At 33.2% G+C, this 72,089-nt stretch overlaps 2 protein-coding genes and 2 long non-coding RNA genes across 4 annotated transcripts; 3 read left to right on the top strand and 1 right to left on the bottom strand.

Annotated features, from left to right (window-relative positions):
• The first annotated feature begins 15,621 nt into the window (after positions 1-15,621).
• On the top strand, positions 15,622-34,327 carry LOC138126154 (uncharacterized). The gene is made up of 2 exons (XR_011157663.1): positions 15,622-17,122; positions 33,506-34,327. It is a non-coding gene; the product is annotated as an uncharacterized lncRNA (long non-coding RNA).
• A 269-nt stretch (positions 34,328-34,596) lies between these two features.
• On the bottom strand, positions 34,597-37,214 carry LOC138126159 (uncharacterized). The gene is made up of 2 exons (XR_011157667.1): positions 35,226-37,214; positions 34,597-35,169 (listed from the first exon to the last, which is right to left on the bottom strand). It is a non-coding gene; the product is annotated as an uncharacterized lncRNA (long non-coding RNA).
• Positions 37,215-37,459: 245 nt separating this feature from the next.
• On the top strand, positions 37,460-41,925 carry LOC138126146 (insulin-like growth factor-binding protein complex acid labile subunit). Its single transcript, XM_069041823.1, has 2 exons — positions 37,460-38,830; positions 40,226-41,925. Exons 1-2 carry the CDS (start codon positions 38,784-38,786, stop codon positions 40,983-40,985), a joined length of 807 nt encoding a protein of 268 aa, XP_068897924.1. The 5' UTR covers positions 37,460-38,783; the 3' UTR covers positions 40,986-41,925.
• Positions 41,926-49,518: 7,593 nt separating this feature from the next.
• emc (Basic helix-loop-helix domain-containing extra-macrochaetae) lies at positions 49,519-51,802 on the top strand. The gene is made up of 2 exons (XM_069046425.1): positions 49,519-49,986; positions 51,137-51,802. The coding sequence occupies exons 1-2, from the start codon at positions 49,612-49,614 to the stop codon at positions 51,179-51,181; spliced, it is 420 nt and encodes a 139-aa protein (XP_068902526.1). The 5' UTR covers positions 49,519-49,611; the 3' UTR covers positions 51,182-51,802.
• The last annotated feature ends 20,287 nt before the right edge of the window (positions 51,803-72,089 follow it).

Here is a 72,089-nt window from a genome sequence, read left to right as displayed (position 1 = left end):
TTAAGGGTTGCTTAGGTAACAACAAATTCACCTACATTTTGAACAATGATAAATAGACATTGACACACGATTTATGATAGCAACGAAACAACAACAATTGACCATTTCTATATCAACGATTAATGACACAGACTACCTCGGAAAAGGTATTTCAATTTACTTTTTTTGTTATAATTTTCAGATTGTACTGCAGGTATAATAAAAAATAGCGTATGATACCCGTTTATAAGGGCCTTTAAAGCACTTGCGACGGTAAAAGCACTCCGCTACGCGTCGTGCTCTTAAACTTGTCGCGCGTGCTTTAAAGGCTTCCTTATAAACTTGTATCATAATATACTATTACGCGAAAACTTCAGAGGAATAAAAAGTCTTTTTCAACACAGAGGAGACTCAGCATTAAAATAAAAGAAAATGCCGAAAAAATATTTTACTTTTTTTTTAAATCAAACGATAATTGAATACATATAAATAAAAGTATTCTATTAACTCTTCCCCGTTTTCTGTATAATTCAACTCTACATCGAAGTTTAAGCTTCTGAACACCCATGCGTGATACATGAGTACTGGGAAATTTTTCATTAAGTTTTGTAATTATGTGATGAAAACCGGTCGGTCCAACACTGGATTAAATAAATTCTGTGTTCTAAAGACAACATTTTGAAAAAAGTAATAAGTTGTTTGTCAAAAAACGAGGCCAATTGTAATAAAATGTATAACATAAAAATTAATTCTAAGTCCAAATTTTAACAGAAAATGTTAATTTAAGAATGTATTACATATATCAATACTGAGATCAATAACGGAAATGGGGGTTTCAAATGAAGCAAAAAATGTTATTCCTCTGAAGTTTTTGCGTAAAATCAAAAATAAAAAGTACATTATGTGTTTGGGTGTTTTGCACTTTTGCAGCATATTTGGTTCTATAAAATGCCATTAAAATTGGCTTCCTTGCACACTCCTGGCGCCAATAATCTTTGCATGTAGACATCCGACATAACTGCCACAAAATGGTTCAGTGACTTTTAAAAAGTTTTCGTTGAAGCTGTTTCATTTTAACAAATAAAGAGTTGCTTGGCAGTGTGTGCTTAACCTTATCTTTTTAAATTAACACGACGGTTATCTGTGGATAGCGTAATGAAATTAAACAAGGGGTCTTTTGATTTTCTGTTTGGACCTAGTTAACCTGTGGGTGGTTTACGTCCAGATGCAACAGGTATCCTAGAGTAAGAAGATAAGTGTATTGAGTGGGAGTGTTCATAACTTGATGTATATCTTATGTGCATCAAAAATCGGGGATTGGAAAAGTGCAGGTGGATAGTGAGAAGAAGTGGAATGCAGATGGGCGCCCGTTCGTCTGAGGCACACCTGCACACCTCGCGGCACTCTCTGCGACCTTTGCTAATTATAAGTGGACTTTTCGCTGGTTTTGTTGTTATCGCATTCTCATTCTAAGCCAACACTTAACTGCTTTGCCAACATGCGATGTTTCCAATAACGACCTGCCAAACTAGTAAACATTCGAACAACCGTTGTAATAGAGAATGTAGATCATGTCCACTGATGTAAACATACGACGACTGAGAGTTGATTCAGGTGGTAAGTGCTACTTCTCCATTCCGCATAGCTACCTGACTGAAACACTTCAAGTTATATGCCATTAGTAAAAAGGTTGACAAATTGACAAATTGCTAACTCTGCTTCGTTGAGAAATTTGCCTCCAATATGAAGTCTGCTTCAGTTCAATTTAATTTATTTTTCACTGCACCATGCTGGCCGATGAAATTAACATATCAATACCACCGTTATGTCCTTACATATTACAAGGATAATGCCGCAAGCACTTTTTTTTAAGTTACATATAGCTAATTTTAATATCGACGAACATGCAATTTCTATAATTTCCGTATTTGTATTAATAACTAATTATTTAAAAGCATTTATTGTAATTACTTGTCATCTAAGTATACTTGTATTGCGGAAGCGCACAATTAGAAATCCTGATTAACGATCCACTTTTTCGCTTTGCAAAAATAAAACTAAATCTTTTCTCTTTGCCTTGTGTGGGTGATTTAAATCCGTATAATTTAATTTATAACAGTTCTGACACTGGTAACATCTATACTTACATAATATAAAACGTTTGCATATTATGTATATTATATGAGTAAAAAAAAAGTATATTTTAAAAACTACGACCACGAGTAAGTACAACATGCAATCGATTTAGGTAGGTAATTAAAATGTTTATAAAAAATAATGAAAACAAGAATAAAGATACAGTTTGCTAAAATAAAAATAAAATAATACGAATGTAAAGGTGATTAGCACTAGCAGTGTGCCTGTGTGCCAGTTTAATGGCGTGAATTTTAGTGACACCAGTACGCGTTTCCGCAGTTTCTCAATCAGTTTTTAACTGGCACAGTATTCGACATTGCGTCAAATTAATTTGATCGATGTCGTGTGTAAGTTTTATCTTAAGAGCTAAAAGGATATAGAAAAAATGAAACTAAAGCATGAATGCTGATTTCTAAAATGTATATGCACTTTATATGACGTAAAAAATGGGTATTTTATGAAACCGAAGATAATAGCAAAACATTCACATAAGCACTTATACAGGGCGAGTCGGTAAGAACGGCCAAAACTGCATAAGTGTATTTACACGGGAAAATAATGTTTAAAAAAACTCACATGACTGTTTTCAAGTTATAGCGTAATAACAAATAAACAAAATTGCAAACATTAACATTGTCTTAATAAGGCGCTCTTTTATTAAATGTTCAAAAATACCGCCGTTGACCTCTAAATATTTTTTGTTTCCTCTACGAAGGGCGCTTGTTGCTCTCCTGATTGCTTTATGCCTTTCTTGGCTGCAGTATTTCTAATACCTCGAATTAGTGCTTCCCGAGAGTTCACTTGTACCTTGTACACTTCATTTTTCAACCAGGCAAATCTTTTTTAGCCTCAAACATGACATACTCTGATTACAAAATGTTTTGAATGTGAAAACAAGCGAAAATTTGAATACAAGTAGAACGCTAGATAACATTTTTAAGTACGCTATAACTTGGAAGCAAATAAAAATCGGATAAGAACAATGATTTTTTTTTACATTATTTTCACGTGAAAATACACTCACGGGGTTTTAGACGTTCCTCTCGACTCATCCTGTATAAATCGAGCGATCAAATTAATTTGTAATCGAGTTATCCATGAATCCGAAATCGTATGTCGGAACTTGAACTTCACGATCCAATAAATTCGGCTCGAAACACAGGTTAGATCTGGACATATCAATCGCAAACGACATACGGATTCAAATCCATGAATGACTCGATTACAAATTAATTTGATCGCTCGTTATAAACGTTGGTCATGTTTCTTTTAAGATGGCAAGTATTATAAGATAAGTTTCATGTTAGCATACCCGATTTCAAATTCAGATGTGTCAAATCAAAAGTCAAATTAAAGAAAATTGTCATCAAGCTTTATTTTTAAAAATATTTTTTACCAATGAGTACAATACATTTATGTAACGTTTTATTTTAAAAGCAGATTGCAAAATGAAAACAAAACACTTAGAAAAACTTGTTTTCACTATTATTTTGTAAAATTTTATTTACTAAGTATCTCTATTATTTACATAACACTAAACTTTTAAAAATCTAACCTAAAAAAACTGGGATGGAGCCGAGTCGAAGACCCGGCCTAGTAACTTACCCGACATCAATTTAAACCAAGCTGAATTGACCCGAGATACCTACCTAATTTTCTGTTAAAATTATTACCGCCGAACTATAAACACGTAAATAACTTTATAAGCCGCCATATTGGACATTCTCGCAAATAGTACATATCATTTCCAACATAAAAACACATGCCCTTTCAACTGGTAATGTCAAATTTCCATGTCACCTCATTATTTTTTCGAGCAACCCCCACCCTCTTCCACCCCTCGTAGTCGGATTGACACCAAACTCTATTTGGTGGTCACTATTACAGAGTTATTTCCAATGGCAAGATCCGAGATTATTTTGTTAAAAGTTTCAGCAGTTATCGCCGTCGATCTATGAAGACGTAAATAACCTTATAAGTCCGCCATATTGCAAAAATCCGCAAATGGTAAACATCGTTTTCGACATAAAAACAGATGCCCTTTCAAACGGTAAAGTCAAATTTCCATGTTCCCTTATTATTTTTTCTACCTACCCCCACCCTCTTCCGCCCCCCGTGGTCCAATTGACACCAAAAGCTTTTCAACTCGAGAGACCACGGGTAAGTTTGTGTTGGTCAAATTTGAAAGCAATCGGTTAAAGCGTTTTTGACTAATCGTGGGAGAACGAAAAGTGGGACAGACAGACGCACAGACAGACATCATTCTAAAAACTTCATTAACGTGTTTAGGGGACCTCAAAACGTAAAGATCTGATGAAATTAGCAATTCGAAATTTTGGACCGATCACAATAATAATAATAATAATAATAAATATATTTCCTACAGGAAGCACCCAATTACAGGAAATGATGTGCTGAGAGCACGGTACACACAACTAGATTACAAGCTAATAAGTCATAATAATGATCAACTCTTTAAAGACAACAGTCGGTATTCTACAGCGTCAAGAATTGTTTTCAAAGAGTCAAAGTGAATGTCACACCTTGTAGCGAACTGATTAAAGTTGTTACACATTAAAAGAGATGATATGGCTTACCAATTGCTCAAGGATATCATCCATTAAATTTGCTTCAATTATTTTATAGGTATGTACTTGGAATTTTACATTTTTAAAGCAGGGATAGTTTCTCGAATACGACTGAAAAGTACCTCCAACCAAATTGAGCGTGTAAAGGGTGAAATTGTTATTTACATTACAAATGCGGTAGGCTACATTTTACAGAGCGAGGTTCTTAGATTGACACGACCGCGAAACGGAAGTGTTTTAACAAAAACCGAGCAATGTAAAATGCCTTCCGCATTAGTAATGTATTATTGATCTTTTAGGTCGACGACCCAAATTGAAATTTGTTGTAACCAATAATTTTGCAAAACCTGTCAAAGATTGACATTTGATAATGAAATGACAGAAAGTTATCTATTATACCGATAAACTGAGATGCTTATGATTTACACCACAAGATAGCGCCATCAGAATTTAGACGAAACAATTAAATTATGTTTATTTTTGAAAACTGAACGAATTAATGGTAGCGGTATCTTGTCTTGGTACAAATAGACTTTATTTATGATAAGATTGATAAGCTAACAGTTTTTTCGGAGGTCCCTGAAAGCTTAAAATTTTCGTGTTCATTTACACACTCCGTGCTGTAAAATGACACATAGTTTGGTTAGTGTGTAAAAATGAAGATTCCGTAGCTGTTCAAAATGTGTAGACATGTCATTTAAAGTTGAGGAGGCGAAAAAAATTTTTGAACGAATAAGTCTAATATTTTATGTCAGTAACAATATCAGCAATTTTTCAATATTATTATTATTGATTTACTGACAGCTAACAGGCTACACGCCCAATTACAAGCCCTGCCAAAAAGAAAACGATACACAAAACACAATCACAACACAACGACATAGAGCATCCTAACACCCAAGCTACAACTACCGAGCACTCGTTTGAATAGGATCGCCCTGGTTCACGAGGAGATTGGAAGCATTCTTTGATTTGCGATATGCTGCAACAAAAAAAATAGATGTGGGCATCTCATAATTGCGCAACATTCGAGTAACAGGTGGCTTGAGCCCGATGTGCGCGTGGCGTTGACCGATGTAGAAAACACTCTTTACCCTAGAACCCCAGCCGCTAACCCTCAAACTGATCCGTTCCAGAATGAGAGGACATTCCTGCAGCCTTCTGAACAATTTCAACACAAAGATCACTACTCCATGCAGAGACCAACCTCACCGAGTACAAGACTTTGCGGACATCCACTAGGGGGATATGCACCATTTTCAACGTGAAACCAGCATTCTTCAGGAATCTGCGTTGTACTCGCTCCAGAAGAGAAGAGTGAACATTATATATCGGCGACCATAGAAGGGAAGCATACTCGAGTCAGGATCTTACATAGGTGATATTCAAAAGCTTCAAGGTCGCAACATCAGAGAATTCCTTGCCAGTACGCAAAACAAAACCCAGGGCCCTAAAGGGAGTTCTCGCAATGGTCCGAATATGCTCGCTGAAAGATAGTTTAGAGTCGAAGATGACACCTAGATCTCTAATTGACTCACGTCTTGATAGAATAGAGCCGTTGACTTCACAGTCAAATAGGAGAGGCTTGGTCTTCCTTGTGAATGTGACTATACTACACTTAAGATGGTTGAGAACAAGGTTATTTAACTTACACCTTCTAGAGATTTCCTCAATACAGCTCGTTAATTAGTTACGTATTTTTTAATTCAAACTGAATATAACCGGAGGAACACACAAACCAAAAAATTTCAGTGGTGATGTATCTAAAAAACAGTACTTACCTTGATTGTTGATTTAATTTATATTTGTTGACATATGATTTGACGATATCATTAACAATATCAAAGTAATTAATGCTACAAACAACTTATTTAACATTTTCTGACTGCATAATTTTGCATGTATAATAAAAGTAATAGTTACGAGGTGTGAGGAAATGTATATTTAAATAGGCGTCACGAATAATAAAACCAGTTCTGATTCCAATCACATGTTATCAGTTTAGTTGTACATATCAAAAAAACTAATTACGTATTCTATTTTATGAAAAATATACACAATAATGTCATCATCACAAAATTGCTAAGGTATTTATTGAGTAAAAGTTAGTATACATATAATTTTACTCCATAACTACTTACAGTTGGTTGCAAAAAAAAACGGGAAACGAAAATTTTCCTAAAAATTTGGTTTTATCGATTTGTCAATTAATTGTATATGTACTTGACAACACAAATCAAATAATTTTTCCGTTTCCGTTTTTTTTTCAACCAACTGTACATATACTTGCAGCATGTAAAATCTCAATTTTTGTACATTTATGAGATAGCTAAAATTGAACTACATAAATATATGATAATATAAAAATATTTTCAATAAAATCTTTGCTTAACTAACTATTATGATTGTTTTATTCAGTAACCTTTTCTCTTTTCATTAGTAAGAATAATCGTGTGTGATATTTTTACATGTCTAAGGGCCAGTTTCAATATAAACTTAAAGTCGGCTTTATCGTAACGTGACTTTAATGGATTGTTTGAACAATATGTTTCTATGGTAAATGGTAAACTTTAATATTAAAGTAACTTTAGGCTGATTATGAAATTGGGGGTTAAATTTATTAAATTACAATTCACTTTAAATGCTATTTTTTTTGCTTTTCTAAAAAAACTAGGTAAGAGGCAAAAATCTGGAACATCCAAGAAACGATTGCGTTTTTGAACTTGAAATTAAGTCATTGAAGACGTAGAGCACTATTTGTTTCTCGTGTAGGTGTTTCCACATTTATAATCTCATGAATGTACAGTGGCGGCCATAAATTTGGAAACACCGGCCTAATCTAGTTTACTGGATGTCATCGTTGAGCGCATTCAACAGACTGTTGCAGCCGAAATTGATATGTCAATAACATTGTCAAAGTGACAAACAATTTACAGTAGAAAAATCTTGGTGTTTCCAAATTAATAGCCGCCACTGTACATTCATGTACAATATGATTAACAAAAATAAGGTTGTGTATGGTAAACTTAGCCACCCTCTTCTAGGTTCTCATTTCAAAAATAGGTTTCTGTTACAAAAATCTTGTGTTGTCGACTGAAAAGGATTAAATAACTAACATTCATGTAAATGTCAAGATTGAAAGGTGACAGTTCAAGTTACGCTACACGTTTGCAGGAATTTTGTTTGCCATATACCCCCCTTATTCATTTATTTTATAATCTAAGATCATCTAAATGGCCCTCATATTTTACCCCTTCGCTTAAATAAGGCAATGTATTTAAATTTTCTTCGAAACGTGTTGAATAACCTTTTGGAAGATGTGCCCGTAACTACACAACCTGATATGTGGTATTTTGGGTCCATGACGGAATTCTACTGTGCAAGACATTAACAATTTCTAAGAAAAATTAGTCTATCACTACGGACCTATCTTGTGGTCAACTTAGATCGTGTGAGTCTAGTGGCCGACGCTATTTGTGGAGAATCTACCGATACTTGTTCGATGACAAGCTTTATTAGCACGAAGAGCCCGCGTCAACAATGAAAGAAAGCATTTTGAGCACTTATTATAACTCTTTTATTACGTCAGGTCAGTAAACATATTACTAACCTACCTTAACGTATACTGTGTTTTCAGTAATCACTAATCACGTTTTCAATGTTAAGGTTTTTTTATGTTGCTGATTTTGACAAATTCTCTTGGTAATTTACGTGGAGTGTCACAACACCATGCTTCTTAGTGCCTTTGCTACGGTTTTTTTTTTCAATTCCGAAAATTTTAAAATCACCAAAAATTTTGATTTACAATAGAATAATTAAAAAAATTAAAAAGAAACTTGATGTTGCAACATTGGGCGTGGTACTACTGCTAACGGTAGTTATCATTGTCATCATTCGAACATAAAATATCTCTTGTTACTTCATTTTCTCGTCTGTTGAAAAACCATAATATGTAAATATAGGTATTTTTGCGGTGGAGGTCAGAATCGACGGCGATCTGCACGAAACTACGGACACTTGGACACCTGGTAAACACCTGCGCCGCTCAAATCACTGCCATTAACGCTTGCAGGTGTCGATACGAAACTATAAAATGTGGGCTAACTACCACACCATTTATTTAGATTTATTACAGTACCTGTGATTTACAAATTTTGATTTTTTTCTAAATTAGCCCATTGTTTATACCTGCTCAAACTACAATTAATAGATTGGTATAACAAAAGTGTTCTTAGAGAGCCGGGTTTTTGTTATCATTATGTTATGTTAAATCATGATTAAATTTGATGGAAATGAAATTTTGAACTTTATACAGGTGTTTCATAAATAAACAAAAATCTATTAAATGATCATTTCTACGTCCATTAGTATTAATATTTTTAAATGTTTCTCTTCCTAAATTTCATCCTTCAAGAAGTAGAGGAGTCGAGAGATAACCAATTAAAAGTAATTGTTGTATTAAATTCAAAATAATTAAATTGGCAGTTCTATCATTGTCAAATCAGTGGCGTCTATTACATAAATAATTTTAAAGAATGTTCAGATTTCGAGAGTATCCAGACATACATTTGATATACGGAGAATGCATCAAAATGCTTTAGCTTAGTGATAGACCTCAGCCTCGCAATAGTGTTTTTGCAAATGTGGATGAAGACTGGGAGGAAACGGAAAATTTGGCACAAACGTGTGGGACAGAGGAAGATTTGCGAATGATGGTGCTGCGGAACGGGATGAACGAATTCTAGATTTGGTAAATGACGATCCGACAATAAGCAACATAGCGATAAGTTAGATGTTGAGATACAGTATGGAGAGCTTTACGAAGAGATCGTTTGTATCCATATCAGTCATATCACTATAGGTACAACGGTCCTGAAGATTATCATGAGCGTAGATTCATTTTTTTGAGAATGGATTTTGAACTGAGAAACTCAAGATGAAAACTTTTTTGACAAAATTTACTTTACGGAGGAAGCAATCTTTTTCAGGAATGGTGTATTAAATTTAAGCAACTTGCTACTGATGTCATCAAAATCCACAATCTTTAGGGTAGTACATAATCAACATAGATACTTATACAATTAACGTATGGTCAGCTATTTTTAATGGCGCAGCTTGTTGACCCATTTAATTTACTCTGTCGCTTGAACGAAATTGAATTTCTAAATTCCTTACAAACTGCCATCGAAGATGATATGGATAACATTCCTCTGCAAATGTGATGGATGCAAGATGGAGTTCTACCACATGTAGGATCGTTGCAGCGTACAATATTTAAGTGGGGAATACAACAACCGTTGTAAATGGGCCTATTGCTTGACTCCCACGGTCTCCGGATTTGAATCCTTTGGATTTGGATTTGTAAAATCGAATTCAAGAAGCTGTAGATGAAGTAAGACATAACCGTTTGGTTTTTAAAAGTGTCAAAGCGTCTTTCCTGAGACGTGTTCGGCTGTGCTTGGCTCAGAATCGAAGGCAATTTTATTATAAATAACAATTGGTTATAAAATTCTGTTTAAATTAGTTAAATTAATTGTATATTCGTGAAGTTTCTTATATTAGAACAAAGTGCTCATATGCTTAGTGTAAAACGAGAATCATCATATACATCTGCAGTTATGAACTAAATAATAGTCAGCACATTCAGTAATAGTAGTAATACGTTCATTTTGACGAATTTCAAAGCACATATATTCAACAAAATAGTTCGGCTAAAATCTAAAAACAGTAAACCAAACGTTCATAGCAACTATCTGACCTATTTCAGAATCATTCAGTATGAATCCTAAATGTTGAATTTTTCTAAATTGAGTTAAGTGAAATCGACATTGGTCATTGGTCTATTTTGGGAAAAACCCAACCTCATTAAGGATAAGTACTTTTAGGAAATTTAAATTTTCCATTTGGGCGCAAGTGTCTTATTGCGAATTTGGACACTGAATCATTAGCAGAAGGTAAAGTGATCGCCTCGCGACGCTGTTGAACACCGATTTAGTGGACAATCTTTATATAAAACCATATTTTCGTTCCTGAAAAGGTCTAGAAGGACTTAAAGGAATACAGCACTGTTATGGGGTTCTCTATTAATATTTATTCATTTGTGAGGTTAAGACTACAACATGGCAACTCAATAGTAGCACGCAGCTTCATCCAAAAAGATCTGGGACTCACGTTTGACGGTAAACTTTCCTTTGTTAACCATTTGCAGCGTAATATAAACAGTGCATATAAAATGCTTGGATTTGTTCTTCGCAACAGCAAGAATTTTAAATCCATTGATGTTCTAAAGACATTGTACGTTTCACTTGTCGGGTCGGGTCTGGAATATGCTTCAGTTTGGGCACCGCATTATCTTTATTCGAAGGCAGGTCTGGAAAGGGTACAGAGGCGCTTCCTAAAATATTTCTTCTATATGTCTGAAAGACATTTTCCGCCTAGGGGTTTGGAGCATGCACTCATGCAGGGTTGCATAAGGAATTCGGTTTGGTTGTAGACGAGATATTGCTGACATGAAGTTTCTTTGTAACTTAATTCGGAATGAATTAGACTGTCCAGATCTACATATTAGAAAGAATTTCATCTTGAGTTCCCAGACCGAATTCAAGAGATAAATCCGACTTTTTTTGCCATGTCCAAGGACGAATATTATGACCGGGTGGCCAATATTTAGAATGTTTTACATGGGTAATTTGCTCGAAGGGAGGTGGACTTCTTTAATTGCACCATTGAAGAGTTTATAATTTATACCAATGCAGAAGTTACATGTTTTGAGGTGTCTTGTAGTGACAAACTGCTCGGATGAGCTAACAGTGAAGTTTTTTTAAGCTGTTCGTGGATGTCGCTGTTTGAGCATTTGGTTTTAGCTGTTTGGCTTCCCATGTATTTATCTGTATTTTTGTTTGAAGCATGAACTTTCCTAACTCTTTTCTGCTTTTTTGTGGAACCGAATAAGAGAATTTTCAAAAATACAAATAATTGCTTCAATGAAAGCAACTTGACTAGGCTAGTTACATTTGAATTAAGTTAATATACGTTAATATACGGCAATCTTCAATTGATTCAGTCCAAATACCTGTGTACCCACTCCTTTTTACTGTGTAATTATTTATTTAATTTATTTGGATTTCTCTCAAAAAAGTTGTTGTAATTTCCTGAGTAGATAACACAAGGAAATGATAAAATGCTATACAAGTGGAATGTACCGAGTAACGAGATTTAACTTTCCAAGTTTCCAGTTCCCCTGCACTGAATGTGACCTCTGCCCCGCCCGCACCTGTATACACAGGTGTCCAACCACCTGAGAGATTCACTTTGATCATTTCAGATAATTTTATATGCGCTGAGGTGCTTGAAAACTTGTTAAATTATTACACACGTGACGTGCAAACAAATACTACAAATTAGAGTACTTGACTTTTAGTTGTCGCTGTAATTGTGCAAACTATTATCATACAGAGAAGTTATGTTTATAATTTCTTACACTGTAAGTAAAATAGGAACAATTTTCGCAAGAAATTATATGGTTGTGAGCAAAATTTCAAGAATCAAAGTAGGCGTTGAAGAGTCGATTGTGAACGCACCACGGATTACAGATCACGGATCAGCTGTTCAAAGCCAACCTCACTTTTTGCGTTGTTTGTGTTTTTACTCTGCAGGCTGACGAGTGGTGCGTTCACAATCAACTCTTCAACGCCAACTTTGAGGTGAAATTAAAAAACACACCCGATATTAAGTCTTCAGTTCCTGGTTCTTTCAAAAATGTCGCTAGAACAGAACTTTTATTATAATGGGAGATAAAAATAATATTCTACTTCTATGGTTGAACTGTCGCGAATAATGTTACTACAACCGAATTACCTATTTGGTGTTGTAAGATATTGATTTCTTGTCGTTACAACTGAACTGTCACATTTTCCTTTTATTTTCTAGGTAATAATAGCATTCAGTTCCCTCTGCCTGCAATCAGTTAAAATGCGGGTGACGGAGTGTTTTGTTTAAACATACTCGTTTGCTTTGTTTAGATAAATTTTATCAGAATTTAAATATGTTATTAATTTTCGTAACAAGGAGCGGAGTGTTTATTTTGCCTGGAATTTTTTTACCGTATCATTTATTCTCAATAAACGCATGTATTGCGGAGAGGTCTTCTTAAAGAGATAATCATGGAAAAAAGTATCAGACAAAATGTCAAATGTGTAAAGTATGTAATATAGTTCCATCTATTTTTAGCGCGCTTTATTTGAATAAACCACAATGTTTGCGGTTTTAAGGAAAAACGTGCTGTTTATGGAAAAGTCATTTAAGGTTTGTTCACAGATAAATGTTATCACAGTGAAAATATTTGTTTGTCTCTATGGTTTCTATATAAGATGCAAAGAGTAGGTTACGACAGCGTGGGTAAAACAAATATTATAAAGGACCATCACCGCCCTCAACGCCCATGCTTCGAAACGTTTAACCTCCCAGAATAAATGGGTGGAGTGGGCATTGAACCATTTAATTCTCGGCAAAATGTATGCAATTAACACTAATTTTCACGCAAATTTTTTATTAAGAAACTGTTTCCAACACCTATGCCCCACTATTCCAAATTTTATCAGTAAACTCGTACGCAAATTACCAGTTTCACAATAATTAAAACATGTAACTTGTTAATTGCTAAATCAACAACTAAATTTTAGCTCGACATTTAAGTATTTTTTAGAAGAAGCTGTCCCACTATTTGTAACAATAAGAATTTTTAGCTCGGAACATTGTATTTGTCTTGCTCAGTTCAACGCACAATTTATTATGTATTTATGACAATAGTGAAGGAGAAAAAAAACTTCTCTGTTACTATTATTAAAATTCAAGAATGTCAAATAATTTTACGAATTTTATTAAAAAACAAGTTTACCAGACTTACCCATTCGTGATTTCCTGATTGATTTATAAAATAAATGTTTCGTCCATAATATTTTTCGGTCTTACACCTGGAAAGACATTAATTTACAAAAAAAAGACATTAACTGGTAGTAAAACAATCTGAGTTTTTAAAAGTACTTAGTTGTTTGTAACAGTTGGACGGGTGTGTTGTCGACTTCCTCTTATTACCGGTATCATATAATACTGATACACACTATAAAGGTAAAATGATATAAATAGAAATAAAATTAAAAATAACCCGAGTGCAGTATTTTTCGTTGTGATGACTCAATCAATGTCACCATAAACACTTAAAAATAACGTGCGAAGAAAATCCAAGTAATTTTCCTCACACGTGGTGGTACGTACAACACGAACACGCACATGTGTTATTTCGGTCCATTTGATCTCGAATTGACACTATAACGAATATCAAACACTTGGTCTGGTCAAACATTATACCACTAACGAGATGCATGCCTACAATATCATTATAAATTCAACACATACAATCTGTCTGCTCATATTTTTTAATTTTCAAACACCTCAAAATAACATTTCAACGAGCAGCTGGTCAACATCCACCATAACACAATCACACATGTGGTCAGTAATTTTGACGTCAATGCCGCTTAGATATTTTCCTCTCTATTTACTTACATACGTATTTTAGTTAATACACTGAATTTTTTTTATGCACAATCCAACTTCACCTTCTCGGGAATTTTTCAACACATACATAAATGCATCTCATCAAGTTAGTTTGTAAAAAAAAAATGTATCAAGTGATTGTGAGATTATACATAATTTTTTAATAATCGTATTATTTACATCTTATCACTCGCAGGATATCGTCTGAAAGAAAGTGAGGCCTATAAGGAGTGCACGAGAATGTGAAAATTTAATGGTGAGATAAGGCGAAGGTAAATCTGTGCGCAATTTATGACCATTGATATATTTATTGAACATTAATTGTTTAATTTGAGATCTTGTTAACAAGTTCTCAGGCAAAACCATTAACATGTTTATGCCCATTTACAGCGAACTGTTACAATCATTTACAACGCGCAACATTTATCAATCTGGCAAGATGTAAATTATTCGAAATTACAGTTCTACAATGCCTATAAAATTTCGTGGGCGGCTAATTCATGGGACATTGATGACTTGTTATAAGCTTAGAATGTTTATTGTAATTTCAGAACGGGATCACAATAAAGTACGTCGGCTATGGCGAGAACTGCAATGTTGACCTGTGGGCTGATACAATTAAATTGTATAATTTTAAGTTGTTTTATGTTCTCTTGTGATGAAATACTCAGCTCGGGGTTTAGAATCGTCAAAAGTAATATACATGGTATGCAGAGCGTCCAACAATGTTTGTGGAATACGGTAAAACGTAAGAAACAACATTTTAACAGCAACTTATTTGTCGAAACTAGGCTGGTTAAATTAATTAAACCGGTTAATTTGGTACTAGATAATTGTAACCAATACAGGGTGATTCTGAAATAAGTTTGGAAAAAAAACCGGTAATTGGTGATGATGAGAAGATGTCATTGACAAAAAATTTTTCATATTATACAAGTTTTTTTGTTTTCGAGATACAAATGATTGAAAATTTGGTCAAAATTGCTAGTACGCTGCTGAGTTAAAGATGATTCCCTGATTATCTTGGTAGTTTAGCAACAATTATAATCAAAGTTGCCCGGCAGTCACAAACGTAACCTTACTCATCTCGATCATTTCCATGGAAACATTTGCAAAAAATGTGTGCTTGCACCTACGACTTTATTGCCTTTTTTCCCTATTCATAGGCGTTGGAAATACAAGGATATGGGGTAATTTCCATCCTTTTGATTACACCTCCAAAAGTCATTTACGCAGAATTATTTTGTGTCAAGGATGCAAACACATTTTTTTCCAAACTAATTTCAGAATCACACTGTATAGGTACAAGGTGAGTCAGGAGGAACCGCCGAAACTCCATGAGTGTATTCACACGTGAAAATAATGTAAAATAAACTCATATGTTCTTATCCGATTTTCATTTGTTTTCAGTTATAGCGTAATTAAAAATTTGGTAATTGTGTACTTTACCTTCTGGAATTCTGGAATTTTCGCGTTTTTTTCTGGCTAGACAGCCTCAGGGCATCCTCCAACATCGTTTCCCACCACTCAAACCTTGTGCAAATGAATTTTCCTTGCCCTTTAGTTATACATAGTAAGACATTGACGCGAAAATTCCAGAAGAGGTAAAGTAAACAATTACCAAAAATTTTATCTAGCGTTCTACTTGTATCCCGATTTTCGCTTGTTTTCGCATTAAAAACGTTTTGTAATCGGAGTATGCCATGTTTGAGGCTAAAAAGCATTTGGCTGGTTGAAAAATGAAGTGTTCAAAGTACAAGCGAACACTCGGGACGCACTAATTCGACTTATTAGAAATACTGCAGCCAAGAAAAGCAGCAAGTAATTAGTAGAGCAACAAGCGCCCTTCGTAGGCGAAGCAGAAAGTGTTTAGAGGTCAACCGCGGTATTTTTTAACATTTAATAAAAGAACGTGACAATGTTTGCAATTTTGTTTATTTTTTATTACGCTATAACTTGCAAACAAATGAAAATCGGATAAGAACATATGAGTTTATTTTCCGTGTGAATACGAAGTGAAGTTTCGGCCGTTCCTCTCGACTCACCCTGTATAATTTATAATATTAACACAATATTCGGCGTTTACTTGAAATATATTACTAAAATTCATTCATTTGTGGAAAATATTTTAATATCTAAATTCACAGCAAAAATATAAAAACTGAGTATTGGAATAATTTTTTTTATTCAATTAATTAGATGACTGTCGAGTGTCTGGTCTCCCTGTAATTATGCACATTAGTTGTATGTTGTATGTGCATGAGTATATGGTGTGTCATCTTATGGTTTTACCGTGTTGGTCATCCGAGGAGCTGCGGCCATAAATGAAGGTGTGGACTGGATCGCATTTAAGTGACAAGGTGGACTTCACCACGGTGTTGGTTTCCAGGACCGGATTAAATTCAGTTACATATTTATACCGTTTATCTCTTAGGTACAACTGACATTACTGAAAACAACGGTTTCGGTCCAAGTACCCAATCACATACATCACTAGGAGAAAGCACGTTTTTCTGAACACAGCATCATATATGTGGCAAAATAATGACCATTAACAATCGTACGATCGAGTATATTAATTTGGTCTGGTGTAAATTGTGATCTAGCATCCCATACACACACGTGTGTGGGTAAGTTCTCGTCAAAGTTTTGGTGTTTTCTTTTGTCGCTGAACTGCTGAAGGTGGACAAGGGCCCGGTAAATCACCGTCCGGCCCTGAAGGTGACTGTACTGTTTCCTCGCCAACCGAGCGCGGTGCACGTGTGCGCCGCGAGGAATGCACGGCGGCGCCAGTGAGTCTGGGTAACACCTGCACGGCGGCTTGGCTGCTGTGTACTGGACCACGCCAATATTGTCCTGTGAAGGTAAGCCCCCTCACTTATTTTTTGACGTAGTTCTCGTGGTTGGGGAACAATCCTTTTCCTCAAGTCGAGGCATATCGCATCTGTGACTGTGACATCCTGACATTCTTGAGTGTTGTTACTTTGTAAGAACATAATTATGTGGAAACAGTTTACTATGACGAGTCGGGATGAATCTGGTTAATATCCCCTGAGCAACAGCATTGACAATTGGCGTTATACATATTTTTTATTACTCTGTTGCCAAACATGTTTTTGGTGGTAGACCAATAGCTAATAGAGTAGACAGTCGTTTAATAAACAGAAGGGTTAGTAATCAAAAATTGACTGTCTAAACTCTAAATTATGCAGATGAGAAACCATGAAAAGAAAAAAATATCTATGTAGTTGTTTATTTGTGATTTGTAACAAGGAGGAATTCCTGCAGTGTCAAGTAATAATGTGGACCAGAGTTGAAAGAAGTCTCTGGCAGCTGAATTATGAACGAACACTTATGCATGCAAGACATCAGAGACATAAATACATATTTGCGTTGTGGATTGTGTTTGCTAGAAATTTATAATATCGTTGGACATTTGGTTTTTTAAGATTTCCATAAAAATAATACATAGTTATTTATGTAACATGTGTGTAAAGCCCCACTTTTTAGAATGAGCAGCTAGTTTAGAACGTGAGCGCAGAGAGTGCTTCTAAATCTGCAGGTTCTAAAAAGAGACTTTACACATAACACATAAGTTACATAACGTTTTATCTACGAGTATAACAGTTCGCGAAGTTTGTACTTTAAGCTAGTTTGACACGATGCTAAATTTTGTAGAAAAATTTGTTAGAAAATGAGAGAGACCCTCGATCAGGACCAATGAACGATCAGGAATGACAAAGACAGACTATGATCCTGATCGTTCATTGGTCCTGATCGAAGGTCTCTCTCATTTTCTAACAAATTTTCTACAAAATTTAGCATCGTGTCAAACTAGCTTTAGATTATAGAATACTCGTAGGTACAAAATGTATAAAAAACCAAACAAATTTTTCCGGGGGCAAACTTGCTATTGCAGTATTTCCATCATCCAAAATGTCTGGAGGTGTGGTAAATAGTGGACCAAACCGTCCATTATTTTGATTTATTTTTCTGAAATTATTTTACTCCCACTAACGCATTGGTATAGAAGTGCACATTGTTGTTTTTCAAAAGAATACGATGCAAGTAGGTGAACAAAGTGATTGCGACAACTTTCATATTTATTTTTAAAATGTCACATTCGTTAAAATTCTCAATATTTTTGTTGTAGATAATAGTTATTTAAGATATAAGTGTAAAAAGTTATCCTTTATTGCACGAACGGGTTTAAAATACGACCGAGGTACGAGGGAGTATTTTAAAGGATGTGAGTGCAACAAAGGAACTTTTTACACGTATGTGTCACAACATTTTATCTACGATTGTTTCAACATAAATTTGTATAAAATAATTACAATTATTGATTCAATATTTTATGAATAACCAAAGTCGTTTGAGAATCACGTCGTTTAGCAACATACTTCTAAACAATGTTTCCAACAAATTGGATTGTTGTATTCTGACAGTTCTGTGCCATAAAAGCGTGTACTAAAAGTTTTATAGCAGAATTCCGTCAGTTTACTAAACGTCCATTTTGACAACGATTTTTAGTGCAAAAAGTGCCTACTTTTTACACGATCGTAGATAAAAAAGTTAAATGTGGAGTTAAAAAATACGCAAAAATTAAGTCTCTGTAACAACTTACGTGTTATGATTTCTCAGTTTAATTTTTTGACTTTACTAAATTTGAATTTAATTTTCATTGAAATAAAAATGTGTCGATTCTGAAACATCCTGAGATGGTGGATAGGATTTTGCCCTCAATATGGGATACCACATTATTATCACAGTTCCATGACGATACAAACCAGTTGTGCAACAATAATATCTCTATTCCACTTGTTGCATAAATAACTATTAAGTTAAATAAAAGGTACATGTACCGAACTATTTTCAAAAAGTAGTTTTACAAATTTTTATTTATGGATTGAGAATTTCTTCTTCAAAATCCTTGGCAAGAGGATGAAAAAAATCTATAAATTAGAAATCTATTTACATATGTTTAATTTATGTTTTATAATAAACTAGGCAAAAATGAATAGGGAATTTTTCATTTTTTGAATTTTTTGTAACTACGTGTTAGAAATCAATATCTACACATACACATTAAATGTAATGTTTCCAGTACCTGTAACATTTTAAATGTATTTACTGTTTAAGAATACGTGGGAGGATTGGGGCAATTATTTTGCTTTCCAAGAAAAATTGTGGAATTCCCTATTCATTTTTGTCTAGTTTATTATAAATCTTAAGAATACATACATGAGTTTTACTTATAATAAGAAAACAAATTGGGTAATTGCAGCCTCAAATTGTTATAAACAGGATGTGTGTATTAATTTTAACCAGTGGAAGAACTCGTCAGTTTATGAAACTTTTCTCTACGTATGCAAAATTCGCAAAAGAATTCCAATATTTTTTGCCCCCCAATTTATACCAAACGAGTCGTTTTGTGTCATTAACTAGTCTCTACCTTTTTGTAAACATGAGAATTTTAATTATTTAATTTTGCCTATACTCGTAACAATGTAACTTTTTGACAAGGCTCCGTTTCTATCATAACAGAAAATTTTCGCCCATACCCATAGGCGGGTATACACTTTGAAGGCTAATTTATTCCAAATTTTAAATCAATTTGTAATGCTTTTTCGTAAAAATGTTATAGAGAAAAATTTCATAAATTGGCGAGTTGTTCCACTGGTTAAAATTAACACACGTATTTCAAATACACCTGTATATGTATTCATCGAAATTGAAACGAAGATACCTGGAAGAAGAATCTCTAGATATGAGAAGGCACTCAGCAACTTTGCTTGTCAGCAAATTTTGGTTGTCTTCATCATCACGTTGATTCAAAATGATTCCAGCTGTTTCACTCTTCGTCAAATGATGGTGAATTGTAAATTTTTCTAACTTTCTAACGGAATCAGAACATCCCTTTTGTTAATATAAATGTATCTGGTTACTGTGTTCTAAGAGTTGACAGCAGCATACATATAGAGTGTTACGTAAGCAAACGGCAATCGCCTGGATGGTAACCGAAGGGAGCAAAAGGAATGTAATTTTGTTGGTTTCCTTTTACAGAAGACTTTACTTTAAGTATTAGGAGACTTCAAATTTGACCAATAGGAACACAATCCATAAATCGGTTTTGAACAATGTATCAAGTTGTCGACGCTCGATGGCAGCAAAAAATTTGTCAAATCTGACGTTAGTTCAGTAACGTTCGGGTTCGGGTAGTGTAATTATAATTTCATAGTTGCTATTCATTATGGCCCAACGTTTTACGTTCCATGAGGATGCAGACATACACTTAGTGTATGGTGAAGTACATCAAGACTACCAAGAGGAAGATACCAACAGACGTTTCCAAATAGAAAAATTCCACGTAGAAGCGTATTCAAGAGAATTGACCAAAAACCAAAAGCTAAGGGAATTTGGGCATCTAAATATCAATAATTTGGATAGGGGAAGATCTCTAAATGATGACCATGTCGAACGTGATGAAGAAATTTTGCAAGAAAATCGCAAAAAACGTATACGTCAACTTAGTCGCATTGTTGGAACCTTACATAACGAAAACATGCATCCTTACCATTACACATAGACTCCGGATTTACTGGCAGAGGAGTATGATTTATGAGCGAAGACTCAATTTTTGTACGTGGTTGATAGAAATGGATGCTCAAAATCCTACATTCATTGAAAGAATACTTTTACTGAGGAAGCTAATTTTTCTCGTACCTAACGGAGTGGTAAATTTAAGAAACATGCATTACTGGGCACTTAATAATCTTTATGTCATTCGGATGGTTCATAACTAACATTTGTTTTCCATCAATGTATGAGGCCGGAATTTTTGGTAACAGTCTAGTGGTCCATTCACCTTGCCGAATAGAACGGCAATGACTATTTGAATTTTTTAGAAAATGAAATAACTAATACAGGGGTATTTACGAGTAATAATAGGCCTAACATCGACGCAACCAAGTAAACATATTTATCTACTTTGAGTTACAAATAGGCTCATTATTATACCGAAAACAGTTTAATAATGAAGCATATTATTAAACTGTTTTTGGTAACTTTTAGGTTTTGTTATATTGGCAAAATCAGCCGTTTGACGTCAGGCGTCAAGGTAACCAATAAAACTACGAAGTAAATTTAGTAAAATAACCTTACTTTTTTGTGAAAAATGTCTGTTACCAACCCACGTGAAAGTCCCTAGTCTAATATGAAAATTTGAACAGCTGAAATTTCAGGAATTAGTACAGCAAAGTAGATAAAATAGTATATTATACTCTTCTGAAACTAGTAGATACCAATTAATATCTTTATTTTTTAATGAATCCAAGACCGCTTTTAAAGACAATTTTCAATTGTCATTACGTGACATCTATCAAACCTAAAATGTATTCGAATGACGAAAAAGTTGATCTAATTTACGATGAATGAAGAAAAAACGCATATCCAGCAGTTCGATTACATATTTATGCGGAGTGGTATCTTGGTTCCTGGCAGAAGAGTACCTCCTGATACTATTTTCCGAAGTTTAAATCAAAATAACCTAAAAAAAGAACGGAACAAACTGTGTTTTATTATTTTTTTAAACATATAAATGATCAACGAAGTTCATGACAATGTATAACTGGTTGCGTTTCAATTTTTGTAAGACCCATTTATTACTCGTGAATAACCCTGTATTTTTGATGACTTCCCTTTACAAATCCGAAGAAAAGTATGGTATGTACTATACAGTGAGCGGCAAAAGTATGGAATAAATTCATTAAAAATTAAACAAAATTTTTTCTTAAAAAATCTTTGGACAGGTCAATTTTAGTTTATAAAAATACATATTTTAATATAAAATAAAATTCCAAGCAGTCATTTGTTTTCGAGTTATGACGTCATCGATAGTTTTTTTAAATGGAAACCCCCTATTTTTTTTCTTGATTCTGATAGCCCTTTTAATTGTCTAAACACCAGTATAAAAATTTTGTTATCTTACATAAGGAAATTTTTAAGAAAAAAAAAAAGTTGAAAAAAATAAATTTTATAACTAACAAAATCAAGTCAAAAACTGTATTACTAAGTACTTAAAATTATGGAATTCAATGTTCGAATTGCCATCCCCCAGCTTGTGACAATAAACAAGTTTATGAACAAATTCCCCCTGTTTCAGTTTTATCTATCGCATCCAATCAAAATTAAAATTTTTATACGTTGTGTTTTTCTGTTAAATGAGTCATTTTCGAAAAAGTTTTGTAAAACAAATAACACATACGAATGAAATTGACAGTAACATTTGACTGTTTGGTTTACCTACTTGATTTTTTGACTTGTTTTTGTTCGTTATAAAATTTATTTTTTCCAACTTTATTATTTTTTTTCTCAAAAATTTCCTTATGTAAGGTAACAAAATTTTTATACTGTCATTTACACAATCAAAAGGGCTATCAGAAGCAAGAAAAACAATAGGGGGTTTCCATTTAAAAAAATTATCGATGACGTCATAACTCGAAAACAAATGACTGCTTGGAATTTTATTTTGTATTAAAATATGTATCTTTATAAACTAAAATCGACCTGTCCAAATATTTTTTTGAAAAAAATTTTGTTTAATTTTTAATAAATTTATTCCATACTTTTGCCGCTCACTGTATAAACGATAAAGTTTATAGCATTCAAACGTGAACACGGTGTTAGCTGACATGCAACTTGACATGTTTTTATACAGAGTGTCGTCTATAAATGATTGTGGCATCCAAGTAGGCTTTGATTGTGTGCCGACTCTTTCACCAGAAATCGAATAATATTAGCCTGATCTACGATAATATGCAATCCCAGAACAAATTGGTTTTCCTGGTATACTATCGCGGCCAAAAAATAGTAGGACAATACGTTACTGTAGACACTTCCAAAACAGTAACGTGTTGTCCTACTATTTTTTGCCCGCGATGGTACAAGATGGAGCACCTCCTCATTGTCATCGTAACGTTACTAATTATTTAATATTGAATTTGAAAATTAGTGGATTGGCAGATACGGTCTCACTTTGTGGCCACCTAGGTCTCTTGACCTTAATCCATTGGATTTTTATTTTTGAGGTCATATTAAATGGGTAGTTTACGAAACCGAAATGAATTGTGGAACAGAATACAAAATGGGTCGAATGAAATTATAGAAATATTCGATTCAGTGAGGAACTCTCTACGTTGCCTGTTTACAAGCAAATGATCGGCGTTTCGAACATTTATGTTTGATTTAAAAAAAATATGTTTCCTTTATTTTTATCCTTCATGTAACGACACTGGTGAAATATGTCAGATACATCAAAGTTTCCATTGTTGATAACTATGTAACTTGATCCCTTGTTTTTTCATTATTTCGAAAACTGTTCCTTATTCGTGAATTTTGGGAAAGAAAAATTTACAAAATAGCATTTCTTTGGCTTTTACCAATCGCCACCCAGACGATTGCCGTTTAGTTACGGAACACCTGTATATTGCATTTTCAAAGTAAACCCCTTTGAAATGAAAATCTAGGCTTAATTTTTTTTGTTAGATTTTGTAGGTTTTTAGATTGCGTAATTTGCCAATAAAAAATACGTAGTGTGTACTTTTAATATTAATTTAGAAGTCGGGAACAACAAACAGTAACCAACTTTCTATTTTTGTCACTATTGGGGGCTCTGCTAATGAAGTAGTTTGACATTTTAATATTTTATGACACAATTTTGCATTTGAAGTTATGTATCATTCAACATTTGCTTTGTATTGTACAGACGCACAAAGTGTGATATTTTGCCCTCTGTCCGATTTAAAGTTAATAATAATCTATCTTAATTCTAAAGCATAGTTTTTAAACAGAAATTTAATTATTAGTACCTAATAGTAAGATATTTCTTCAAATTTTTTTATTATAAAATTATGTCTTTAGTATGGATTTAGGTATGTTTGGAAAAATTCTTTTTAAAGAATGAATGCATTCTTGTTGGATATTCAATCAAAGAGGTAATATCAATTTCACACCCCGTGTCAGAATATACCTACTGAAATCCACGGCTGTCGGCTAATCACATCGCTCGTATTTTCATTCTACAACGGCAGAATTTTCATCCTCTTGAATAATAGCCATCATTATACGCTCGTTGAAGAATGTAGGTACAGTAGAGGGTCAATAATCCGAATCTCGGTAATCCGAACGTTCGCTAATCCGAGCGACCACGTAACCGCGATTCTAAATTAAATTACGGAATCGCGTCGCATATACGAAACGAATTTTAGTCTTGTGTTTATACATAGAAATATCGGGTGTTCATTTAAATTTATGCTCAAAGTTGGCGTTGAAGAGTCGATTGTGAACGGACCACTCGTCAGTTTGCACAGTAAAAACACAAACAACACAGAAAGTGAGGGTAGATTGGTTAGATTTCTGGTATGCAGGTCTTTTATCCAATACTCGTTTGTATTTTCAGCTACTATTTAGTATGTAGTAATATTTGATAATCCGAACATTTTGAGAATCTGAACCACCTTCGGTCCCAATTAGTTCGGATTATCGACGCTTTACTATTCTAGGACACATGATGTAATGGGCACACATTTCTTATGATGAATATCGTCCTTTTTGTATTCGTGTTAGGGCACGTTTTCCCCATTTCAATATTTTTGATACTGCCGAAAAATATTTGCACTTCAAATTTTTTGAATGCAGCTGTTGTTTCTGGGGCTTTTTTCAATGGATTGAAAACGTCTTTTATAACTTCTGCTGATCGCGTTAAAGGCAAACCACTTTTTTTTGTTCGACACTGTCAGAACTTGAGAATTTTCTCCTGTGTGAACGGATTTTGATAAATTTGACAACTTGTCAAAACGAAACGTCAAGTTAATTTTAAAGATTTTCAGCGATTTGGAGCCTTTGGGGGGCTCGTCGAACAAAATAGTATATTAAAAGACAAGTTTCATAAGACCAGGCTTGAAGCACGAATTCAAGATTAAGAATAAAACGAGTGGCGTAGCCACGAGTTATTTTAAAGAATGAGTGCTTCAAGGTCTTATGAAAGGAGTTTTTTATACTATTTTTTTGTAATTTGCCATTTTTAAGCGATTTTTAAACAAAAATGTTTGCTTTTCTCGATTTAGGGATTTTTGTGCGGCGGTTGGTAATGTCTTAATTTTAAAAGTGAAAATTTGATCAAGTCTTCAAAGTCGTCTTTTGTTTTATCCAAATTCTGTCACAAAACACAAATATGGAAGATAATCTTTCATGTACGCCCGCTGAAATACGTGAAATTGCCAAAAATACGGTCGCGAATTTGTTGTCTGATAAATCCTGATAAATAATTCTTTGCACATTTTGTAATTTAAACTGACACGCATGACGGATCAAGCTTTGCCAACCTAAAAATTTTCGTAAAATGTTCCGTGAAATATTGGCTATAAGGATATCCCAGATGATCGTCGCGTTCGTTAATATGTCTGTTAGAGAATCAAAATGGAGGCAAATTCCAAAAAAACGTGGACTCTCGATTCACTCAAGTTTTAAACTGGCCCACTCTTGTCAAAAAAAGCCCAAATTACACACGAACTCGTTAAATAAACTACTATTTTCAAACTTTGTTATACTCTCTTGGATTATTTTAAAATGAATCCGAATATAAATCAAATAATTTTAATTTTTGTCTTTGCTATAATCAATTGCGCTTTTTGAATGGCACCAGCAGAACTTCCATCAATTTGTAATAATTACATTAAATGTAATGTAATTACATTAAAATGTAAAAATCATGTTCGCTTTTTTTTTGCTTACCCTTTTACGGAATCAAAATGTTCACTATACATACAATACCGCAACCTGGAGTCATGTCCCCCAGCAGCAGGGGCATGTCTTTTTATATTTCTCTACTTTTAGAGGTGCTTCAACAAAAATTTGTTTGCATTAGAAGTCAAGTTGTCCACATCTTCAAACTGATGGCGGACTTTCTCCACTAAACTTGAAGCAAATACTAAGCATACCACATCCATAGTTCTTACTTTGAGGTGTTTGTTTCACTTTTCCATGTATACTGGCTCCATCATAAATAATCTAAACTTCCCGGCAACAATTTTAGTACTAATTAAAGTGCTTAAAAACAAAAAGACTTTTTTTGCATATCGTAATGAAAGCAGCACTTTTTTAAACGAAAATCGTAGTGAAAGTAGTACTTTTTTGCATCATTTTATTCCATCTCCTTGGAGATGATTGTCCAAGTATATCTACTTTTTTTTTCATAAATCCTTTTATACTAAATTTCTCAACTTACTACGATATGCAAACTTTTCTTTGCCATTTTCTATCGTGGCTCTTTTCCATTTAATACAAAAAATAATTATTTATTTATATATCTAGATACAAGTTTTATTCATTTACCTTATTAACAAATAAAAATACTCCATTTTGCATAAAATCCGAGCCTAGTTACGATTACTGTAAGTGTAAAATATAGGTCATATTTATGTATCGTGTGATCAAGAAAATTTATAAACGAGTCAGCCTTGAAAATATCCGTGATCGATAATTTTCAAATAAAATAATAAAAGTAGAGGAAAAAATAGCGAAAGTGGCAACTGATAAATAGAGTTTAATCACTAAAAATAAATCCATTTTCCAAAAATTTGTTATGAGCAAATTTATTTTATCAAACTTTAGCAATATGCAATATGCGACTGCAAGAAAATACGAATGCTAGAAGGAAGTTGTTTGTTTATAGTTGTTAATGCAAACGTGTGCAATAGTGGTGCAAATTACAACAAAAAGTCTATCAAGAATCTAACAGAAAATGTAGATTGACGTTAAACAATTATTGGTAAAGGGTGCACTTTCTACATTTTTGTTTACTACATTTTTGTTTAAAACATTAGCTCTTTTTTTATTAAACAATATGATTTGGGAAGATACGCAGCATAATACATATTATGTAAAAACCATGGCATTTTATTTGCAGTTTTTTTCTCCCTACATTTTAAATATGTAATAGGTATGAATCCTTAAATATTATCCATCATTTCATTACACTCAACACTGAGTTTGTTTCAACAGCTGACTAATCATTCATTACATATAAATTAACCAATTTATTCAATTTTAGTTTTCACGCTACTATTGTTTACGATGCTCAAAACATTTTATGTAATAGAAAGCACAGATACACCTGAAACTAATACAATCTATTTGCCAGTAAATTAGGTAAGTATCCAATAATGTCGCAAAGTTAATTTAATCGTTCTAAGCCTGGAAATGATAATTCGGCTTAAACTAACGACTTCATATTGTGGACACCAATTTAGGTTATTTATTTACATTACAAAGTAGACAGACACACGCTTTATCAACAACATATATTTTAAAATCATCGCTTTGACGGACGGGCATATATTTTTGTCAATTATTCAAATGAAGTAGACAGTATTTAGCATATTGGTAATACATAAAGACTGTCATGATCATGCTAATGCAGACAGTGATAAATTGGTTGCTTATACAATACAAAATCAGTAATTTTTTAGTGAGACTCGTACTTAGGTACAATTAGTAACAAACCAGGCAACAATGTAATGATAGTCCATTTCGAACAATTACTTTTAACATTAAGGAGTTAGTTTACTCATGCGACAACGAGTTTGAACTAAATAGCTAAGTAAAAACAAAGGCATGTGATTTTCTAAAATTGCCAAGATACATTCAACTCATCTTTCTAAGCCGTGGGAGTTGACGAAAAGCGTTTTACAATCAGCAGCAATATTGAAATGAAAGCAGATTGAGTATATTTAAACTATAATATTTTTAAAGAAAAGTAAATTTTAGGTTTAGATTTAATGAGTTAGTACGATGTGTAGATAAAATAAAGCAGTAACCAATTTCAATGAATGCGCAAATGGAAATTACCATCAAATGGCGGACTAGAAAGGTAGTTTGAAATGACAAAAAAGGCGAAAATTATGAGAAACATTCAGTAGTAACACTCTCACCAGAGGACAGCGACAGTGAATTTAATTTACCTCTAAAGGAACACCTTGATGGTGAACTGTCTTAGAATTATCTCATCTTCTATCTCGCTCAGCCTTCTCTCCGTTCCTGCGCTTTATTTTTCAGACACACCACAAATGTTCACTTAACACTTGTTATCTATGGTCATAGGTGACACACTACAATTTACTTAAAATTTTTAAGTGTATGCCGCAAAAAAGAATAAGTTTCTATAATTTCAGTCCACGGAACATTACCAAAGCTAAATTATTCCGTAGACATCAGCACATATTTCCTAAGCGCTATGTCCTGTGTTTTTTTTTTTACTTACCTGGACTAATAAGTAAACTCGATATTATTAGTCTACCGGTCTTAGCCAGCATGTTATTTTATTTGTTTTAGTTACGATAGAAAATGATTGCTGTAATTGCAGGCTTTGCGTTTAACAAGTTCATCGATTTAAGAAAATGTATTTGAAATTCAGAATATTCGGTAATCTCGTTTGAAATCTGAAAAATTTTATGACGGTAAAGTGTTAATATTCGGAACGGTTGAGCGAACAGATTCCTCTTCAGATAACTGCTTGTTTGTGAATGAACGCATTATAAAATGTCTGGACTATCTATGAATGAAAGAGTAGTGGCCGACACGGCCACTGGGACGCAGTTCCGTTTCGTCTCTGCCCACTCCTGTAAAATGGCTCACAATACAAAGTTTCGATCTTAATTAAACCGTGCATGCATTCTTCTTTATTTGGACTCATCCGGTTGATATAGTTATGTTTACAACTCAAGCGTAAATATGTGATGATAGTTGTTATTTAACAACCAAATATCATTGTCTAAAGAGTATTTTGTCAACTACCAAGAATATCGTGCCAATCTACAAATGTCGTAGATGTACTTAATTATTAATTACCAAACTTATTGCTAAGCTGAACAAGTGTACATGTGCTGATTTTTTAGCACAATAACTTATTGTCAGTATAAGGTATCATTTGCCAAAGCAACATCATTTGGACCTGCTGATATTTGTTGGCTGTATGTAGGTAGCAATCTTTTGCACTTCGACTGGTATAAATGATTAACTAAAATCACATGTGAAATTATGTACATATATAATAATGAAAAGTTTTAGAGCCTTCGTCATTTGAAAGATAGATAGCAAGAATAGTGAGTCATGATCCATTTTTTCCCGGAATGTTTTATCTCACAGGAGTCGGAAAGTCTATATAGACTGATAGAGGCTTTTGGAAAGAGTCATCAAGAATGTTGAAAGATTTAGGTACGTTTTCACTCTTGTCCAAATTTGGGGCTTTCGTAAACCTTTCTTGTGGAATTTCATATTATACAAAACTTTTAATTTTGAAAATTACAAAGGAGCATTGAACAAGTGCCTGTAATACATAGAGGCAAATTAAATACGTTTAACTCAAGAAGATGCGTCTTGTTAAACTAAATTTTTACCTGGTTTAATTCTCTCTCTCTCTCTTTTTATTTTTAATGTCCATTTTTGTAAGAATCTAACGGAAGATTTAGTTACTTAATTACTTACATTTTTTGAAATTGTTTATATTCATGTTTGATAGATCATATGGCATTATAACTACTGTTCGTCTCTACAAAACAAACATTTATTCAAATATGAAAAACATAGGAAATGATCACCGATTGACGTGTATTCTCAAATTAACGACAAATGTATGAATGAATCTATACATATCTCACAAAATATCAAAGCTTACAAAGCCATAAAAAACACTTTTGCAAAACTATTCTTTTGTAAAAAAAAATTTTCTGGTGCTAATTGGCACATTTCTTTTGATTTCTTTTTATACATACTTACTATTTCAAGTAGGTAAATAAAACTACAATGTGAATTCCTTGGCTCTTTAGTCTAATCACTCTAATCTGACGGTATTAAATATATTTTGTGAATTCATCAATGCAACAACCAACTAGACATTTAAGTTTAAATTGTTGAACGTCTATATTATGGAAATCATTTAACAACAACACCATCCATTTTTCTTAATATAATTTGCTTCAAAACTACATTAAAAGACGTTGAAAGGTCATAGCATCAGATGTCTTATATTTTTCATTTAATAAGTTTAACGAATGTCACACATTTACGAGTATGTATGTCCATTGATTTGAAGCATATTTTATGTTGAAATGTTTTTCAACAGGTGTTGAACAGTTGCAGGACATAAAATCAAGCCAACGAAGTACATACTATATTTATACTCAGAGTGAGAACCATACGCATTTGCAAGTTGAAAATGCAACGCTTTAGCGGTGAAACGCATTTCTGTTACCTCTAAGCCGCAGCAGGGCTTTTAAGTCATCATTCGAATGTAAAATTACTTTATGGATCCGGTTATAATTTTTGAATTATTACCGATTTTATGTTCTTGCTATTTCATACCGTTGCATATTTGCATTCATTTGGTTGTTAATTAAAATTTGTGTTGATTTTAATTTATTTAATTGTAATTGGATTATCAAAAGCTCTCTAAACTGATTAAGCGTTTATGTTACCGACGAAACAGTGGTGAAACTTTTTTTTCACAAACTAAAATTCACATGTAGGTACTTAATATGTATTCATATCACCAGAAAGTGATCCGAACTTTTCGCGTAGACTCCCGGTATGGATACGTTTATATTTACAACCGAAAGGAGAAAAGTCTTAGAAATAAAAAAATTTACTCAAGTTTGGGTTGAAAATATGAAACTGTTAACTTTTATGAGCCAATAAAGCAATAAAATTAGGACGAACATTTGCTTTCCAATTTTTCAAGTGTTTTATAATACTTGTCGACTTTTCGACAGAGATGGGTGATGGCTAAGTCGACAACTCATAATTTACAGTTAACAGGGTAGCAGCATAAACAACCACACGAGGTTTCTATGTTCAAGATCATTTTTGAAAATAATTTTTTATATGAATAAAGATTTTGTAGAATGTGACGCGAGTAGTTTTGTTGTACAAATGTCGTTTTTTGTGTTATTATTTCTTTTTTATTAATTAAATTATTGCGTGCGGTGTATATTTTGATCATTCGTATTCATTTACCCTATAACTAGATTCCTGTTGGGTAAGTAAACTCTCGTAGTCGAATGAAAAACAGTAAAAACTTAGAACAGTGATCGTTCTTTCTTCAAAAAACTGTGAAGTTTTTACTGCACAAAAACATTTTCACTCACTCTTTCGTTTCAATAGACTATTTCTTTAAGTGAATGCGCAGTAGCAAACTCCGCCTATTTTCATACAACTCATGAAGTATCAATTCTATTGTCACTAACACAGTCGCCAAAAACACAATGTTTAACTGCACCGTAATACTTTACCCATTTTAAACAGTTTTGAAGACTTTATTATCATTATTTTTATTGTTAATATTGTGAGGTTAGGTCACAAGCTGACATGCATCTGACAGGAGTATGAAAAATGGCGCATGCGTGTTCTAAACCTGCGCCGTGAAATACCCTATTGATGATTATCCCATGAGCGAAGTGTCAAGTTAAGTCGGCCTTACACCAAGGCAACAATTGACAACATGTTGCCTGCAACATTTTGTAGTAATGTTGCCGGTCATTACTAAAAAATGTTGCCGGCAACATGTTGCCAATCGTTCCCTTGGTGTAAGGCCACCTTTAGAGTTAGGAAAATGTAAAAAAAAATCGATTAAAAAAAATATCAATATGTAAAAAATGTTAATTTTAAAGAGATCTATTGGTCATTAAATACCATACTGAGAATTTCAAAAGAACACCAAGAACCATCAAACAGTATTAATGGATAAAACTGAAAATACAGGTGTTTCATGCAACAGTGCTCTCCCTTTATAATTTTTCAACCAATTTATTTTAAATTCCGATCTAGCAGGTAAAATCTAATGTAGAGGATACGTTCCCTTTCCCACAATTTTAAGCAATTGATATACATTTTGCGAATAATTACATTAAATGCAATCAATGGATATCGCCGGGGAAACCGCGTTCCGTTGTAACTTCAATACTTCATAGCTTTATTACTTGATTCCAGTATCATCTGTAATATCGTATGAACAAACTCCGACATGGATGTCGCATAAAAACTAGACGAATAGCAAAAATAAATGATAATATAAAAATACAATGTTTTCAAAGGAATTAACATTACTTGATAAAATTATCCGCAGTGATTAATAAATCCGGCCTGGATGCCTCCTTTTTTATATTAGTGAAATTTAATGTTTCACCTTTTAATTTATTATTTAAACACATTTTAATATTAAGTACTAAATAAAAATTAGTTGAATGTGAATATCATAATTTAATCTAATTATTCGTTAATGAAGAAAATTTACTTCAACTGAAAATCGCACGACACTTAAAATTAGCCAATAGAAAAACAGAATTCGGTATCGTTTCTATAATTTTTTCTGGAAATTTTTTGCAGCTAGCTCACCCAACATGAAATTAATAAGTGGCAATTTTTTCAGCCAATCAAAATCATTTATTTATTAAAAATCTCAAATTTTTTTTCGTTGTCAAGGATAATTCTGTTATACAACTTGATTTTTTTTGGTCAGAAATTTATAATTTAAGAAGCATAATTTCCGTGTCGTTGCGATTTTCTTACCGAATATGCCCTCGTGCATCGATTAATATCCGGAAATTTTATTCTCATGCATTTCCAAAGCGCTCGTGTTTAATTAACACGTTTTGGAAATGCATTCGAAAAAATTTCCGGAAATACCTAATCAATGCACTTGGGATTATAAGTGAAAATATCCAATCTTTTGTGAGTTGTAAAATCTGAGCTAGATACCTACCGACCTTAAAGTGGTAATTTTTAGTAACTCTAAAAATTGTTTCATTTATGTATTGATGAGATATTCGTCAGTAATACGCATAAATTTTGAACGATTTACCTAATTAGTCGCCAAAATTACCTTGTATGTATGTACTTAGTTCGTGGATAAATAGTTACGTGTACATATGTCGCAAGCATGTGTAGAATTCGATCAAGTCAGATGCGAGCTTTTCGCTAATAGGTATTGGTTTAACTTTACTAGGGACTTTGTGTCGGGGTTTTCCGCTTAGTTCCATTCCCATGGCGGGGTTGCTCGACACCCTTGCCAGGTGATTTCCCATAAGACCGCGCACATGTTTGCACATATGCCTTGGTACTGCATATGCACTCCGGTCTATTGTGCCTTCTAATTGTTCGTTTAATTTATTTATGATTTGAGTTTTTGTTTGCAGCTTGCTTTCCTGCATTCAACTTTTGCCTGTACCGTTCGATCATTACCACTTTCCCGACATTGGACTTGAAATAGAAGATGAAGATTCTATTCCACAGGTGATCTATTTCTGGCAACTTTTGTCGGTTAATGATAATGGATAAATGATAAATATAACACTGGTCAAGTGAAACATTTTCAAACAATAAACGTTCGAAGTTCATGCGGAGTTTGCAAGAGTGACATTTTACTTTGATTTATGATTTTTTTGAAACCGATACGGATCTTGTCGAACAAGGAAACACATTTTTACGACGGCAAAATTCCCAATTGCCAAACAAGTTTGTGCCATATGGATGATATTCGGACAGATTGCCGACAATCGACATCGACAGACCCAACAGCCGGGCCGCAACTGTCTCTGATTGAGATAACACCATTCATACCATTTACTGCAATATGCCGCGTATGGTGCCCGAATGTTACTTTTTGCGTTAATATTAATTATTTTTAATGGATCTTCTGTTATACTATTTATTCAATACTCTCATTTTAATATCGAATACTATAAAATAAAATTTTATAAATAGGGAGCATATGACCTGGATATCAAATCAGTCTTTATCCAAATTCATCTATGTAGATAACCGACTGTAAAAGGTGCAAACACTTCAGTCATTGTGGGTTTTAATTCTGGAACAGTCAATTGAAATTAAACTGTTGCTATTTAATTATGTATTTATCTACGCATTTTTATGTAATATGTACAATTTTGGTCGCCTTTTTGCACATGTATTTCTATTCTAAATAAAAATTAACATTTCAATAAATATACATACCTATAGATTTGAATTTACAGAAATTAGATACCTAAAAATGTAGGAATAGTTTGAAGAAAAAGTTCACCAACAAAACATCCACGACGTCACAGAGTTTATATTAGAAAAGTTTAAAAACTAAAATTGAATATCACGGTCATTGTGTTAATTTTATTATTTTTTTATGTATGCAGTAGTACATATACAATTTATTAAAAAAAACAAACAAATATACAAGTTCTAGTAAATTATTATGTGTTACTTATTTTAAGCGCTCAGTTTTTATACATATGTCACCATTTTGTGAAATTTTTCTTGTATGAGAGGTAGCTATTTTTTATTTTTATTTTTTAATCTTTAAAATTGTGCATTGTTGACATCCAAGAAACAAGGCTGTTGTATAAATCGTACACATTAATAATGTGAATAGATGCACATGCAAACGAGCGTGTGGTTAAAAATCTTTTTTGCCCGTTGTAACAAAAACCTAATTAGCGTGTATCGTATGAACGGTTAGAAGTTTCTCAAGAGACCACTTGAAGAATACACCTGAAATACCGGAAGAAGCACAGGTGCTCGTCCGGGATCCGGAACTGTGCTCTGCAGTTCTTGAAGCAGCTGGTGAAGAGACTGCTCGCCAACCATGCTTCCTGAGATTGTTGAAGATTGTGCGTGGATTTCTAATTGTCTAAATTCACCGTGACGGCATTTGGACTAAAAACAAAGAACATGAGGGGACAGTGAAGACGCTAACGATTTGAATAAACCACCTGCTGCCATGGGAATTTCTAACGTTATTACCGAATTTGACACTTTTGCGTATGCACCACGTATGCATTACGTGGTCATTTCAGTTATATTTGTACACCTATTAAGAAAGACGTTTTGTTCTAGGTATAAATAAAAATTAAATCAATTTTTTACTTTAGTGATAACATGACAGTTTGAAGCGTAATGCAAGTGTTCATGATCAGTTTCATCAGGTTTGGATGGTTCCAGTATGCAGGTGTTTCGAGTTCCAAACGCAGTTCCCACAAGATCTCGCAGGTGAACGTTCTTGCAATTTCTCACGGAGTTATTAACGATGATGCCTCTGGCTTGACAAAAATCTGGTCCACAAATTTTATTACTTACTTTGTACAGATAAGTGTATGAGGTAATGTTCATATTTGATTTATAACATTTAAGAAGTAAGTTTTTCTTTTTTAAGAATATTTATTTTATTAAATATACTGTCCAGCTTTAAGCTTTTTCTGGAGCTTTTATGAAAATAGTGCAGCTGCAGAAATGAACAGAAACAGTGGCAAATCCGCGGCACGAGCTTGCACGTGTCCGCGTTGTGAACCACACGCGAGTAGCGTTCACACGCGTACAGCCGCCCTTATTACCAAATCATGCTCGAACAGGGTGGATTTAAAAGAATGGGTTTGGATGTTAAACAGATTATCGACGCATTTAAAAAAAAAAAAGTAATAAACATAATCACGTAAACATTCAAAGTGACAATTCACTGTCTTAGTTTCGAAAGGTTTGCATTTGAAAACACACATTTGTTGGTGAACGAAATACATACTTTAAAAACGCATCGAAAGTTCTCCACATGTGACAGATTCCCATAATAACGTATTTTGTGTTAACAAACTGTTAAAATTCTGCCAAACCACCCATGTGACACAAACGTTAAACAGCTGCACTGTAGCCCAAGTCAAAGCCATACCCTGCAACATTGTTTCAAAAACGACTGCTAGTAAACTGATTTGATGTTCCCAGTAATACATAATTAAGGTTCCTCTAATTGGTAGCTTCCTGTCAAGTGGCTGACTACCCTACTACAGTAATAGACCTGATTCAAGTCATAATTAGTGATCATGTAAAACACCTAAAGCCTACATTAACTGCATGTTCGTGCAAAGGTAAATATTACAATGATAAATGAACAGGTTGCGCCAGGCCCAAATTAAAACATTGCAAGTTAGGCAGAGTCGTCTTGGTTATTTCAGCCAACTAAAACAAAGATTTATTAACCGTCAGGGTTCGTCTGATGAATGGATCAAGTGTAACGCCAGATTTAATATCAGATATCATTGTAAATGTGCAATCTGCGGCCTTTAGAAGTGTCACGTGGCGGCGTTCATTAAACTCGAGTTTAGTCAGCATTTTAACAAAAGCTTCCATAGTGTATCCGCCCCTAATATCAGCGGATTACAGCAGTTAATGAAACGCAGCGTTTGCCACGACGTCCGCCCATACAATCTGCACCATTCATTTTAGCGCTTGTTGGGTTTTGTAACGCTTGGTATTCCTCAAGGTTTTTATGGATATGTCAAAACAGGCTACAGTGCTTAAACAGAAATAAATATAGGTGTAGGGTAAAAAAACATTCATTATTTTGATGCTTCTGTAATTTTAAAACGAATCAAAAATGTTTTATGCACCTTATTCATCCGTAGACGTTTCACGTGAGAAATGCAATTTCTTACCCAGAAAAGTTATTTGAAATTGATGAATAGTACCTAATATTATTTTACGATGCATAATAAATATTCATAATAAAAGTAGTACTTTTTTTGTCAGATTTACTTTAATAAATAGACGTAACCTAATTTCACAGTAACCAACACGTGCATCTTTTTCTTTCTATTAACAATAAAGTTTTTACAAGTCTACCTCATTGTAGCAATATTATCATTCACATGACAAACAAAATTGTCTCTCTACCTCAGTAATTGCCAGACAAAGCTTGTCGTTAATAAACTGTAGAATAATTTATTTATTTAAGTTTTAGTACTTGAATATTTTTAAAATTAGTGTAATCTAATTGCGAATAAAACAAGCAAAACAATGTACTATGGAGAAACAATAAGTGAAGCATGTTTTTATTGTGAACAATGTGAAAGCATTGACAGATAAAATTAGATTGGTAAATATTTTCATGACTCAAATTATTGAATAATATTTATTATCACATATACATACATACATATATACTAAATTAAAATTTAAACTTTATTGATTACTCTCAAATTACCCACATACCTACCTATCTAAATTTTGAATAAAAAAAATGTGTATGGTATATTAGTATGTAATAGTATTATGTAGTAGTAATTGTTTGTCTATCATAGTTGCAGTTAAATTCTATGGTGTAAAAGATATCCAGATCTTTTAGTTTTTTCTGTAAAAACATGTAAATGTTTTGTTTTATATGAACAATTCTGTTTACACCGTGAACAATAATTAATACGAGTATGAAACTACCGAGCAGTGAGTGTATAATAAAATGAGTATCTAGTGGATTCTCCTCGCATGTGTCGTGTCGAAATTTTGCAATATAATGGTTTGTATATATAACGTTCTCATTGATAACTCATTGTGTCCAAGGTCATAATTGTAAATAAGGTCAAAGAATATGTGTTTTTTGATTCTCTGATTTGTATAAGAAATGCGCATAAGATAAATATAAAGTAGTACTATCTTAACCCTCCACCACATAACATTCTAAAAATACTAACGCCCCACTTTTGTAACAGTTTTTAAGCAAATTATTAATTAACTGTAATTTGGTAATTAGGAAACGTAATCTGAAAGGGAAATATGGGGAGCGACTGGGATCTCACGGGTTAGGTACACCGGGCGGCCGAGCCACGAAATAGAAATAGACCGTCAGGATATACAGCTGCAGAACACAAGTGTTCAATGAAAAGACCCATTGCTAAGCTGTCCCATCTGCATAGTCCGGGTGTGCTGCTGATGTCGTAAAATCCCAACAAATGATTTCTTCATCTAATATAGGGGTTCAGAATAAAAAAATCTTAACATTTCTTACGCTTTCGGGCTAATAGCGGAAATATGGTGGTACCGACTTATAATTGATAAGTTGGTATCACTAACCTGATAACATACATATCTAAATATACATGACAATAGTAGAGAAGTTGAAAAATGTCATTAGGAAATATTTCTGGCTTGTTATTTATCCCGACCATCCTTTATCAATTTTTATGTTAAAAATAATAAGCCAAATGATCAAAACAGACAGGTCAGTAAGATTAAAACGTTCTTTCTTCGTAAATAAAAGATATTCACTTTTCACAAAGGCATTAATGTTGTATTAACGATCAAATTTTAAACCAGTTGTAAATGTTATAAAAATGATAACTATTAAGATAACCTCCTCTAAATCTCAAAAATTAAATATATCTAGTAGCAAATGCAGTTTTATTCGTGATTAAACAAACTTCTCCATTATCTAAAGAACAATAATTTGCATACTGTTACAGCATTGTTCGCATTAAATTGTGTTCCGTTGAGAAAGACGCTAACTTTATCAATGAACAGCACGTTACTGACACGAAATACAATGTACAAAATTGTTTGAATTTGGCGCTGATTAGGTGACGTAATAAGAGATAAATTATTAATGTTAAAGGAAGACATTTGGAATACATGCTTTTCAACAAGTGTTAAAGTTTGCCGGACAAAATGAGTTGTGTGTTAAATTTAGTGATTTTTGCGATACTGTGGCACAAGTAAGTCTTAATTTTCGTTAATTACTACACAAATTTCTCATTTTACACAATTAAATAGTCATTTTCATACGAGTATCAATACTGCAGTCACCACGCTTACAAGGTTGGTATGAACTGTACGCGTTTCAATTTGTTAAATTGGCACTCAAATCAATTACCTACTATAATCAACAAAGTTAATTAAATAGTTGTACAATAACTGATTGTCATTAGCCTACATTTTTTAAATAAAATTCATGAAATAATTTAGTTTATAAATGTATTTACAAGATTATTTGACAATTGGGCAGACAATAATACTTACATAAAATAGTCCTAAATGTACTTATTATAAAAACTAATTTTACTGTTTATACATTTTAACGCTGTCCATTTGGTCACTCTATTTTAGTCTCTTTCATTCATATGTATATTTTCACCAACTACATATCTACATACAGAAGAATAAATGAATGAAATTTTGAAAACAAACACGCAACTCGATGTAAATTTGTGTACATGAATGGAAATAATGTGTTTATCCGTTGTACTGATCTAGAAAATTTGGTTTCCTTCTAACTACACGATCATTTTCCAAACAATAACCCTTTTGAACAATATTGGGTAACTATATTTTCTACTTTGTTAAAATTTCTAATATCAATTTCACATATGTAATAATCGATCACTTTTAGTGGTCGTTTTGGTAGCCACTGGGAATGCCAAATTTGCTTATGAGTGATTTATCACGTGAGTGCCCCTGACGATTTAAATTTAGACAACAAGATAAGATCAACACAGTTTATTATTTTAAATATTTAATAACATATATTTATACAAATTATGTCGGTGGTAGTAACCTTCATTAAATGAATAAATATAAATATTTTGAAGCATATGATACTATCTAATGATTTTTGAAAGTGTTGTTTTTTTTTTGTTAACTTTGGACATTGTCTGGTTGATTTGTGGTAGTTTAGGTCAGACATGTTAAGATTAAAAACATTTTTTTGAAACTTGTAACATTTCAACTGTGGCCAGGACAACCTTCAGACAAATGGATGACTGTGCGTGTCTTCTCAAAATTACCACTCACCAAACTGCGAGAGAAACGTCAACATCCTTGTAACATATAAAAATTTGTCATCCATTCGTCTGAACATGGCCTCGGCCAGGGTGAAACATTGCAAATTTCAAAAAAAAGAAGCTCTCAGTTTAGCATATCTAACCTAAAGAACGATAACCGAACCAAAAATTATTTAATAATGAGAATAATAAATAGTTGAGCACTGGATTTATCTGTATTCACCTGTATAATAATATAATTTGCATCGTTAAGTTTTGGAAGACAAATGTAAAAACTGAATAGGTACTGTTTTTTGCCCATTTTAATAACTATTATTTTTTCATTTACAGAGTTTGGTTAATCCCCGTTGTTAATCTAACGTCTACGGAGGGAAAAACAAAAAATGTATCAGATCACATTGTGGAAATGGGTAGAGGTATCCAGGAAATTCCTCTAGGAAACACGGAGACGAAAATCTTAAATTTAGGATATAATCAAATCATATCGCTTCCAGAATTCGTCTTTCACAACAAGAGTTATAAATCTCTGACGAAAATCGAATTACATCAGAACAGGATCTGTAGTATTCACCTGACAGCATTTCGAGGGCTCAGACAGTTAGCAAGTGTCATCTTGTCAGACAACAACATTACATCCCTGGATCCTTATATTTTCAAACATAATCCCAGACTGGAAAAGATAGACTTTTCAAGGAACAAGATTAGCTTCAATCGATTACGAGTATTCTTAGTGTCACAAACATTAGAATCACTGATTGTCTCCCAGAATAGAATCGAACAAATCTACGAATTAACTTTTATAGGAGTACCTAACTTGAAGAATCTGATTTTAGATGGAAACATATTGTCCATAATAGCTCCAAATAGCTTTAAGTCTCTAAACAAATTGCAGTATTTGTCTTTGACAAACACAGGTGTTTATCGTTTAAGTGAGTCAATGTTTAATAATAATCTGCCAAGAATCATTGATTTACAAGAGACTCCTCTCGCCAAGAGATTCGATCCTCCACTGAAGAAAATCACAAACAACGCTGTTAGAAATTTAATTAATATGGATCAATATATTTTTCTCGGTGATACAACAGTTTAAATGAGGATCTAGAGAAATGTGTCGATTTATTCGTGTGTGATTTTAACGAGACTACAAAACTGTAAAATTTTAAACGTAACATCTCATTTCATTACAAAAGTGTCATCTGTAAGCTGAGTTACAGCAGAGTCTTCAAATTGTGACACAAAATCAAGACAGGCAATTTACTAAATGATTTTCGTTAATATTTGCTTTCAATCATGATCTCTTTTGAAAGCTGTTATTATTTATTTTGCATATTTTGCATTTCTTCTTGCATATAATTGAGTGTCTTGATTAACAAGCGCAAGTTCGAGGTAGTGTGTAATTTCGTAATTTTGCATGCAAGCAGTTCGTGTGTCACATCCTTTTAACTACCTAATGTGAATATTAAAGTCAGCTTTGCATATTATTAGCTTTAACTTCTTCCTGTACGGTTGATTGTTAAGGTGTAGAAAATATGTAAAGTTATCTATTTAAATTCAATATCTAATAGTCGCTTATAGTTAAGAATCGTTTATGATTTACATTACTGTACTTTTATTTATTACTTTTTTATCAAAAATTTTTACAATATCACCAATAACAATTGATATGTTGGAGAAGCAGGTATATATGTATTATGTAGTTCTAAAATAGGTTTATTACGTGACATTCTCCAATTTCGATTTTCTTTCTTGCAATATGTAGAAGTACAGACTTTTTGCGTTGTTTTGAATTTTCAAAACTCTTCTCAATACTTTCATAGATAGTTAAAGTAAATGTTTTCATCTGGATATCGGTATAACTTGATTCATAATCATGGGTATTACTCTACAATTTATGTAACTTAAGATTAGATTATAAGAAATAGACACTACGGAGAATTACTATGTTAAGTACAAACTCGATATAAAGTTCGTGTGTACCTGAATAGTGTGTAATAAGATTAATTTTATAATAAATTTAATATTAAAGCTAAGTATTGACACTTATTTAAATGGAAAATTTCGGATCTGCATCGGAAATCTAATTTTTTGTTTTTGAAATAAAAAAAATATATATTTTCAAGATTACTATTTAAGATACGAGAACATCTATAATGCGCAACTAAAAATATTTTTGAAAGATGCAGGAGTACATTCTTATTTTTATTTACCCAACAGATTTTACAACAGAAACATGGTCTGCTAACAATTACTCTATTATCATTTGAATGTATTCTAGGAAAATACTTTTACACTGGTTTTACGTCAGTTTTGTTTACAAAAAAATGGTTTGTGAAAGGTCCACTAATCTTATACCCACGTGTAGGAATTTGTGTTATCTTTTGTGTTAATTTTTTTATTGCCCTGTTATTCGTGTACTAAAATTGTACCTATACATTAGACGTCAACTTGACGTTACTGGTCTGAAAATGAGAATGAGTGAAAAATGTGAAACTGACGCTAAAAAAGTATTTGTCTCTTTGTCTGCCGACTGATGTCGCCATCAGATCTATGGCTTACAGATAATTAATCAAAAAAATATGTTCCGGTGTCGTAAATGCCAAAACATTTTTTTGGTAATCCTTCTAGGAAGTCGTCTTTCTAACAAACAGCTACACTTTGGGAGGTTACGTCTCTTTGCAGCTGTTAACAGCCTTATTCTGAAGAAGGGGCTGTTCGGTGATACCGCAAGTCTGGCTAACATTGCACAAAGCATTTCAATCAGCGGGTGAACACATTCAGCCCTTTTGGTTGTGCCGTTCAGGCCGCAGTACACAAACTGGAGGAGACGAAACATGTGTGCATACACACCAGAATGGAGTTCGTTTCTCACACTAGCGCAGGTGTTGATTCAATCTGCTGGTTACCTTATCTTGCCGCACAAACACCGCTGCTGTGGGAAAATATCATTTATCCACCAGTCACGCAATACTTAAATATTTCTTGCTATTTACGAAATATCTTCTTTACATTAATTCAGATCACTTATCGAGTGCGAAAAATGTTTACTTGCTTTGGAAAATTCAGATATCACACCGTATAAAAAATTATGCAAGATTACAATTTGTACTTTGATAAACAGATCGAAACAGAACACTGTCTACTTTTATATTGCAAATATTTTAGGACAAAAATCCACTCCAACAAGTGAATATCAAGCAACATTATTTTATTCCTGGAATTAACAAACCAATCTAACATATGTATTATCATAAATAAGCTGCACGACTGATATTCAAAATTTCTTGAAAATTGGTAATATTTACGATTTCAGACTAAAATTTGTCATAGTTATTAAATAACACATAGTTCCTTTCTTGTTTTTAAAAGGAAATTCCCAAACATTTGTGCCTTACAGGCTGATCTGTTTTCAGTCTTTTTTCTTTTTTAAAGTCCATATGTGATCGCCTTTACGGCCTGCATAATGTTAGAACGTTCAAGAAGGCATCCTGTTCAATGATTCCTTTCATATGCAGCTGGTGTAAGCCTGGAACTTGTCTTTTAAACGACTGCACGTTTTAAATTCTGTGTGGCCGATCTGTTTATTATGCGTGAAATCTTGAAGTTTTCATCTTTAATTAAAAGACAGAAACTGTAGCTCCTGCAGTTATTTGTACTTATATTCGGACTTTATTGTATCTAACAGGTTAAAATTTGAACATTTTTACTTACTTAATGTACTAAGTCTGCTGCAGCAGCTTTTGTGGATTGTTGAGTTATTATTTATGCCTGCGTTATTGTGTCATTACAAAAGCGTTTTTAATGATCACTTATAGGAATAATACAATCGCCTCTTTAAAAGCACCAATAAGCGATGGTATGCGTTTATTCAATTAGGACCATATTGCTAATCATCTTGTACTATCACGAACGTTGAAGAAGCTTGCAGGAAATCAATTCAACCACAGTTTGCAGGTGTGTAAATAATTATTTTCAATTTACTTGCATTTGAAATTCACATATACCTGCCTACATATACTCACATACGCTAATTACAAACGGTAAATGTGTTAGTTTCACATTAAATATCTCACCATCACATAATTAAACTACTTTCTGTTAACTAATTGATATAACCAACAGGTTTAAATACTCGTTTTTCGAAAACATGTTTTTTAAGTAATTATGTACCAAAACAAATGAAAAATGTAAATTTATTTGCTTGCACACCTGACAATATGACGTCAAGTTATATGTTTGATGTACAAATAGGTGTTAATAAACCTTGCATATTCATTAGGTTATTCGCAGAATATTTTTCATTACGAATACTAATTTTATTCTTACGTCGTCAGTGCATATTACGTTATCGAAAAAATATCAAATTTAGCTTATCCTTATCGGACTATTAATAATGTTTGGGATTTTTTAGACTTACGTCTTTGCCTGATTCACGATAAAAATTAGTTTATAGATTAGGAAGGGTTGCAGTTGACATGTTTATCCTCACAAAAACTGATACAGCTTTCTACGTAGTAAGATTTAGATAAGGGTAATTTAAGACGTGCTCGGTTTGGGTTTTATCACTACCAGGGTAAGCTAGGCCCCTGAACGATAAGAAATATGACCTGCCATAAATAGTGATCAAACGAAATACATTTTTCTTGAATTTTTCACGAAGTTATTAAAATATGTTACCAACTTTTATATCTCTATTGCACTTAAGCCTGCGTCATTGACAAAGATTTAACTAAAATACTGCACTGTGTTCAAAGTGTATTTAAAATATGGAAAAACAGGAATGTTCAACAATTAGATAATTACAACAGAATTTCATAAAATATTGTAATATACTTAATATTTTATTCATATGTGTGTAAGTACATGTGACAGAAATTTATTTAGTTTAGAGAGAAAAGCAGTCAGTCTAGTAACAATTATACCTAGTAATTGATGCTTATTATATGTAATGCATTCTTAAATTCATTTGGATCTGTAAATTACCTTCATTGTAAAAGGTGTAAACATGAGTCGATAAATATCGTCGTTGTCACAAAACTCCTATGTGCAAAAATGTTCCATGTTGTTCTCCGCCATCTGTTTATTCATATTTTTTTTTTAGAATAAGTTGATCAGAAAATAGTTTGATATCATAATTTATATAGATTTCATAGAAAATTATTCTTAGAATTGATTTTGCTGAAAACTTTTTGTAGGTACAATTTTTGACGTTTCTTTTACTTTTTAAAAAATTAAAAGTTAAACATTTTACACAGTATTGGTATTTGGTATTGTCGTGGCAACGATAAGAACGATAACTCAGTAGAGCTTATTTTGTGGTTTTATACATACATAGTTTTGAGAAAAAAATCCACTTTTTTTCCTACTGCAGGGTATTTCACGAGTGATAATGAGCCCGGCGGAATAGAAATTGCAATCCACAATACAATCTCACAATACATTGGAACGTACACCTGGATATAGAGGCGATAAAGATCCGGCTTTTCCTCCCGATGTATTGTGGGTTGCATTTTCTATTTCACCGGGCTCATTCACTCGTGAAATACCCTGTACACAGACTGATTCACATAACTTTCCGACCCTGACGAAATTTAAATGCAGCCAGAAATACCTTTTTCATTCATAACTTGATCCAAAAACACGAATAATTTTAAACTTTTGTATGGTTTCGACATCCTTCACAAAAGTCTCAATTATAAAAATTTATAATGGCTGTAATGGACTATATTTTTTTTATTTAAGAAACTGACTCATCATATTTCAGTATCACATCGACTTTTTCGTCATTGGAGCACATTTTAATTAACAAAAAATATTTCAGAATTACATATATGTATTTTCTGTCTAAAATCGATAGGTACTCGTAAATCAATCATACTACATATTTCATTAAATATGTAAATATTAATTGATTGTATCTAATTAGGAAACGGGCTGTTTCATATTTCATCTTTACCCTCAAAATGTACTGCACATGTTTGTCAAATAATATTTGGCGTTTCGTTATCGCTAAACCTTAAACTTCAAATAAAGATAAGTCGTCACTGTTTCCTAAATTTATGTTTATTCTTTTTTAAACGAGATAAGCTGGGCGCTGGACCTAAGACGTGGCTTCATCATTCATCACACACAGATAACCTACAAACTCTATGATAGATGTTATATATACGGGGTGAAATCGAAATACATCATATTAAAACTTTAGACCATTTGTCAAAATCACGTGCATTCAATTTTGCGCTATACCTCCTCATGAGGGCACAAATGTCATGTGCAGCACAAAAGTTAAGTACGCCACTGACATCACGTTAGAAAGAATAGTAAATACCTAAGATTAAAAATTATCGAGTGCAATGCAAAAAAGGTACAAAAATTTTTGGTTTCACTTGGTTTTCATTCATACCTAGTATTCTTACAAGTTTTTGCGGCTCTGTGTATTGAAAGTGTTTTTGGACTATTTCATTCATTGTAAGGTTTTGCGACTCTCTGTTTTTAAAGTGTTTTTGCGGCTATGCATGTTTTGATTTGTTAGAGCTTCCAGAAGCGTCTCATTCGGGGTGAAATTAAGTTAAATTGGAATTTATGAATTTAAAATGTTCGGTTTATTCACTTATTGAAGATACCATGGTTTACATATTATGATGCATTTCAATTTCACCCTGTATATACATAATATTTTTTTATCACTTACTTTAAATAAAGTACATAGGTATGTACAGTTGCGGCCGTTGAAATCTCAGACAGGAAAGATTTAAACACTCTGTATAAATTCCGAAATTTGATTAGCGTAAACAGGATTTTCATCGAGGTTTATAAAGTCAGTATCAGTATTTAACATATTAGGTCAGAATCGCGCGTAACTTTTGAAATGCCGCAATTATCTGATTTGCAAAAATGTGTTTGACTGAGGGACGGTGTGAGTATAAGAGCCATTGCGAGAGAAATTAATGGTGATAATGTTTGAGTGACATTTTGAGAACGTCACTTTCAAAGCCAAAAGTTTGGCGTTGTCAAAGTGTCTGAGTTTTCAACGGCCGCAACTGTACCTACCTATATTCTACTGCACTAGTGTTTATACCTATTACAGATACATTGTAGGTATTCATCCTGTAACCGAATAAAGATTAATTTATTATCAATTTAAAACAGGCGAGAAAATTACTTTGAACTTTACTCAGAAAAAGAGATATGCAATAAGAGAGGAACAACAAAAATAATAATTCTTATTGACCGTCATTAGAAGTGTTTTTTTTTTGCTTGATACTCATTACTTATTTATTACTTAATAGCTTTCTCTATCTAACTTTGTACTTTTAAGTATGAAGCACGTGTCTAATTGTTCTTTGAAATGTAAGTTTTAATATCTTGCAAGGAAGATTATCACGTCAAACAAACAATAGTATATTAAAAGACAAGTTTCATAAGACCAGTCTTGAAGCACGAATTCAAGATTAAAAAACGAGTGGCTTAGCCACGAGTTATTTTAAAGAATGAGTGCTTCAAGGTCTTATGAAACGAGTTTTTTATACTATTTTTTGTAATTTGCCCTCTTTAAGCCGTTTTTAAACAAAAATGTTTACTTTCCTCGATTTAGGGATTTTTGTGGCGGTTGGTAATGTCTTAATTTTAAAAGTGAAAATTTGATCAAGTCTTCAAAGTCGCCTTTTGTTTTATCCAAATTCTGTCACAAAACACGAATATGAAAGATAATCTTTCATGTACGCCCGCTGAAATACGTGAAATTCCCAAAAATACGGTCGCGAATTTGTTGCTTGATAAATCCTGATAAATAATTCTTTGCACATTTTGTAATTTAAACTGACACGCATGACGAATCAAGTTTTGCCAACCTAAAAATTTTCGTAAAATGTTCCGTGAAATAATGGCTATAAGGACATCCCAGATGATGACGTCGCGTTCGTTAATATGTCTATTAGACAATCAAAATGGAGGCAAATTACAAAAAATATGTTATGCAAATTACTGCCAGTAGAGTATCTAGATAATGAAATTTTCTAGTTGTCTTACACGGTACAGGTATAAAACAAATCTTCAGACCCAAAAAAAAAAATTAAACACTTTGTGCAACAAACTGTTGTTTTTATGTCTTGGGAGTATGCGTAGGAGCTTGCGGAAACTAGACAGCAATATGGCATTAATGAAGAGTAATTATGAATAGAGAGTTAATTACGGCCGTTATCGTCCACGCTCTGTTTGAGAATCGGCGCCATGGTTATCAAAGACCTGTGACTTGACCCCTTTCCTGACCTTACAGTAACTACCAGCTGCAACACAGAATTCATCAATATGCCCATTCATTATTAATGCGTTCCAACAATTATAAAAGTATGGTGATCACTGAATATTGTTTTGGAAATTTTGTCTTGTTTTTTTTCATCGCTACAAACTGTGTGTGATCCATTCCTAATACATATTACATACCTCTAAGTAGGTACATACTTTAAAACTGGGAACACTTTTTACAGACTGTTAAATTGTTTCCAGTTTTTGAGATAACATTAGGATTATTTAAATACGAGTATATCTAATATTTTTAAATATTATCTTAAAATTAATTTCATTCTGAATCTACAGTGACGCAAAAATTCTTACAATCATTACAAGTACTCAGTTTGGTTACTACGCAGTTTAAATAACAACACGATTTTATTACACACTTGGGTACGTAATAGGTTTTTTTTTAATAAACAGGGTTGATAATTATTGTCACGATTATTTTAATAAAGCTGTCTCATACTTCAGTCGCTTTCTGTTTTCCTATTATTTTTTGCCATTCCTATACCAGAATCAGACAGAATCACTCACAATAGATGATAACCACTTAGTACACAATTAAATGCCAGTTCTACAATTATGCGTTATATAACATATGAAATAAGTACTTCAAACTTGCCAAATATTACTTATTGGCATAAATTGAAACCCATAACTGTATCAATAATTTAGCTTACACCACTTCCAGCGAGTAGAGAATAAAATGTCTTTGTTTAGTGATCAGTTAAAAAAAAATGTATATAAAAACAATGACTTTCTTTTTCTCCCTAAGTGGGTATTAAAGCTGAAGTTTCATTTTTGTTGTCAGTTCATTTCTTAATACGTACCTATATGTACGTAGTTTTTAGATTTCAGAATCTAATTGTAAGTTTAAAATTATTTTACGTAAATAACATTACATATTTACCTAAAATGTTTGGTTTTGTTAGTTTCAATATTTCGTGCAAAACGTTTACACAAAATTGTTATAGGTAAAAATGTTGTAACATTATCGATATGCAAATGAAATGAGCCCAAAAAAAATAACAACAAAAAAGGAAAGTTTCATTCCGATAATGTTTCTAACAACTAAAAGGAATTCAGGACCCCCAACTTTGACCGTGACTTGACAAGATTAATTTATGTATTTCGCGTCGAAGACCGGACGTTGGCGGAAATGCAGTAACCGGCGCCTTCTATGATTGGCAGGACGATTGCGCCGTGTTGATCTCGGCGCCTGCAACATTACCTGAACGATCAAGGATTCACATTGGCGGGCTCCACCCCGCGCAACCTGGCGCCTCTTTTCATTGGCTTTGCCCTCTCCACTCGTTCTATAAAATCCTAGTACGGCAAAATGAACCGTTCATTCGACAGTTTATCGTCGAGAGAGTGTTAACTTGAGTTTCTGTGTTCAGTGTGTTATCCTGCTCAACTTGTCAAACATGAAAGCCGTCAGTGTAGTGTGTGCGGAAAACAATATCGCCGGAATTAATTCCGGAAGAGTGTCTAAACCTAAAAAGGATATAGAAAATGAAGAAATTCAAATGTACCTCAGCAAATTAAAGGATTTGGTACCTTTCATGCCCAAGAATAGGAAATTGTCCAAATTGGAAGTCATCCAGTATGTTATCGATTACATCTGCGATTTGCAAAGTGCTCTCGAGACGCATCCCGCGGTCAGCACATTTGACGCTGCTGCAGCTCTTGGACAAAAAAAATCGCAAGAAGCGATCAGCCCGCGACAACCCCTGGGACTCAGGGCGAGTCCCAACACCATTCTTTCACCTTGCGAAGCGCCCGTCCTTCAGAATGGCACGGTAAGGCTGCTCTTAATTATAGTTTGGCACTTTTTTGCGTCCTCGAAAATTAGAAAATCCTGACCTCGTGTCGTGTCGTTTGTATTCCAACCAGCATTCGGTGTAAATTTCGCGGTTGACAAAACGCGAATCACGCGACGAGTTGTCCCCAATATCCCAAAAATTTCTTCGTTCACGAAATTTACAATTGTTTGGTGACAGGTGTGAATTTCACACCCATTGTTTAAACGGGAACAATAACTAGTTACATTTGCTTATTATGAGTTCTTGACCCGCCGTATCCGTTTGTCGCGAGGGTCACGTGTCTGTATCCGGGATAACCAATATGCCGACACCTGGGTTTATAGGGTTCGTCGTATGGGCTAACGGTCCCGTGCAGATGTGCTTAAACACGTGCATCATCAACATCTGGCTTGATTGTCCTTTCTTCGTACACATACTCTATTGATCGCAGTTTTTATATCAATCTAATAATGCTCACTTTATGTATTCATCGTACCCAACAGAATTTCTCCCCAAGACGCGATTCTCTTATCAATTGCTGCCAAGTGTTTCGACTCCGTGACACATGTTCAATTAGGGTAATTATAAGGTCAGCTGTCGAGCTTAACACATGTCCTCTCTGAGGGTTTTTAATTAATTTATGTTACCATCATTACCCCTATGACAGATTTCGTTGCCTCCATTCAACACACCCCAATAAATATCTAACGAATTCACACACACACACGTCGCTACGAACCTTATCGCTTCGTATTTAGTAAGGGACGTGCCTTGTGGGTAAGCTTTTAATCACCAGTAACGGAGATTGGCGTTTTTTTTTTCGTGGAATATGCAAAAAGATCAGACTTTCCCAGGCGGTGATTTCGTGGCATTTGATCCCATTCAATGTGATCTAATCCGTGATGGCGTGGACTCGCTCAAGCATGTCAGCAATTTAGAAATTGGCATTTTGAAATCTAAAAACCGTGACCGCTTTGTGTGGGGGGCGGATGAACACGTGCAACGAACACAGTGAAATGTACGCCGATTTCCAATTCAATCCGTCCGTACCGTTACTTTTATAACTGAACCTACGCATTACATTGAAAGTCTCTTACTTGAATTTTCGCAGAACTCGTGGATTAACGTCTACTTTTTATTGTTCCAGACTCCTGAAAAGCTGACGCCGTCAGAAAGACAAGTTCCTTGCTAAATAGTAAGAAGACCTCCCACAAACAGTGATCTTGAATATCATCCTCATCTCATTCCAAAATGATCATTATGACAAAACAGTCTTTATGGAAGAAAAGGCTGTCTATTTTTGGATAATTCGCCTCATTTTAGGTATTATAAAGAACGACTGAATTCATTATTTATATTTTGAGTGAAGAAAAACAGTTAATCGTGTGTGCGTTGAGGAGAAAGTGAATATGTGAAGCACTTAGTGATGTACCTGTTTATGTTGCAATTGTTATGTAGATTTTATTTTATTGTTTTGTATATACATTAGGCGAGTTTATTGTACTTCTTTAATTTCTTTTTTTTTATAGACAAAAAAGTTCATAAGTGAAATTTTGATATTGTAGCTTTATCACAGATTTTTTTTAAATGATTTTGTGACTTTTCATTCTGTGATGTTTAGTATGTAATTGTGTACAAAGTGTAATCTCTACGTGAGACTTTGGTTGAGATCACAGTTTTTAGACGATTGTGATTTTGACTCTGTACATTTTTGTTCTAGAACATTATTGTAAATAGTTACCTATATAGCAACTGAATGTTGTTTGGATTTTTATTATATGAAGATATTTCAAATAAAATCATTTTAAAATAATTTGATTCGTTTTTAACATCTACCATCTTTAAGTTTAAGCGATCTGTTAGTTGAAAACAAAATGGTTACGTACATACTCATAGATTTGTAAAAAATCTTGTTTCTCACATTCTTCTACATGAAATACAATTTAAAATATCTAAACAAGGATTTTAAACTACCTAAAATGTTCATTCTACCGCATTTTTAATTGGTTTATTTGCCGAAAGTCAACACAAATAATTTTAAATCGACAACTTTTATTTTTAATAAGGATACTTTAATTTTCTTAGATAGATAGTTAGATACCTACTTTATTCAAAAATAATAGTATATTACATAATGGAAAGTGAGTGATATCGTGCGAGTGGGAATTTTGACACACGAGGCGCTAGCCGAGTGCCCTCACAAGCAACCGATAGACACTTTACAGCGAGTTTTGTACACTATTTTTCCTACGACACTGAAAAAAATCATTTGTTGCAAAAATATTTATTATTTAGGAGCAATAAAATTAATGGTCAGATTATTAATTTGACAGTTTCAGATAACTCTCCAATGTAAGCTATCAGCACATTTTCAGAAAAAGACGATTTTATTCCTTTTTTGTTTCGCCCGCCCATAAATTGTTTGTAGGACAACTCGTACCTGTCCCTGGATTTAGGTGGTAATAGGTTGAGAGAATTATTTTTTGCGACTTCAAGTACTTTTGGTGGTGTACATTCCATATCCATAGACGAGTCGCTATCTATATCCGTAATTTTCTGCAAAGCCGATAACCGTTTGTGGCTCACAATTTGCCCGAAAATTTTTAACGTTTCTCTTGCTTCTGAGCGCTCGTTTCAGATAAACAAAATAGCAACATACTTGATAAAAGTAAATTATTACGTTATAACTTATTTTTGACAGATGAATGAAATTGTCAACTTTCATGCCTACTCAAATGTCTGAAATTGACATCTTTCTTATACTTAAGTGTCGTAGGAAAAAACGTGTAGGTATAATATCTACAAAACATTTCTCACTGCCATTCTTTTTCTCTTTTGAAATACGTATCTACTCGTATATAGGTATTTATAGACATAATTATCTTAATACACTCGAATAAGTCATAAAACATATAGGTACAGTTGCGGAATTAAAATTTCGGGCACTATTTTTCTGTCACTTCAACAAAATCTCTGTAAAGCACCTTCTACTGTCATCATGACTGACATTCAAAAATTTAACTTTTCTGTGTCAGTCACGCAATCAATTTTGAATTTTGAGATTTCAGTTAGTTGCACTGAGTATAATTAAATCATCGCTTTGATATGTTGCCTACCCGTTATTATGCCACAAATGACAATTTTTGAATGCCAAAAAGACAAAAACATGACAAGAGTAAAAAATAAGGTTATTAACGTAAAGGTTGTTTTAGAGTTTATATCGTGACATTGACAATAGTGCCCGAAATTTTAATTCCGCAACTGTACATCAAAAAAAAATAATGGAACATCATTAAGAACCTTTAAATTTAAATTTCAAATTAGGGGTTCAATATTGATCGGTGCGTGTCGAGTAACTATTATCCCAATCTTCGAGAATTCATAACCAGGGATTATATTTATGTTGCTCCAAAATTGCCTAAAATTGTTCCAACTTGCCAGAGAGGTACTTTAAATACGAAATATTGGCAGTTCCAGTAAATAATAGAACTATGTACTGCTACATTTCGTTTTTTCTCAAAATGGGACAAATACATTTTTTAAATCTAATGTTTACCAAATCTCGAATATTCAATACATACTCGAATAGGTAATTAGCTAATTTATAAAGCAATCAAAATTATCATTTTAAAATTAAATTCAGTAAAATAGGAAAATACAGAGCTGCCTCCCGATAAAAAACAGACTCAAAGATGACTAATAAGGCAAATAAGTCACGAAAGAAATGTTTAGCCACGAGAGCTTGCTCGAGTTGGCTAATGTTTCTTGAGTGACTAGTTTTATCCAACACCTCCTTCTGTAACAGTTCTTATTCTTTTTGATGTTCAATAAATTGTTCAATTCTCTCTAAACTCATTAATTATAAAAACAAAAAGGCCCAATTTACACACAAACGAGTTGAATACAACGATTTTTTGTTCGACGAGCCCCTTAAAGGTTCCAAATCGCTTTAAACTTTTTAAATTAGCTTGACGTTTCGTTTTGACAAGTTGTGACAATTATCAAAATCGGTTCACATAGGAGAAAATTCTCAAATTCTGACAGTGTCGAACAAAAAATAAATTTTCCTATAGCTCACATAACCGAATTACACATAAAGTTTTCAATTTCACCAATGCTAGAAGCTCATCCTCAGGTATTACGTACTAAAAAATCGGACAGGTTGCTAGACAGCAAAAATAATTATTGATATCGCAACAATCAGCGAAAAGTTTACTTGGAATTTTGATGTTTTCTGATGTGGAAAAAAATTCGAAATCCCCGCAACGCAGAATTGCGGTCATCCTACCTTGGATGGTGCTCAACTTTGATTGGTCAAGTTTAGGATATCTTTTCTCGATTATCGCTTGAGATAGGATTTTTTCTCTTCAAAATTCAGATTATCAGATTTTCCCGAATATGTATTCCATTTTTTCTCTGGGTAAGCAGCTGTATAAAATTTTACATTTTCTTTGGCTTTTTTATATCTACAAACTAGATGGTGTTGCTGTTAATTTCTTGTTGTTTTCTATTAACTCCTTTTCTATTTTATTTTATTACTTTTCTAATTACACGTGTAAACGATTTTGTTAATTGTTACGATGAAGTGATTTTTTTCAAATTAGCAGTTCGTGCCCTTAAAATTTACATTTGAGCATGATAAAAAAGTTACTTTTAATCTAATGAACATTAGTGGTTCTCTCAATCCGAAACTATTAGATACGAAAATATTAATGCAGTGTTTTTCCCATAGTCTGTTGCCAAGCTAACAATAATTATTACCTGGTTGAGCTTGCACCGTCGTACTAAGCAATGCTTAAGTATTGGATAACAATGTCATTCCAATACTTAAGCATTGCTTAGTACGACTGTGCAAAGGGGAATTAGAGATTATTGTGCAGCCAGTATGTACATACATTGACAAAACATTTTGAAAAACAGGAAAATTTACAGTTAATAAAAATTCCGCCATCAGAGTAAATGGGTCTTAAAAACATTTTGTTGAAATTATCGAAAAAAAAATTTGTAGAGAACCTTTCCGGTTCGTTACAGTACCTAATACTAATAAATAAGCATGTTTTTCCCATGGAGGCGTCATGGGCCGCAAAAAATGAGGTCGCAAGTCACCAGATTGACAGCTCCGGACTAAGTGGTACTATTCTCAGTAAGAGATGTCAAATAATAATCCTCTCATTATAGAAGTTAAAATGTACTATAACATTAGAATTCTTGGACGACTATGTATAGGTATATACGAATTTTTAAGAAATGAATGATGTTATATTTTTCAGTATAACTTTTTAAATGGAAGTTGTCTCAAATATTTGAAATCCTTCCACCGCTTTTGGCTTTTTCAGTTTGTTTTACAAAAAGTTTAATAAAAACGTTGTCCCTTTAATATTTTCCAGTATTTATAATGTATCATATTTTGATAACTTGTCTTTATATATATGTATGTTTTGAAACTGATAATGTTTAAGAAAACACCTTCAAATTATTGTGTAAATTGCACCTGTGTTATTAAATTCATTATGTGTATTTCAATACAATTGACACAGGTGCGTAGTTTACAGTATCCGACGATAAGACAATTACTTTGACTTACGTCTAAGTGCATATTTTTGTGAACTTTTTCTTAGAATTTATCGGCAAAATTTTGATTGGACAAAATTATTAGTATGAATTTTATTTGGTAGGTATCGGACCAATAAAAATCCTGATTTCAACCATTTCAAGTGTGTACCGTGTCATTTGTATGTGACTTGCGTGATTTACAACAAATAATCGTAAGTTTAAATGTACTATCCTTGAATATCGAGTAGAGTACATACAGGTGTAATGATAATACTAAGCCACAGTTGGAAGTGCTTAAGTACTTCCAAAAATAATAACAAAACTTTTCGGTACATTACACATGTTGTTCTTGCATTAAGATTAATTGATAAAGATTACTTCCAACGAATATGATGTCGAAATTTGTATCTTCAATAGGTGAATGTATTTTGTGAAAACAGCATTTCAGTTGTTATTGATACCAAACAGGCACATGTTTACAACTTGTGTTATACACAACTTTTGTTAAAATCGTCGTTAGTAAAATAAAATTTGTCTCACGTAATATGAAGGATGGGAGTAATTTAACACATAGACTAAAGTCGCACAATTTATGTAGGTTGAACAAACATTTTTTACTTCTTTTTTTCGTGTTATTCGCTAGTAATTAGGAATTGATACTAAGTACGCATTTATCTCACATATTTATCAAATTTACCTGCAATTTTTTCTGTTACAATCAAATGTTTGTTACAAATATTTAGGTATTAAAAATATTCATCATAACTAATTTTTTTACAGTCTTACACGAACTTTCAATTAACTCAACTGTTTCTTTTACTTTCAATGAATTTAGGACTAAAGACTGTTTTACTTGGTTTACATTCAAAACTAAACTGATTATTTTTATATTTTGTATAAAAGACTTAGTATGTATTGACTAAGGAGAGTGGTGGGAAGTAATTATTTAAGAATGAAGAATGACTTCTGGGAGTGAAATCAAAAGGATGGAAATTACCCCATATCCTAGGGTCGTAGGTGTAAGCACACTGCTTCGTAAATGATCGAAAGGAGTAATGTCACGTTTGTGATTGAAGGGCACCTTTGATTATTATTGTTGTTAAACTGCTGCTAATCAATTAATCACCTTTAACTCAGCAGCGTACTCGCAATTTTGACCAAATTTTCAATCATCTGGATCTCGAAAACGAAAGAACTTCTACAAGAAATTTGTTTGTCTAAAATCTTCTCATCATGACCAATTACCGGTTTCTTTTTTCAAACTTATTTCAGAATCAACCTGTATATGAAGGTAAAATAAAGGAATAATAGTTCTACAGTTAAAAACTGATCTTACTGAGTTTTTCTTGCATTACATAGGCAGATTTCTTATATTAATATGTATCTTGAATAATAATGATTTACAGATACACAAGTCTATTATAGAATATTATATAATATTAGATCTGATGCTCATCTCAGTTCAAGAGACACTGTAAGCTGTTTTACATGGAATTTTAAGAGCTATTTGTCAAAGATTTTAAATTTCAAAAGGGTAGTAATAAAACTACTAGGTAATTGTAGATATAACAATTGTTTTAAAACTAACGAATAGAATATTATACAGGATTATTCACGTACGATGACGAGCCTGACCAGGTAAAAATGCAACCCAAAACACATTTTACAAAGCATTCATTGTGTAAAAAATACCTTTGCTGTTATCGAGAGTCGGTTCTGGGCGTCTGGACACTTTCTATTTCTAAATATACGTGACATCTTTGTACCTTTTACTTTGCAGAATCATACCAACTGTTCTTAATATTACAAAACATGTTTTTATCATTAGTACTGTTATTATAATAGTAATTATACACCAAGGTAGAGAAGACATTTTTTTAAGCCGAGGTAGTTTATTCCCCGAGAAGCGAGGCTTAAAATTGTCTTCTCTAGCGTGGTGTATATATTATTTTTTTCACTACTAGATTCGTTAAAACCCTTTCTAATAATAATTATTAATTAAATTATGTCCGATGCGACCATCCGAGTTCTCATTTTTCAACGGTTGCTATGAAAATTGAAAATCGTCTGTCCACGTTAACCAATGAAATCAAAGAAAATCTTTCGTTGCTGGGTGACGGCTGTTCATTATTAACCACTGGTTAATAATGAAAAATTATTAACTAATAGGAGAGAAATTCTACTTCTGGGTTCAGTTCGAGAGTCAATAATGACGTCTTCTACGAGTAAGACTAGTAGTGAAAAAAACACATTATTAATCAGTAAGAATCTTACGGATTCACTGTTATTCTCCCATTATGAAAGCTGTTTTGCTAAAAAAACTCTCTGTATCTAGTATCATGTGTGAATTTTAGGCACTTACGTAACTTGTACAAAAAGTCAGACACCTGTCAGAATTCTCATTGAGGTCGTCGTGGTAAGTGAGCGCGTAAAAACATGATTTGCTACGGTGCGCGGACTTGTTTGCGTGCTAATACACAGTGCAAACGCACTGAAAATGTACACAGGTGTCCAAATGAGTACGTCTGAATACTTGACGATTTCGGTGTACTTAAGTGGCCTAGTTTGATATCTATGCAATCAGCTTTTCTTAAACTGTCTCTTATGAAAAATGTTTATTTTACAATTTTAGCCTCTCCATATTTGTAATGTTTCCCGATTAATATCTAAATTGCATGCCGAATTAAAAGACGCAAATATAATTGCAGTAGCTCTCTTGCACATACAAAAATTGATTGCTTTATTGTCACTGAAATTAAAGAAACACTCAAACCTATCAAAATACATTAAATATCTTTTGTAGTTTATAAATACCTAAGTGATACATACTCGTACATACAGTCTGATTTTAAAAGTTGTGAAGATATTTTAACCTGAGGTAGTACCTGTTAAAACAAGGTAAAATAACCTAAATCTTGCCTTATACAGGGTCATTATAAATGATTGTAGTCCAAATTGGCGTAAAAACTGAATGTAAAATTTATGGTTGCAGCTCCATATAAAAAATGATGAATAAGTGAATACACACCGTTCACACGCAGGAGTTAAATTGGTTGCAAAACAACTCAATATTCTTAGATTCAATCGTTAATTTAGAAAGAAATAAATTGAAAATAATGGTTGCCATCGTTTGCAATGCGAGCTTCAGCACGTGCCTAAGAACGCCGAACTCGTTTCAGCATGCCTCTGTTTTGACGAGTTTCCTGAGGGGTGTTTTGAACTCGCATACTGAGAAATTGTCAGGTGATTTGCAAAACGCCGAGTACTTGTTCATGGCTAGTTTTCAATTTCGTGAAGAATTCCTTCTTCTGCAACTAAAATGCGATCTTCTCCTCGACAGACAAGATTGCGCTTATTCATTTCGAAAAGCTCGAAATCGCGAAGATGCTGCAGAACGTTTACAAAAGTTCGTGCATGGGGAAGTATCCTTTAAGGCAACCTTTCACCGTAGATTTGCCGTTCTAGCTTTGATTGTCCACGGGCTTTGCCCTAGATAAAACCATATCGGTTTTCTTCAGGTTGGTAAAAGTCATTTGTGATTTAAATTGAGGTTATCGTCAAATTGACTTAATTTTGAATTAAATGACAACACAAGATGTCTACTATGATTTTCTTTTACCAATTTTTTCATAAAATTCAGTGGATCCTAAACTTTTTTTGAAAAACTTTCATTCCTTTTTTCTCGAAAAATATCAACATTTGTATGTGGCATTGTTGGCTTCTTGGCTCTTACCTATTATTGTGGAATTCTAACACTGCGTGGAATATCTGCACAACTTTCAAAGTCACCCTGTATATATAAATTTTGCCTTTTATAATATGACTCATAGGTTGCAATAGTGTCACTGCTCAAAATCATTTTTTAGAAAAAACTTTCCATTCTTATGGAAGCATAGCGGGAATAACAATTTCTTCCGCTTGACGAACCAATTATAAATACATACAGTGATATGCCATTGTTACTGCTGGAAAGAAGACTACTCGTAGTTTACAACACCGAGATTTTTTATTTTTTTCTTTATTTTATGTTTTCATCATTTTTAATGGCCCATTACTGTCTCTTTTTTCCAAATTTTTCAATTCTTCAAATTCTATCACTCACAAATTTCCTGTTCTGATTTTTATTTTTCCTCTTATGTACTTATTACCTAAGAGAATGTTTCCTTTTTTTTCATTTCGTGCTGTAGGTATCACAATATGTATGCTTCATAGGTCTTTCACATTACTTACGTCGCATTTTCCGGTTCCCTTAATTTGAAAAGCATTATCTTCTATTGCATTTCCTCGTTCGATAACTTGTTCCTATTTTTTATGTGCTTTCCCCATACACTATATTTAGAGTATGGGGAAAGTACTCTAACTATTTATTGTACTTTTTACATTTAAAATTATATTAATAACATAATTACATAAACATTTTTGTTTTATAATACAAAAATTTCCGATAATATTGCGGAATCTGGAAAAGTGCCCCGAATGCTTGCAGCGTTTCCACGTTGAATGGCAAGGGAAATCCTCTCGAAAAGGAATTTCTTTGATTTTGAATCGCCTGATTCCGCGATAAGTCGGTTTCCGATGACATTAATGAAATCGATGGCTTCTTTGCACCAAGGGCCTAAGGTTTCAAATGCTAAACCTTTAAACACGTAGTTTGACGAAATGATTGAACTATATTTGCTATGTTTGCGTTTGCAAGCCATTTCAGCGGCAAAACCTGAGACTTCAGATGATTTCAATACGTAACTGTCTGCAAGTGTATCTACAACAGTAACGTCCCAAACCAAAGGTTGACCTTTAATCCACGGTACTAAAGTCATCCCATCTGGGCGTTTTCCGTCATCCCGAGACAGTCCGTTTGGTTCTAAAGTTGAATTCACATGAATTGAAGTTAAAGACCGGTTGATAATGGAATTAATTTCAGTGTGTCTTGAAAATCTACCACTGCTTTTGAAACAACTTAGACCGTGGGTGCCAATTTCGTCAACTTTCGCATTGCATTTGCAAATATGAGGTGTACAAAGATTACAACCCAATCTTAAACCAATACAAACTTGGAAGGAAGTGTTATCTAAAAGAGTACCAATATTAGGAGAAGGTATTGCATGTAACCAAGATCCTGATTCTCTGCATTGCAAAGCCTTAAAACGAGCCAAGTCTCTAGGTGAATTAAAGATTAAGTCATTGGCAATTATTCCTTTGATATTAATATTATCCCAATTCTTCTGAAATTGTGGGATTGTTGGTATTTCGTTCTCATTTGCTACACCCCAGACTGCTAAAGCTTCATCATAATGGTGAATATTAAGCTCATTATCCTTTGAGTTTAGTAATAAAGAAACAAGCTTTTTAACCCCATTAATTGAAGATAGGAAAGCAGGGAGGCAAATATCGGAAATGCGACGAATTCCCAGACCACCAAATCTAATCGGTAAAGTGGACTGACGCCATTGTAAATCAGTTAAACGTAAATTAAGTATTCTCTCTAAACAAGACTTTAAAGAAGAATCAATTGAATTAACATAATTAGAAAATTTCCAAAATGGAGTTGTTCTTAATAAAAAATTAAATTTTGGTATAAAAAGACAGTTTTTGATTAAAGTATTTTACATTTTATATTTGCCCAGCCTTTTTTTTTATCATCACTCTTTGTGTTCTTTTTTCTCTATTTTATGTGGCCACCATCATCATGTAATTAGAGTGTATAAGTGATTATAAGTTCTTGCTAACTCATAACATAACTCATTTCGTTGGAACCTTTTCAATGTCTTTTTTGCGCGATTGTACTCTATTTGCTTGTTTACCACGTCTGTATCCAAGACGGTAAGCTCGTTGCTAACGATAAACTCGATGGTAAGTAATTTTTGATCTTCTAGGACGGTAAGTAAATGTATTCAAAATTAATCAGTTATTATAATAAATTTTATGTACAGAGAAGTTGAAGACAAGATGTTGGCACTTTCTGGAAACTTATACGACTCTTGTAGCCTTCCTTGCCGCTGCAATGAAATAACATTAGCGGACCTGCCGCGACATTAGTATTGTCAAAATTTTCATACTCCGCATTTTCCTTGTCTTCTTGATTACACATTGAGGTCGTCGGTTTAGAAAATTCTTTATTTGTGTTGCCATGAAAAATTTTTGTTGTAAATTCAATCTTGTTTTGGACACAATCTTCAATGTAGCCTCCTGCTGTACTTGAAGTCTTCCAGCCTCCGTGTCTTATCAATCCAAGACGGTCTTCATCCTTATTAGTTAACAATGTAGCGGAACTTCGACGAAACGAGTGACTCCTAGCCTAGCAGTCCTAGCGTTCTCTGGATTTCTCAGGAATCAGTGCCGAACGCCCCACATTCTTCTTCTACAACATCTACTTCGTTTTTGGAACCACTAAGATTAAACATTTCTTTATAATAACTCCACATATTCTTATATGTGATTGAATTATTTTTTATAGGAATGCAAATTCTAAACAACGATTTTAATAATAAAAATATATCATTCGCAAGCGGTTTGCTGATTGATTGCATTCATTACGTTATTCGATGATAGTTTCTATCAACAGAGGGTACCGCACGAAGACTCGTGATTTCGACGACGCCATGGTGGTTCTCACGACAGGTATCACCGATCACACGGTTTCCAAGCCGAACATTGAACCACATACACAAGGAAGTGGTGAAGATACCGTGGAAAACCGGGTGTCTATCAGTTCCTCACAGTCTGTTCCGCTCCTGTTTCCGCAAAACCATGCCCGTATCGTGATAACAATAGCACAAGTACCGCTTGTTATGTTAATAAACAACTGTGCTTGGAACGATAACATTCAACCCAATTCAGATCTTTTTGTTTGTGTTCATGAATTCAATCTATATTTACTATAAACGAAAAATCGTGCATAAGTATAACGTAACGTAGCGACAACTGAAAATTGTCTTTATAAAAGCAGTCTTGGATTCATTAAAAAATAAAAAGATCAATTGGTATCTATTCGTTTGAGAAATTATTTGGTTGGGTCTGGACGTTGTTAGGCCCATTATTACTCGTGTATAGTCTTAAATAAACGAATCTGTTAAAACACAAAAAATAATAATGAAATGGATTTTTTTTGGCATAATACCTGTCAGTATAATACTATAACAAATGTTAACAAGAACCATTGTTTTCATGTTAGTTGAATTTTTTTCTACTGCACGAGGTTCGTGTGTCTGTCGTTTAGTTTTGTTAAGTTGCAAAAGAAAGTTTCTTAATTATTATCATCTTGGTGAATTTCAATGACCTAATTAACGTTTATCCACCTGCGTGTACATTTCAACGTCGCAACGTTTTCATTACTTGACAAATTAAAGACACCATTCAGTTTGTCTTATTGTTATTATTGAAATTACATATTACACATGCCCACGAAGAATCTTTCATAAATTTTTAAAATATGGGATGTAAGTTCGAAAATTATTTCGGTATTATTGACAATCGTGTTGCATCTAATATGTAATACAGAGTTATTCTAAATGATTGTAGTCCAAGTTGGCGTAAAAACTGAATGTAAAATTAATGGTTACCGCTCCATATAAAAATTTTCAAAATAATGTGAATAAGTGAATACACATCGTTCACACACAGGAGTTAAACAATTTGGTATTGTTAGATTCAATCGTTCATTCAAATTCAAACGTCAAGCTAATTTTAAACATTTAAAGCGATTTGGAGCCTTTAAGGGGCTCGTCGAACAAAAAAACATTGTATTCAATTCATTAGTGTGTAAATAGGGTTTTTTGGGACTCGTGGGCCTTTAAAACGCTTGTGTCACTCGCGTTTTAAAATGGCCCACTCGTGTCAAAAAAAACCCAATTTACACACGAACTCATTAAATAAACTATGTACTATTAAAAGAGCAGAAAAAAGGATTAAGCATATAATCAAGAAAAAAACAAATGCGCTTTGTAAATACAGTTATGTACATATGTATTATTTTTATATGCAATAGCGACTGAAGCAACAATACCTTACGGTCAAATACTTAATGTCGAGCAGTTGATGCCGATGGTAAAGTGCTGATCTGTTTTGGAACTGTATCGGATAATCTGAGGAGCGTATATGATATCTAGTTACAAAATACTGCAAGTATATCTGGTGCATTTCATGAATCTGGTTTCTGTAAGTTGTGAGATTGAACCATATGCTGTCATTGGCACAACTGGGCAATATGGTAGGCAGATTGTGGGAATTGAAAATAACTCAGACTAAAATAAGTCAAAACTACGATCGGTAACATGCTGCGTACAGATTTTGAATGTGACATTTGGGGATGTGTCTAGTAATTATTTTGTTAATGTTTATCAGTCACATAAACTATTAGAAAATTTGCGAAAATTGAGTTGGAATTCAACATCTTGCCAAAATATGATTCGTGAGTCCATTCTTAAAACTTTTATACACGAGTGATATGACGTACTTATTGCAAATATCTTACGGATTAATTAAAAAAGGAGAGTGAATGTATTAGATACTGCATAACATATAACTTATTGTATGAATTAATAAAAAATATAAATTTTGTGTTGTAATCCTGTCAGATATGAACGGAATGACCGATGCACATTTCGATATGTTATTTTATTTAGTTGGAGACTAGAATAATGATTGAAGAGTTGGAGATAATTCCGAAAACAGGATAATACATCATCGATTTTCGGGGCCCCTTTTGTAGTAGACATGCAGTCTAGTCATATAAAAATGCAAATGTTTATAGGATACCGCTGATTATCATCAGTACAACTTCCAAAATTTAAATTCTTATTTATTCCTGGAAATCATAAAAATGAAACAAACACCGCTACAACTCAGTAGAAGTACCTACTGCAACGTACAGTAATGAATAATGTAATTAACAAAATCGATATAAAGTTTTGACTTTTGAGTAGCCAATTATGATATAAAATTTGAAAACATCTTGTGCGGAACAAGATTTGTCCAAGAGAAGTGAGTGAGCGCTTTGAAATAATTCTGGTCTAGACTGCGGTAAAACGCGACAAAAGCTCAAGTTCCAAAAATAGTGTTCGAAACAAACACTGACCATGTGTCCGCAATGAGTCACTCAATTTGATAGCATTTTAAAGAGTCGAAAGGCATTCGAGTTTAGAAAATCGGGCGGTGGTGACGATGGACACCCTGTTTGTCGAAACTATTATTGTTGTATGCGCACATCACACTCAGTTTTCAGTCACAACTGTTGTATCTATAACAGGATCAACACCCTGCTTGTGTGTTGCCTTTGGATATTTCAGGAGTAACCCGGTGATATGTTGCGGCGTCGTGGCGCTCCACGTGTGCCGACATGTGCGCCTGACATACGCTCGCATGTGCTTAGTTGTTTGTCAATGCAGCCCCCGAAATAACCCGCAGCTGTCACACCTGGCTGGACATTTTTTGCAGTTAACTCTTTCGTGATTAGCTGGAAACTTAATTAATACTTCAGCTGTAAAAAGACCGGACCGTTCTTATTCGTTGAAAACGGCTCATGTATAACGGGATTTGAAAAGTTCCAAGCATTCTGAGGGGTGTGCTACTAACATAGAAATATACAGAGTGGCTACGAATATTGGAGTCACTTTTCTTTATGTTGCCAAGAGATGTCGCTGTTTTTACAAAAAATTTGAAGATCAGAAAAATATTTTTTTGTTCGACACTGTCAGAATTTGAGAATTTTCGCCTGTGTGAACGGATTTTGATAAATTTGACAACTTGTCAAAACGAAACGTCAAGCTAATTTTAAAGATTTTTAGCGATTTGGAGCCTTTAAGGGGCTCGTCGAACAAAAAAACGTTGTATTCAACTCGTTCTTGTGTAATTTGGGCTTTTTTGGCACTCGTGGACCTTTAAAACTCTCGTTTCACTCGAGTTTTAAACTGGTCCACTCATGCCAAAAAAAGCCAAAATTACACACGAACTCGTTAAATAAATAACTATAATTATGTAAATGGCAACATCCAATTCAATATTTCGCACAATTGTCATAAAAATTTGTTACCCAGTCTAGGACTGGTTTACAAATCTATGAGGGGCATGATGACCAACTCAATAGACCGGGACCAATGGCTTAACGTGACTTAACGTGAGTTACTAAATTTAGTAACTTTTATCTTGTGAATATACCTTTTTACCGCGAATTTGGGCTTTTAAAAAGTTAGGTTATGGGTCACGTCATTTGCTTCTCAATTTTGTACTTTTTCATTACGTTTCCATTATTTCCATGACTAATTTCTTTTATTTTGTTGAAAGCCTTTAAAATGTGCTGCTTCGTCTGCTTGCTTATTAATGCTCTACTCCAATTTAGAAATTCATTCACTATGGCAGCGACAATAATATGTCAATTTAAATCTATGCCAACTGTCCAAGTTTTATTTATTTTGTAAAAAAATCTATCAAAAAGTTCCAGCTAGTTCGTTATTACAAAAATGAATTTACTGCATCATAAGTATTATTATGCTAGAGAAGGTAGCTCTAGTAGAACAGCAGCTGTAAAGGCGGCCTTACACCAAGACAACATGTTGCTAATTGTTGCCTTGGTGTAACGCCGCCTTAAGAGTGCAGGATCATTAGCGTGCAACATATTATCCTAATCTGCTACAACCAACATTTAGCTACATTTCTTGAGAGCATAGTTACGTAAAAAAAAAACGATGTTGTAGAAAAAAATAATTAAATGCTTAAACCTATATATGTACATATACAGAGTGTTTAAAAATTGCCGCACTAAAATTATTGTACGGTGTTCAGAAGCGTTTGGCAGGTAAGGTAAAAATGTTTTAAAAATTCTTGGTCTTCATTTCTGTGCACACTGGGAGTTTTGTGTAAGGATCTTTAAACGTTGTTAGTTGTAATTATTATTACCAAATAACACCCAAAATGCAACTAAAATATGCAGAAGGTTGGTTAATAATTTTTAACGCAATTTCTATGGTCTTTAACATTAAATGCGATTTACCTCTTTTAATTATCGAAAATTATGCAAAAATCGATTGAACTTTTTCAATTTTTTAAAGGTAGTGCACGCAATTGCCAAATTTACCATAAAATAAACTTTCATCCAAGTGCAAATTTAACGCCAAGAATTTTTTTAAATATTTTTCCTTCACTTACCAAATGCTTCTGAACACTGCACTATAGTTTTACTGCGGCATTTTTTATACACCCTGTATAAAATTATTATTATGAGAGTAAACAACATTGGAATCCCATTGACAAGTTATTTCAACAAGAAAAAAATTATAACATCTTATAACTTGGAGACCTCAAATTATATAATTCTATTGTTGATGGCTTGACTTATGTATATGTACTATTGCGGACAAAAAAAGTGGGACATCAAATTTCTGTCAGTTTTGAAAAATTCGATGTAGTTCAAGCTTTATTGTAATTTTTTTGACACTATTCTAGCTGACAGTTTAAAAATGTATTTTATACTCCTATTTTCCTTTTCCAAATGCCTTCTTCTTTTGATAAAGGTAGATTTTGATTGGGACTTTGCATTAAATAAATATTCACTACGTGCTTACTTACAATCATTCCTTACAACCTACAATACTTAATGACAACGTCAATCAATTCAAAGTAGGGTTAGAATCAGATAAGGGTTATTTCACATTCAAAGTCAAGACAATGACGTTGATGTCCCACTTTTTTTACCCGCAATAGTACACTAAATATCTAGATTAGGTAAACTATTTAGCAAATAAATTATCTACAATCTATAAAACGAATTTGTGTTATTTCCTAAATCTGGAAAATATAAATAGTACATTTCAAAATACCAGTCATGGTCACAAAAATTTTTTTTTTTGAAGAATAATAGTTTTTTCTCCCTACCGGTTAGAAATGTAGGCTGTGTATACCTCATTTGAGGTGAGAAAATTCAACTTTCTCGCTAAGGTAAGAAAGTTAATCATGAAATGTTTATGGTAAAACTGTACCAAAATACAAATGTCAAAAGTGTCAAAAGTGAAATAAGTTATTGATAAATGAAAGCCAATTCAATGAAGTAAGTTGGTAGGTCAATCATATAATCTGGAAAATAAGCAGATAAGCTAGGTAGGTAGATTACTTTACCCTGTTTATATCAAATTTTCGAACAAACCTCAAATCTTCAAATGCTATGACAAGTTAATTAAACAAATAACACAGCCTACTATTCAATTCTCAAAATTTTCGTTTAAATCACGAATATAACCATCTTTTTTGACTTTTTTCAACAAAGTTGTGCCGGTAGGGAAAAAAATTGTATTCAAACCTTGTTAAGAAAGTGTCCTTGCAGACCTTAGGCACTTACAAACCTCGTCTACGACTCGGTTTATAATCTTTGCCTGCGGTCTGCAAGAAACCACTTTCTTCCCTTGGTTTGAAATATACTATTTTCTATACCTCTTAGGCATGATAAGCAGTTGGGAAATATGTAATCACATTTATAATCCAGGAAAAAATTATGTTGCATAGTGTGATATAAGCAGGTAGGGGAGGATGGGGCATGACGGAATAGTCATGGCTTAAGGTTGAATAAAATACAGGTTTTTAAAGATTAAGAATCATATTCGTTTATTAAACAATCTTTAGCAATTTTTATTGAAAAAAGAGCACTTAATGATTAACATGTCTCCCTACCAGTGGGGTAAGATGGGGTCCCCTTTTGGGAAAGATGGGGTATATATTAAACAATATATGCACCCATTATTTGACTCGAGAAAAAGACTACATACTGCAAGATAAGTATAAAGTGTCCGTATTTTCTTTTTTTTTTGTCCTCAAAAGATGTGTTATTTTGGATTGATTAATGCAATAATTGATTTTTCTACGTATTTATGTGAACAACCAGGTTATGAATTAATACGCCATCTTGCCCCGTTGGTCTTTCCAAACACAAATAGAAATATCTAGGAAACAAGCTTTTACAAGTGTAAAAAAATCTCACCTTAATGTCTGCTATATCGTGCATTACAAATACCTGCAATCGTTGTCACGCATAACATGAAGAATGAATAATTACGAACTCATGGAAAATGCTATTTTTGAGTGTAGTGCAATGAAACATCCTCTTGTTTTGATGGCACTTCCCCGACTTAAAGTGGCGGGAGCGACAAATCTAACGTGTGCAATCAATTGCGATTAGAATATTTAAACCGCGTAGTGTTCAGGGTATTCCCTTTTATCCCGCTTGTCCATCTTGCTCAACCGTTCTCTACACCTTTTATGAGCAAGAAGTGAAGAAAATAATGATATTATGCAAACACACATAATCAGGACAACTGACCTGAAAGGGTCTAATTAATTAATGTTTAATGACAGAATATTAAATAAAAAACACAGAATGTCATGTAGTTTCATTCTACTACAAAAGTGCAAGTACATTTTTCAACGAGCGCATAATGATGGCTATTATTCAAGAGGATGAAAATTCCAACACGAGCTGTAGGCGAGTGGTGGAATTGTTCGAGTGAATAATAGCCATTATAAGCGAGTATATTTTCTCCGTGACTATACCAAGAAAAAACAAAATTTGAAAAGTGAATTTAATTTGATTTTTAATATTTGACAATTAAAATTTTGGCTCGTTTAGCAGTTGCTAGGCGATGAGCGACTTATTTTTTACAAACGCATCCGAATGATGATCTGCCCGTGATAGAATGAAAATACGAGGGATGTGATTGGCCGACAGCCGTGGATTTCAGTATACAGGGTCTAACAGAAAAAAGTGCATTTATTTTAACTAGTAATAGAACTCATTTACTACAACAACTTTTCTACATAATTTTTTCTCGAAAACAAATTCTGGGTTTTAAAAATTAATCTAAATTTGCTAAAGATTTGCTTACCCGCCTATGGAACGATTTTAATCTAACTACATTTAATAAAGAAACAAAACAAGGAGGTAACAAAAAACAAACGAAAGTGAAACCTTTTTATTCAAAACAATGAATGAAAAGTGCAAGAGAATAAAAACATTCAGTTTTTCGATTCCTGTTTCAAAAAGTTTTTAGATTTATAAAATTGTATTCAACGTGAACGTCACGTCAAAATAAATGGAGGACAAATGGCAATTCAATTTTGCAAATTCCAAGAAACTTTATTTAGAAACATTATTGTAATTGATGAGTACTATTACCAGTTAAAATAAATGCACTTTTTTCTGTTACAGCCTGTATGTATTCTATCATGGGGCGTGGAATTGATATCAATCTTTCCTTGAATATCCAACAAGAATGCGTTCATTCTTTATAGTCGTGGAGAAATTGTTGGATGCATTTGTTACAATTTATCACAAAAAAATGCTATTTTCAGTCGTACATATTTGTTAAGTTAAATGTCGGATAACTGTTTTCAGGAAAGAAGTTGGTAGAGAATACTAAGATCTAAAATTGACTAAAAAAGGTATGTGTTTGAAGTATTTTATAGTTATTTAAGATATAAGTGTAAAAAGTTATCCTTTATTGCACGAACGGGTTTAAAATACGACCGAGGTACGAGGGAGTATTTTAAAGAATGTGAGTGCAACAAAGGAACTTTTTACACGTATGTCTTACAACATTTTATCTACGATCATAACCTTTTACTTTTAGTAATTATTTTATTTGTGATTTTTTAAATTGTGACAATGTGACAACTACATCAGCGTGCGTTGATCGCCACGTGCTACCTGCGTTGTTTAGCACCCAGTTTGTAAACAAAGTGTACGAATTTAAGACGCCATTTGTAAAGTGGAAACAAATTTTTGAAAAAATGTGTGAAAACAATGAAGAAAATATTCCCCCGGAAGTATTTGAAGCTGCACGTAAAGCTACTTTAAATTTACTACCCCAAAAGTCTCGCCAACAGTACGAACTGGTGTTCAAGAAGGAACAAGGTCGAAATGAATGTAACGGAAAATGTGTGTCTAGCTTATTTTGCTGACAGGGCTAAACATGTAAAACCATCAAGTCTTTGGTCGGAATACTCTATGGTAAAGTCTTCGCTGCTGATAAAAAAAAAACATCGACCTTAAACATTTTTTTAAATTAACTGCGTTTATGAAACGGCAATCGGCAGGCTATCAATGTAAGAAGTCTAAAGTATTCAGCAAGGACCAAATTTACAAATTTATTAATGAAGCACCAGACGAAACATACTTGATGATGAAGGTAAATAACTTCATTGTAATTATTTTCAATTAATTATAATATTCTAAAACTGCAGGTCGTGTCTATTTTTGGAATTGCAGGCGCGTGTAGAAGGGAAGAGTTTCTCAAGATTAGCACTAAAGATATAGAAGACACTGGTTCTATCTTAGTAGTGAAAATACCTGACACAAAAACCAATAAACCCCGAACTTTTGTCATTGATGGAAGAGATCATGACATCAAAAATATGGTTGAAATTTATAGAAGATATGTCTCCCTTAGACCTTCACATACAAAACATGAGCGATTATTTGTTTTTTAACCAGTCGGTATTAATACCTTTGGAAAAATACCTAGTGACATTGCTAAATATCTTGGCTTGACAAATCCACATGAGTATAGTGGTCACACTTTTAGAAGGTAATTATTATAAACTCGTATATTATACACTCATATATTATTTACTATTATCATTAGATCCTCTGCCACCATCCTTGTCGATGCTGGAGGAGACATATTATCTCTAAAGAGGCATGGAGGATGGAAGAGTACAACCGTGGCAGAGTCGTATGTGGAGGAATCCATAGCAAATAAGATTTCCATTTCCAATAAAATTTTGGGGATAGGAGAAAATCAGCCTAGTACTTGTTCTACTACTCGTGCGGAAAATGAAATGGGTACATCTTCTCAACTGCCAAGCACTGCCAAATCCTCACAGCCTCAAGTACCAAACTCTTTACCGAAGATTATTGTTAAAAATTGCACCAACTGTAAAATGGATGTACATATAGGGAAGAATTAATTCTTTTAATAGTAAATATGTATCTATGTTTTGTTAATACCAACACTCTGTATATTAAATCACTGATCTCTAGAGGTCAGTGATATAAAATAAATATAAAAATCGTTATTACAGATTTCTTCTTTTTTGACATAATCGTGCACTAAAAATTTTATAACACTATTTTCTTGTTTGACATAATCGTGGACTAAAAGTTTTATGGCACGATTCCGTCAATTCACTAAACGTCAACTTTGGCAACGATTTTTAGTGCAAAAAGTGCCTACTTTTTACATGATCGTAGATAAAAGCTTTTTAGAACACCTGTAATATTAGATAATTTTTATTGTGTACATACGATATTTTTAAGGCATTTAAATTTAATGTATTTCAGATGTTTCGCAGATTGCAAAAAATAATGTCAGTTGTTACAATACAAATACTAGATTAAGAACAATTTATGATTAAAGTAAGACTGTACCACTGTAGATTTTGATAGTTAAAAAATGTAAAATGTAAAGAAAAAAGAGGGGCACTTGTTCCATTTTTGACCAGTATATTACATTACAAGGGGGGAAAACAATCTTAATTCCCACATAATGTACATTTTTTTTACTTCCGAT

Source organism: Tenebrio molitor, chromosome 1 (assembly GCF_963966145.1).
Source record: "Tenebrio molitor chromosome 1, icTenMoli1.1, whole genome shotgun sequence".
Taxonomy (NCBI): domain Eukaryota; kingdom Metazoa; phylum Arthropoda; class Insecta; order Coleoptera; family Tenebrionidae; genus Tenebrio; species Tenebrio molitor.
The sequence above is the reverse complement of the archived record's forward strand: the minus strand, read 5'-3'. Positions and strand labels throughout refer to the sequence as shown.

What these genes read in the sequence shown, in the direction of transcription:
- LOC138126146 (XM_069041823.1), top strand. Translation starts at nt 38,784, where the DNA reads ATGAGTTGTGTGTTAAATTTAGTGATTTTTGCGATACTGTGGCACAA. An exon ending in TTTGCGATACTGTGGCACAA is followed by an intron (nt 38,831 to 40,225) that starts GTAAGTCTTAAT and finishes TTTCATTTACAG; the next exon opens with AGTTTGGTTAATCCCCGTTG.
- emc (XM_069046425.1), top strand. Translation starts at nt 49,612, where the DNA reads ATGAAAGCCGTCAGTGTAGTGTGTGCGGAAAACAATATCGCCGGAATT. An exon ending in CCGTCCTTCAGAATGGCACG is followed by an intron (nt 49,987 to 51,136) that starts GTAAGGCTGCTC and finishes TTATTGTTCCAG; the next exon opens with ACTCCTGAAAAGCTGACGCC.